This window comes from Lactuca saligna, chromosome 2 (assembly GCF_052625555.1).
Source record: "Lactuca saligna cultivar CGN05327 chromosome 2, ASM5262555v1, whole genome shotgun sequence".
Taxonomy (NCBI): Eukaryota; Viridiplantae; Streptophyta; class Magnoliopsida; order Asterales; family Asteraceae; genus Lactuca; species Lactuca saligna.
The window spans coordinates 33,559,603-33,631,691 of record NC_136418.1 but is presented as its reverse complement, the minus strand read 5'-3'; the positions used below and the strand labels follow the sequence as shown (position 1 = coordinate 33,631,691).

Here is a 72,089-nt window from a genome sequence, read left to right as displayed (position 1 = left end):
TGTGTATGGTAATTAATTGAATAATTAATTTTTTTACAAACAGATACATCAACAACGGTAAAAATAGAATAACCATTCAACTCGTTCGTCTTCTTCCGTCTCCAGCCCCACGTCACCACCAACTTACCGGAGCCGGGGGTGGTGTTCATGCGTGAAGAGAGGCTCCACATAAGCAACTCACGCGTGGAGCTCCCCCCACTCCGGGCAACCTTATTAGCACTTTCGTTTATGAATAATGTAGACCTTTTGTATTCATCAGGCATTTGTGTTGAGTCTCAACTATGGATTATGTATTTATAAAAACATGATCCAACCGTATAATCCATAAAACTTATATTGGATTAACACCGAACCATAATATCATAAACCATTGACAAAAAAGAACTCCTTACGAATAAATGAATTAATCAAAGTATAGCATTTTACTTGATTACATATTCAAATTACAATTCAGGGCCTAATTCATATTGCATAGTGTGTGACAACTGCCAATTCAGGTCATTCTTGGACTCATGCATCTTTATAATAACCATTCATGCACAACATGCCATGACCTAGTAGTATAAATTAGGTCAAAAATCTTGCATAAACTAGGATCCAACTAAGGTCTAGGACTAATATACTTGATACTTACAATTCTAGTAAGTTGCTTAGGTACAATAGGAAATGCCAATACTATAATTAGAATAAAGCTTCAAGCTTTGTTATAATTGAAATAGGGTATAAAACTCTAAAAATAAATTAAAACATTCTAATTATACTTCAACATGTTGTTGAATATCAAACAATATTCCAAAAACCCTAAAGAGCCAAAAATCCAAAGTTATAAATTATAAAGCTTAAAAACTTTATAAAATTTGGCTATAAACTTCCTAATATCAAATTTTATTAATCAAATTATGGATTATACCAATGAACTAGAAATATAAATTACAAGTATTAATCATAAATTATTTGTTGAAAACAAGATTTTTAAATAAATCAAATTGCTTAATAAACATTTTATAAAAATGAATGTTTTTATATAAAATATAGAAGGGAAGTTTATAAAGTTTAAAATTTAGGAGAGAGGAGGCCAAAATGCATGCAAAAACCGGCCATCACCTCTCCCCATGCCCTCTCTCTTCCCCAAAACACAATCATTAAGCTTAAACCCTTACTCCACCTCTTCCCTCTTCACTCTCTCACTTCACTCTCTTCACACACTTCACTCTCTTCTTCCCTCTCTCTAAACTCACGAAAATCCTCTCATTTCTCTGCAAAATTTCGAGATTGTGAAGCCCTTGAAGTGTTCTTACTTCTCTCAAGGTCAAAACCAAGGTAAACAACAACATCTTCTTCCATAGTTTCATGGTTAAACCTCTTTTTCTTCTTAGTCTTCTCTACTTTTCGCATTCTATGCCTTTCCATGGCTAGAAATCTTTATTCTCCCCTTGTGGTTTGTAGATTCTCACCATAACACAATGCATGTGTTAGAGATGGTGAAAATCCGGGATCAAACCCATGCAAGGAGTGGAAAAGATGCACATATGATCATGTGACATCAAAACCTAATATTTCATGTTCTTCTCCATTTCTTTTGTGTTCATGCATGAACAAAAGCATTTAAACCATTTATAGTACATCTTGGATGCTCATTCATTCCATGCATGTGTTAGAAATCGGGCCTTACCAAAGACATGCATGATGTTCTTGTTGAAATACCCTAATAATGCACACAAGCAAACATGCAATCTGCCAGATTACTTTGTTCGACTTTGAACAGTCATAAATCAGTCATTTTGTAACCAAATCATGATATTCTTTTTGTATTGGTTAGTTCCACGAGTTAAATTTCAAACCCAACTGGTCTCACTGTAAAATATTAAATATCCGATTTTTAGCAGATTTTACAAAAAGGTTGCGCATACAGCTCTTTTTCTGTGATCACTATTTTTATCTTGCTTAAACAATGGCCTTAAACCCAACCATAAATCTGAGGAAAAATACCTTAGAAACTTAACATATCTAGTGAATTATGGTTGAAATTTCGTGGCTTAAAACCTCACTGAATGGGCTACACAAATTCATGAACTTCAGCCACATTTACACTTCATGCATTATTGCATGCAACTTTTCTTAAATTGTTTGAAATCATTACCCTCATTTCTCTTCTAAATACATTTTTTTTACATTTTTCCTTTTGAAAGCCCTTGCATGCATGAGATAATCTGGAAAATTTCAAGTGCTTTTGTTATTTCTTTGATTTATTAGAATTATTGCTAAAACCAAGGGCATAAATCATATAAAATACTTCTAGAGGTCAATAAATCCTAAATAAATTCATGGATGATTCTTATGGGGAATAATGACCCCTCACCAAATTTCAGCAATTTTTGTTACTGTTTCATATGATTTCTAATTTTCTTTTATTTAGGACATGATAAATTACAAAACCACTTTATAGGATGTGAAAATTGTATCTAACAATTTTCGCATACCTTACCTGTGATGGGTGACTCTAGAAAATAATTTCAAGATTTTCCATCATGTTTTACTATTTTTCCCAATTTTTGGTAATTATAATGGTCTAAAAATGGGGGAAATAGTTCTGATTATCCAAAATTCATGAAAATTTACCAGGATATAATATTATAGAGTAGGAGGTTACATAAAAATTTTGAGTATTTTTCTCTACTGGTAACTATTTTTCTCTTATTTTCTAAAGTTAATTGCACTAAAATACACTTAAATATACATAAATACCAAAAACCAGTTTATACATTATGAAAACCACTTTTGATATTTTTCCCAGGATATTTATACTGTAAATGATGTTACAAAAATTTATGGTGATTTATTTTAACTGTTTAATATTATTTCTTTAATTAATGACTATTTAAAGGAATAAAGCAAGGAAAAATAGAAATACCTACTGAAAAATATATTTTATATTTTTCCCAGCCTATTTATGTATAATAACAATTAAATAAAAAGTTTGGGTAATTTTGGAAACTGTTTTCTATTTATTTCAATTTTTATTGAAATAAATGCTCAAAAATCATAAAATATAATTAAACAGCTTGGAAATCCATTTTTATAATTTTCCCAGCTTAGTATTGTGTAATAACAGTTAAATAAAAAGTTTGATAATTTTTATCCCTCGAATGCTATTTTCGTGAATTTATGTTGTAATAAGGACTTAAAAATTTGGAAAGTTTATATTCCAAAGTTGTAATTAATCGCCCGATATATAGAATTTCATTACTTCAGAAAACTAATTGATATAAAATCCAATACTAAAACATAAATTGGCATTTCCCTATATGTAGAGTTTAGTATATTAGCATTAGATATCGAGATGGAAACTCACTAGTGCGTGTGTTTGATGTCGTAGGATCCCGGTAGTAAGACATTGGTGCATCCCGAAGTACCGCTTGTGTCTACACAAAACATCGTGAGTATTCACGCACTCCCCTATTTTTGGTTTTTATGTTTTGGGGTGGAAAAACATGTCCTAAACTACTTATGTTCGTTATATTTAATTGACTCGTATAAACTTGATTACTATATTTTGCATATTGTGAGTATTCACGCACTCCCCTATTTTCGGTTTTTATGTTTTGGGGTGGAAAAGCATGTCCAGAAAAACTACTGTTTGCATGTTGTATTTAAATTGAATTGTATCAAACATGATTGTTATTGTATTGCTATGTTTCTTTATGTATGTCTATGCAACACGGAACATGAGAACTTATCGTACTAAGGCCCTTCCCTTATCTCTAACCATTAACTCTTTGAGCCAATGGTCGTTATGGATAGCGCTATTAGGAATTGACAACTCCTCACTCGCCCGAATCGCTGGAGTGCATGATACCATATTCATCTATGGAACGATAAGCATAGATCTCGATAGGGCTTCAGTCATAGGTTTGGTTGAGACTCATTGTTTGCTCATACACATACAAACTCGTTTCTCATTATAGCAATAAACTTGTATTCATTAATAGCAATCAACTTGTTTATCATTGAAGCAATGTACTTGTATTTACGAAAAGCCTTATTGTACGCTCGATTTTTATAAACTTGTGATACTCACCAACTATTTTCATAGTTGACGCTCGTTTTACATGCTTTTTCAGGAAGTAATTAGTAAGTGGATGTAAAGATTCATCATCATAGAGCATGCTGCATCGTGTTGAAGCTATTATGAAGCTATATTTTGAACAATGTTATTTTGAAAAACTTGTATTCTGTTTCTTTTGAAGCTATGGGTTGTAAACTTTTAAATACTGCTATGGTGATGTATCTTTATCTTTTGCATTGAAACCGTTATCGCTGTCATACCTTGCGTTTCTGCTTTAGCGGGGTGTGACATAGTGTATCCAATTTTAATGCATGAATTAAAAAAAAAAATATCATCTAAAATGAATTATGTGATAAGTTTTATAATTTATAAAATGAAAACGTGAATACGGAAATTTACACTTAACACTTAAGGGCACATGAAACCTATAAATGATCTATGTCTTCACAAATAATAGCAACATACTATGAATATCAAGAAATCTAAAGAAACCCTATTGAATCGAAAATTCAAGAGTAGGGTTTACATACCTTTGATTTATTATAGCAAGTAAATCTTTTGATCCTTTTCATTTGTTCCTTGGAAAGTTAGCACCAAAATCTTAGTGCCTATAATGGCTTGTGCCCAAACCCTAGCAACATGAAGGCAAGATGAGAGATGATGAGAGGAGAGAAATTCTGACAATCCTTTTGGTAGAAGTGCTCGACCAAAATAGGCTATCCAAGGGGTCCTATTTATAGTTGATTGGAAAACCCTAGAAACCATCATTGAAATACAATAATAATATCAAAATTCAAGCGACTATCCAATATCCTCATCTTCAGGAGGCTTCCAAAAACCCTAATTAGGGACACCCAAAAACATTCCCCTATGGAAGGTTCTAGAACCCTTCATGTGTTCAACTATTAAACAATTACAACTTAAGTCATTGCACCTTTAATTAATTCTAATTAACCCATAATTAAATCTAAATTAACTTTGATGTTTTGTATTAGGTTTTGAACATAAATCAAGAGTTTGTGTTCAAATGGATGGTTTTGATTGAGCATAGAGTATGATTATCACTTCGAGTACATGCCTTGCAATAGTTGAATGTTTACAATGGGAATACAATTTCCTAGGTAAAATGCTAGTTGTGAAAAAAGAGCAAATTATTTATCAAAGATTGACCTAAGATCCGGATACCGTCAGTTGCGAGTCCGGGAGGAAGATATTCCTAAGACCGCTTTCAGAACTCGCTACGGTCACTATGAATTCGTAGTAATTCCCTTCGGATTTAACAAATGAACCCGCGGTGTTCATGGACCTGATGAACCGTGTGTGTCGACCTTACTTAGACAAATTAGTAATAGTTTTCATTGAACACATTCTAGTCTGCTACCAAAATAAGAAAGAGCACAACCAACACTTACGAAAAGTCTTAGAAACATTAAGGGCGAAGAAGTTGTATGCGAAGTTCTCGAAATGCAAATTATGGATTCGAAAGGTGGAATTCTTAGGTCACGTGGTTAGAATGGAAGGGATTCATGTGGACCCCTCCAAAATCAAGGGAATCGATAACTGGGCAACGCCAAGAACGCCAACCAAAATTCATCAATTCTTTGGTCTCGCCGACTACTATAGGAGGTTCATTCAAAACTTCTCAAGAATTGTGAAGCCACTCACCACCTTAACCAAGAAGTGTGTAACCTTCAACTGGGAAGAGAAGCAAGAGACTGCTTTCCAGACACTAAAGCGATCCCTATGTAGCTCCCTGATCTTATCCCTCCTAGAAGGGACAAAAGATTTTTTAGTCTACTGCGATGCGTCCAAGCAAGGGCTAGGATGCATACTTATGCAACGAGGAAAGGTCATATCATATGCCTCGAGACAACTAAATAATCATGAAATGAATTATACCACGCACGACCTGGAACCGGGAGCAGTAGTATTTGCTTTAAAGATCTGGAGGCACTACCTATATGGTACAAAGTGCACAATCTTCACGGATCATAAAAGCCTCTAACACATATTCGATCAAAAATAACTTAACATAAGGCAACGACGATGGGTAGAACTACTAAATGATTATGAATGCGAAATTCGCTATCATCCAGGAAAAGTCAATGTAGTAGTAGATTCCCTTAGTCGGAAGGAATACTCGGGCTGCCAAGTAAAGTCATTAACTATGACCATCCATTCACACATGTCCACGTAGATCAAAGAGGCTCAGCTGGAAGCCTTGAAACCCGAGAATATGGCAGGTGAAGCCTTAAGAGTAATGGGTAAAAAACTTGAAGTCAAGGATGATGGAACACGCTATCTCATGAATCGAATTTGGATACCGAGATTTGGCGGATTCAAAGACATTGTCATGAACGAAGCACACAAAGCTAAGTACTCTGTCCATCCCGGTTTGGAAAAAATGTATCTAGACCTCAAGAAATTTATTGGTGGCCAAACATGAAAGCGGAAATTGCTACCTATGTGGGCAAGTGCCTGACTTGTACCAAGGTCAAGGTATAATACCAGAAGCCTTCTGGTTTATTACAAAAAAAAGATATACGTAAATGAAAGTAGGAGCAGATAACTATGGATTTCATAACGAAGTTGCCCAAGACAACAGGTGGTCATGACACCATTTGGGTAATCGTTGACAGATTAACCAAATCCGCACATTTCCTGCCAATAAAAGAAACCGAGAAGATGGAGAAGTTAACCAGGATGTACATTAAAGAGATAATACGATTGCATGGTGTCCCAATATCCATTATTTCCGATAGATATAGTAGATTTACCTTGTGGTTTTGGTAATCATTACAAAAATCCTTGGGAACTAAACTCGATATGAGTACAAAGTGCCATCCCCAGACTGATGGACAAAGCGAAAGAACCATTCAGATGTTGGAATACATTTTGAGGGATTGTGTGACAAATTTTGGTAAAGCTTGGGATACCCATTTACCGCTCGTCGAATTCTCATACAATAACAGCTATCACACTAGCATTAGTGTTGCTCCATTTGAAGCCCTCTATGGCCACAAGTGCAGATCCCCTCTGTGTTGAGCTAAAGTGGTTGATACGCAAATAGCAATGAAACAAGTTCCCGAAAACACTCTCATCGGTCTCGAGATCATACGAGAAACTACAAAGAAGATCATCCAAATTCAGGAACGACCAAAACCATCCAGGACCAACAAAAGAGTTATGTGGACAAACGATGAAAACCCTTGGAGTTTCAGGTTGGTGACTGCGTCCTGTTAAAGGTCTCGCCTTGGAAAGGAATGATACGTTTTGGGAAATGTGGAAAACTAAATCCAAGGTATATCGGGGCATTTGAGATTCTTGCTAGAACCGTCCCAGTGGCTTACAAACTCAAACTACCGCAGGAACTCAGCAACATACATCCCACTTTTCACGTATCCAAATTAAAGAAGTTTCTGTCCGATGAAAGTCTTGTAATCCCACTCGATGAAATCGAGATAAACGAGAGCCTACACTTCGTTGAGGAACCTGTGGAAATCTTGGACAGGGAAATCAAGAAAACGATACCAATAATGAATGTTCGCTAGAATACCAAGCGGGGACCTGATTTCACTTGGGAACGGGAATATCATGAAACAAAAGTACCCACATCTTTTACCTAGTTTATGAGTACCACTTTAGAAATAATTCCAGGACGAAATTCCCTATAACGAGGGGATACTGTAACAACCAGTTTTTCCAGGTCAATAAAAGTCAAAAAAGTCAAACCAGAGTCAAAGCATGTCAACTATGTCAAACATAAGTCAAAATATTCAAAAGTTAATAAATTAATTCAATAAACAATGAATTTGTACCCTACTATAGGAGTCTTCGGTTTTTGGAATAAAATACCACTTGGATCGAAATCCAAGTCTTGGCCGAAATCCTTCCCCACTGAATACATTCCTCGACCGAGAACTACTTTGACTGAAGACCTTTAGACTGAGAGCCCTTGGTTCTCGGTTGAAACTTAATACCAAAATCATGGTTCTCGGTTGAAAGGATAAGACAAGAACCCAACTTTTAAACAGTGGCACACTAATCTAGATGATAAATTACACAATTCAAGGTCTATGTCACATCCTATATTATCCCATATCTATGTGTAGCTGAAAATGCTCCCTAATCCCCTTATTTTTATGTTCCAAATCCACCTCAAATTCTCTCAAAGTTCTTGAAGATCTTCAAATCTTCAACTTTCCCTCAAGAACAGTTCACATCTTCATAATTTCCTAGAACATCATCAACAACTTCCCTAGAAGAAAAAACATCAAAATTAATTCTTAGGAATTTGATGAGATATTAACTCTCTTTGATCGATTAGATCTTTGTAACATGTATATAAAGAAAGAAAAGCAATGAAACAATACTCAAGAATGGATTTGAATGTATTGAATGATTAGAACTTTCAATCCTCAGCAGAGCTCGATAAAGAACTTCCGCTGTAGAGGATTCTAGGGTTACAAAAGAGATCTTCTAAAATTACACGTAAAAACCCCAATCTATCAGTTACTAAAAAGATGCATGCAAACATCTATTAATACACAAACCCTAGAAAGTAAGATACGGATGGACAGGCCCATACCGTATAAAAGATGGGCTAGGAAGCGAGCCCAATACGCAACACCAAGAACCCAACAATCTCCCCCTTTGCGTCAATTGGGGTGAGACCTCACTCCAGCTTGCTTACCCCCGCAACACTGGCTTTCTTGACGGTCTTGAACAGGCAGGGGATGATAGCAAAAAGTGTTTGTCGGAAGTGAATGTACCAGTTTATCATATCATTGAAGTACTTTTTATCACTATCTGAGTTCTGCTTGCAACGATTGATTATACCCAGAACATGCTCCAGACAGGTAGTAGTGTAGAGATGTTTGTCAGCCCAAAGCAAACAGGCATTTCTGACCTTCTGCTCTGGTGAACATGACTGAGTTCTATTTCAGATCAATCTTTCCCATCTTCATTCGGTTTATATCGCTTGCAGAACCGACTGGAGTGATGATGGGCTTCTTCCTCAGAACATTAGCAACCTCTTGATCAAGCTTAGCCACCTCCAAAATATAGCAAACTAACATTCTCTTGAAATGGTCTATGATCGGACCATATTCAGCTTCATTGACAAGAAGAATGTTGTGCAAGACAATCCAATCGTGAGGGTTGAGGTTGGGAAGATCGGCCAGAGAGATGGAATGCTCAGATTTTTCAGATCCCCTCAAGACCTTGAATCTAACATTAACGAAATTACCTTCACGAACAGGCTTGAGTACCCGAACGTTGGTTATCTTCTGTGCACTCCAAGTCTAGTACTGAGGTTGAGCAGTCCTCAGGTAATAGTTTATAAGATCCCTATCCACCTTCGGGTGAGGATGGGGAACTTCAGCTATATGAGCGAACGCATGGAAGATGAAGGCCTTTCGGGTCAGGGGCATGTCGAACTGGGAATCGACCGAATTGACACGGTCTAAGGAGATGACTGGTTCTAGCCACATAGTGCAAGGGGACTCAATGGCTTCTTTGATAAGCACTTCGAGAGTCCAAGGAGGAAACAAAGTTTTCCTACTTTCAAGGAGATCATGAGCCTCCTTTATCTTCCTCTCCTTGGCCTCGGCTTCCCTGACGATGCGAGCATTTTCATCCAGCCCTCTCTCTCTCTGGTCTGCTTCCTGACTAAGCTGACAATCAGTTCTTGATCATCACTTTCATCACTGTCGTCGGCAATTTGTTTAGCTTTGGTTTGAGCACTCAAACCTGATGAAGGACCAGATGTTGGTTTGGGTGCTTTCGGAGGGACAAGTGATGAAAATAGAATAGTTTGAGCTTTGGAACTTGGAGGGGGTTTCTGTTGAGTTGTGGACTTCTTTTCTCCCCCTTGTTTCGGATGGTCCTCCTGCTCAGGAATGCCTTCAATACGGCTAAGCAGGGCAAGAGCAGGAGCGAGATTCTCTGCAAGACTACGCCTCACCGAATAGTTGAGAATCGGATCATGGGCTTCAATGATGTTAGATAGAGCTCCGTGGACATCTGAAACACAACTCTTGACCACAACTTTCTCAGACCGAAGAGAATCGATCTCCTTCTCGGCTTCGAAGAGCTGATGAGTTGCCAAGGAAAGCTCGGAAGACTTTCGGGCAAGCTCTTCCTTTGTGGTAGATTCAGTGGCAAGAGTGGCTTGGAAGGAAAGAAGACGATCCACAACCGAAGACTGAAATGATTGGTTGTCTTCTTTGAGTTTTTGGCGAAAGCTAGCAAATTGGCCTTTTTTAGTTTCGAAGGAATGGACCAGCTTCTCCACAATGGTGCAGATCTTCTTAGTGTTTGTCTCTGATGCCGCCTGTAAAGACTCCAGCCAGATCTGGGTCTCTTGAAATAGTTTTTCAACTTTTTCGGTCGCAACAGCACTAGCCTTCGTGGGTTTATCAATGGCAGCAGCAGCTGAGCTGATAGAGGCTTCATGTGCTTTGGAGAGTGACTCCACCATACCCTGAACAGCAGCCTCCGAAAAGTGAGATGTTGAGGAAGAGGAAGAAGCCACAAGATTGTCAATCTTCTCGTGGAGTTCCTTGATGTGCTTTTTAGTGATCGGAGCATCATCATCATCATCACTCTGAATTTGATAGGGGCTGTAGTAGATGGAGTCAAAAACGGTATCCTCCCCTCCCAAAAAGGTTTCGGTTTCAGAAGATGGAGTGGGAGATAAGGGTGCGGTTGGTGGTTTGGTAGTGATAGTGGGTTCGGGAGCAGAAGTAGGTGGGGTTGTGAAGTAGAAACCCCCGTATCAGATACGTTGGTTGGAACCTCACGGGTGGTAGTTGTGGTGACTTCTGTGAAAAGTGGTGGGGGAAGGGTGGTTGTTGTGGTTGGAAGAGAAGTAGAGGAAGTTATGGGGGGAATAGAAATAGGGTTAGATATGGAGGGAATGGAAATGGAGGAGGTTATGATGGGAATGGAAGAGGTGGGTAAATGAGAAGGGGAAGGAGGTTTTGATGAAACATGTACCTCATGACCAGGCGAGTGAGGTGGAGTTTTGCCTCTAGCTGACTCATCTGAGTCAGAATGGTTCTCTTCCGAATCGCTGGAGGAAGAAGAGAGAATAAGTTTTCGCTTGGGCTGTACTTTCTTCTTCTTCGCTGGTGGGGAAAGATCTGGTTTTGAGGGTTTTCGCTTCTTAGGAGAAGGACCCTTTGCCCCCTTTGCTGCTTTCTTTATCTTCCCTTGCTCGGGTTTCTTCCCTCTAGCAGCAGGTTTATCTGCATCATTAATGGACTGAACCATTTCAGTAGAAAGTTCCCTTGGTCCTGAAGGACGAAAGTCCTTGTAGGCTTTCATTATGATGCTCTCCTTGGACACCCCAGCGGACATAGAGTCTGGAATGGATCCGACGAAAGAAAATTTTGTCGGATTGGTGACAATTATTTTGGTGGTGTGGAAGACGCTGATGGTGGAGAGAATGGAACTTGCAATAGTAGGAACATGAAGTTTATCCATGGCCCATTTGGTGATGAGCATCCAGAACCTGGCGTAGGATACCTCAGTGTGTCGAGAGGAGGAGGCTAGGCTCTGAATGAGTTGTTGCCATAGAACCGAGCCATAGTCGAGGTTAAGGCCGTGATATAGACCATAGAGAATGGTCATAAACAATTTGCTGGCCCCATCAGAACCAGAACTACGCTCAGAGAACCCTTTGAACAGAATGGTGAAGAAACCATTCCATGGAGGAGCGAGACATGATTTCTTGAACTTGGTGACCGTCGTGATAATCTCCGTGTAACCCATGTTGTAGAACATCGAAAATAATTACCCGACGGTGATGGAATCGGGATTAACCCTAGATTCATCGGCTTCAAAACCTAGGAGCCAACAGAATCGTTGCTTGGAGATGGAGGTCTTGTGAGAAAGAAGATCAAAGTAGATGCGATCCACTGATCTATCATAATGGGCTATGGAGAAGACCTGGGAAAGGCATTCCATCGGCACAACCTCGACCTTGGAAAGAACGAGCACCAATGGAGAGTATTTGAGGCACTCCACCATGGGATACATTCTCGTAAGCTTTAGGGTTGACATCAATCACCAGGCTTTGTTGAGCGCGGATAGGAAGAATATTTTTGCGGGAGGAGGTTTCCTGAACTGATGAAGAATCTGCCATTGTTGAAGGTAGAAGATGATGAACAGTAGATGAGAAATTGCCTGATTTTGCTCGTTTGAGTTTTGATTATGATAATTTTGGAATGAAGCAGATGTGTTCCTTTTATACCGTGGGTAGAGGAGAGAGAAAGATCATGACCCAAATCTTCTTGATACACGAAACGGTTTCGGATTTGACTGAAGCACGACGGTTGGCACCCCTGATGATTACGCATGAGAGAGAAGAACTGTTCCGTTTTGCACGCGTGCCCGTCAACTCACTATTGAGGCCGTTACTCTGTCGGCTGAGTCAGCATCTTATCTGTTTAATAGCTGTCATCCAAACATAAGATTATAAGGTAACCGAACGAGAATTTTGGAAAATCAAAGATTTTCGTGCATAGAGTGTGAAAGATAAGGAAATAAAGCGAGATATATGTGGGAAGTAGTGATGTCAATATAGACACAAAACAGTTGATCCCGGGCACGAATCACTTTCTTCAAGGTCAAGAGAGACCTTAAAGTGTTTGTATGGATTCCCGTTGAATTACGATTAATCACTTTCTAAGAAGTGTTGAAAGGCATCTTTTTGTAAGGCTTAAAAGTGTGGCTTTCGCTTCAGTTTAGAATCCCGGACCTTGACATAAGACCGAGACTAAATGAAGTACTTGTGAGACCGATGTGGTCTGTTGAACAAGTAGGCTGGATAATAGATATAGTGACTTGGAGAAGATATATGATGGTGAAATCTCAAAAAAAAATTAAACTGGATTCTAAGGGAAGAAATGTTATGGTAAATAACAAATTCATAAGAATCGCACAACCCAAAAGAGATTTCATGTTGACCGTCAATTCATGTTAGGTATTGAATTTTGGGTTTCACTGAGCACGCAGTGACACGTGGCTTAGATCATAAACACAGAGATTTTGGAACCATAAACCTCAGTGGTTAATTCTGAGAGTGTCAAGGGTTACGATATGGGACCGAAATATGATGGAGAAGAGTAAGGTGGTGAAGAGAAGCGATAGTACCTCTGCTGAAAATAGTGACCAAGCAGTAAACTCTCAACCCATATGAGAAAAGAGTAAGGTAGCTCAAGATTAGAATAAATGGATCAGCCTTATTGGGAAGACAAGGTTTGTATATACCTAGTCATTAAGGCTTTTATTCAAAATCATTTGAGGCTTTGGACAACATGCAGCAGCATGCTTCTAGGGATGCTTAACTAGTTAATATAAAGTGTGAGAACCAAACCTATCCCAACTATATTTAAACAAGAATGAAAGAAAAAAATATTTTTGGAGATTTTAAGATTTTGAAAAGAAAAAAACCAAACAAAATAAGTAATAAAAAAAAAAATTGAACCGAACGCTCGGTTCATTTCGGTTCCTAAAAAAAAAATTTTTTTTTTGGATTTTTGGAAAACAGCTTTACAAAAGTGTACAACCATAGACAATACCTTTTTGATATTGAGCAAAAATATGTGCTATGGGACCAGACCCGAAATAGACCGAACGTTCGGTTCATTTCGGTTCCCATGTGAACCGAACCCGAAATAGACCGAACGTTCGGTTCATTTCGGTTCATTTCGCTCCTAACTTTTAACTTTGAGATGATGTCTTTGGTACCGATTCTGATTCCATCATTCCTAGACCATGAAGGATTTTATTGAAACTGGCTTCAGGTAGGGCTTTGGTGAAGATATCGGCCAGTTGATCGGTGGTTCTAACAAAGTGAATTTCGACATTTCCATCCTCCACATGATCCTTAATGAAGTGATACCTCAGTGCTATATGCTTGGTCTTAGAGTGTTGCACTGGGTTATGACAGATCCTAATTGCACTTTCTGAATCGCAATATAGTGGGATCTTTTTCATGTTAAGTCCATAATCTCTGAGCTGGCTTTGGATCCATATGACTTGAGATGTGCAGGAGGCGGCTGCGATGTACTCTGCTTCGGCTATAGAAAGGGAAACGCAGGTTTGCGTCTTTGACTGCCAGCTAACCAATTTCCCATCAAGGAATTGGCAACCCCTTGTGGTGCTTTTCCTGTCTAAACCACATTCTCCAAGGTCTGCATCAGAGAAGGCTTGAACGAAGAAGCCTGAGTTGGATGGATACCATAGACCGAGAGAGGTAGTTCGCTTCAGATACCTGAGTATATTTTTCACTGCAAGCATATGTGGTTCTCGTGGGTTCGCCGGAAACCTAGCACAATAACATACGGAAAACATGATGTCAGGCCTGCTAGCAGTAAGATACATTAAGGACCTAATCATTTGGTGGTATAGCGTAATGTCAACTGCTGGTTTCTCCAGTGAAGGGGTGAGTTTGGTGCCGAATGCCATTGGAACATTAACCTTTGAATCTCCCATCATACCAAATTTGGCAACAAGAGTTTTGGTGTATGCTTCCTGGTTGATAAAGATGCCTTCGGGTCCCTGTCTAATATTTAATCCAAGGAAAAAGTTAATCGGACCCATGGAGCTCATTTCAAATTTAGTCTCCATCAGCTTTCTGAATTCAGCTGTTAAGCTGGGATCCGTTGAGCCAAAGATGATATCATCGACGTAAATTTGTACAATCATAAGGTGGTTACCTTCCTTCTTACGAAAGAAGGTTGGGTCAACCGAACCTTATTTGAATTTAGACATCTTTAAAAACTTTGTTAGCGTTTCATACCAGGCCCTAGGAGCTTGTTTCAGACCGTAAACCGCCTTGTCCAGAATATAGCAGTGATTTGGGAACTTCTCATTGACAAAGCCAGGAGGTTGCTCCACGTAGACTGTTTCTTCAAGTTCTCCATTCAGAAAAGCGCATTTGACATCCATTTGGTAGACCTCGAAGTTTTTTTGTGCTACATAGGCAAGAAAAATGCGAACAGATTCCAACCTTGCAACTGGAGCGAAAGTCTCTTCATAGTCAATTCCTTCCTCCTGACAGTATCCTTTCACTACCAGACGTGCTTTGTTTCGAATCACATTCCCTTCCTTGTCCATTTTGTTCCTGAATATCCATTTTAGACCAACAACTGATGCATTTTGAGGAGTTGGAATGAGGCGCCAAACTTTGTTCCTTTCGAATTCGTTCAGTTCGTCTTGCATAGCTTGAACCTAATCGGAGTGGTCAAGAGCAGTGCTAACTGTCTTTGGTTCAACTTTTGAAACAAAGGAATTAAACATACAGAATTCTACTTTGGAAAATAAGGAAGTTTGTTTTGCCTTAAGTTGTGATCGGGTTAGAACCTTTTCAGAAACATCACCTACAACTTGAGAGACAGGATGATTTCTGGTCTATTTGATGAGAGGAGGGTAATTTGGATCATAGGAAGGATCCAATTCAGCGTTTACCATCTCTTCTGGTTCGGATTGACTTTCATCGTCATAAAGCATATTGGCATTCTCCCCCTCGAATGATGAGATTTCTGGAACACTCGGACTTTCGGGTATAGTGAAGAGTTCGGGTGCTCCTGTGCCTTCAGATGCTGTGGAGTGTTCAGGTGCTACAGTACCTTCGGGTGCTACAGTACCTTTTGGTGCTGTGGGACGTTCAGGTGCTACAGTACCTTCGGTTGCTACAGTGCCTTCTGGTGCTGCGGAACGTTCGGGTGCTACAGTACCTTCGGGTGCTGTAGTGCCTTCTGGTGCTGCGGAGCGTTCGGGTGCTACAGTACCTTCGGGTGCTACAGTACTTTTGGGTGCTGCAGTACCAGTGTGCTCCCCCTCGACCGAAGCGCTGGAACTAGATACTCCTTCATTCATTCGCCTAGTAGCATCTTCTACTAGTTGCTTCAGATGATCCACCTTGTTGTCTGTTGCGCTGGCTTCCGAGTTAATGGCCTTCTCTGGTTCATCAAATAACTCGACAAACTTCTCAAAGAGATTTTCAATTGATATTGTGACTTGACCTGTTTGAGAAAATATTTCACCAGTTGTGTCTACATTGGCTTTTGACTTTTTGACATAGCTATCATCAAAGGTCACGTAATACGTCTCTTCTATTTTCCTCGAACGTTTGTTTAATACCCTGTACGCTTTAGAAGTGAGAGAATAGCCCAGAAAAATCCCTTCATCGACTTTGACATCAAATTTGTTGCGATGTTCTTTAGAATTGAAGATGAAGCACCGGGAACCGAACACATGGAAGAATTTAACGTTCGGCTTCCTGTTGTTGATGATCTCATAAGGAGTGAGCGTGAATCGCTTATTGAGATATGACCTGTTCTGTGTAAAACAAGCTGTAGATATAGTATCAGCCCAAAAATATAAAGGTAAAGAAGCAAAACTTAGCATGGTTCAAGCTGCTTCACACAAAGATCAGTTTCGTCTCTCGACTATTCCGTTTTGTTGAGGTGTGTAGGGAGCTGAGAAGTTGTGACTAGTTCCTCTTTCCACCAAGAATTCTTCGAATTATTTATTTTTGAACTCCAGCCCATTGTCGCTTCTGATGTTCCAAACGACTTTCTTCAGCTGTACTTCAACCTGCTTGATGAACATCTTTAGCTTGTGAGTCGCTTCAGATTTAAGCTTTAGAAAGAACACCCATGTAAAATGCAAAAAGTCATCAACAATAACAAGAATGTACTTGCTACCGCCGATGCTTTCGATTGAAGATGGACCGCACAAGTCAATGTGAAGTAGCTCTAGTGGTTCAACAACTTTTGTGTTTATGATTGATGGATGACTTTGACGACTCTGCTTCCCCACTTCACATGCTGCACACAGATGTTCTCTATCGTATTTGATCAATGGAAGACCACGAACATGACCTCCAGTGACAAGTTTGTTGATATCCTTAAAGTTGAGATGAGAAAGCCTTCGGTGCCACAGCCAGCTTTCGTCAGATTGTGCTTTTGATAACAAGCAGATTGCTGGATTCCCTTTTATGGGTTTGAGATTTAGGGGAAACATTTCACCTTTGCGCTCTGATTTGAGAATAACTTTGTTCGTTTGCTTCTCAATAATTTCCGAACCCTCATCATCGAATGAGACCTTGAGACCAGTACCTCCAACAAGCTGAGATACACTGATGAGATTATGATGTAGTCCTTCTACGTATGCAACCTTCCTGATCGTGAAATCACCGTTTGTAATCATTCCATAGCCTTTTATGGTTCCAAAGGAGTTCTTCCCGGACTTGACATTTCCACCGTTTGAAAGAGACCTGAATTCCCTTAGCTCTTCCTTCCTTCCTGTCATGTGACGTGAGCAGCCACTGTCGATATACCATTCTTCGTCAAACTGCTCGTCACTGATAACCTGCAGAAATTAAACAGATTTAGGAACCCAAAGTTTCTTGGGTCCACGTGAGCCTTTCACAGGAACAGGAGTAGCAAGAGAGATGTCAACAAAATATGTTCTTTTTATTAACATTGTTTCATCTTTCTTTTTGATGGTGAAAACTTTAATTTTAGTGGGATTTGATGCTTTTGGTTTGGACTCGGATTTAACTGACGAAACCTTTGATTTCCCTTTTAGGTCATTTGAAGATTTAAGTTTTTGAGTTCGAGCAGAATTGGATTTAGAATGGGGTTGAGAAGAAGAATGATTGGAAGAATTAGAAGAGTTAGAATGAGAGAATTTAGACTGAGATGATTTCTTGACTTGATATTCTAGGTGACTCTTTCGGTTTTGATTATCAGTGGGACCGAACCTAGAATTTTGGTCTCTTTTGCTCTCTGAACCGAACCTCTGCTTTCGGTTGATACTATTCTCTGAACCGAACTTCTGCTTTCGGTTGATATTGTTCTCTGAACCAAACTTCTGCTTTCGGTTGTTATTTCTCTCTTGAGATCCAATAGTATTTTTCTCTGACTTTAAATTTCTGTCACGATATGAGAAATAGGCATTTTGAGACTGCCAAAACTGTTTTCTTTCAGAAAGATTCTTCTTGTATCTCTGATTCCTTTGTTGTTTTTGATTTCTCATCTGTTTCGGCTGATGATGGATGTTCGCCTTTTGTTTTTTATTTGTGTCAACAGGTCCACTTTGAACTGATGATGATTCACTCGAATCTGCTTTTTCTTTAGGAACATCTTTTGCACCACTAGTACTTGGTACGTCAAAGTTATCAGGCTTGTTCAGTGGCTACGGAATATATCTTCCTTTTGTTTTCCAGGATGTTTGCTCTGATAGACCAAATGTTTCATCAGCAATGTCGATAGGGGCAGACCAGAAGAACTCATCACAACCATCGGCATTATCTTCGTTTACAATGGCTGTGAGTTCGGCTGTCTGATGTTCAGTTACACCTGTGACCTTATACACCTAATTTGGTGTTGTCCTTACCTTTTGGTAAACAACAGCCTTTTCTTCAAGTTTCGGGGACTTTTTTTGGGCCAAGCGAGCAAACTCCACAGAATTTTCTGAGATGAGATTTTTGTGGTTTTCGGGTTCACTCTTGACAAACTCAGAGCAGTCAACTTCATCCTCTACAGAAATTTCACTCATGTCATTATCCTCATTAAGCTCAGATGCATTTTCAACATCGATTGTATTTTCTGAGCTCAAATTGGCATTCAATGAGTCAAATTTTTGTATGGTTTCAGTCCTTAGATTTAGTTTGTCATTATCATCCAAAAGATTTTTCAGCATGTCCTTATGGTCCTTGGACTTAATGAAAGATTCAATTTTGTCTAGACCATACATATACGTCGGATTAACATCCTCAGATGAAACCACACTTTCACAATTGTATGCTTCAGCATCGATTTCATCCTCCTTAAACTCAAGGAAGGGCAAAATCATACGATGAATTTTCTGCCCCATTTCACAATTTAAATGAAGTTGAGTAATATTATTGTAAAGACGCTTAGCAATCAAACAAAAAACATTTCGCTATTTCAAAAGTTTTAAATTGTCTCTTTGCAAATAAATGTTTTCGTCCTTGGTTTTGATTAACTCCGACTCCTTCAGTTCGATCCACATCCTCCGTTCCTCACTCTTCGAAGACACCCTGCTTATTTGGTCAGTTAGGTTAGAATTGCACGCTGAGCGGTTTTGCTGTAAAGCACATGTCCTGTTGCTCCTTCGTGTCTTTATTCCCACCATCTGTGTTGTATCCACTCATCTGAGATACATCAGACACCATCAAGCATTTTCCACTGCTATCCTTCTCTTTCGCCACATAAGCTTTTCCATGAGAAGGCCTCCTTACTTCATCATCCTCGGAGTTGGTTGACCAGACTTCCACTCCTCCGAATTCATCATTTGCTATCGAACCCTGCACAATTAAAGCATTCATAGAAGGGTTAGTAGTAGATTTCTTCTTCCTGTTCTCATTCAACTTTTTCGGCAACAAAGCTTCTTCATCTTTTTCCTCATCCTTTTCTGCCATTTTCTTGAGGACACAATCTTTAGCATAGTGATTCTTTCCTCCACAGTAATAGCAGCTCACTCCCGAATCTCCTTCAGCTTTCGGTTCCTTCTTTGATTCTTCTGCTTTTGGTTCGTCTTTGACCTTTTCAGAGCTATAACTTCCCTGCCAATTTCGGTTCTTATTGGTGGGAAATCTTTTCTTGATGAACCTCTTGGGGTTTGATACCATCATAGCATAGTCTTCAGAAGTAAGATCATAGTCTTCTATGTTGAGGTCTTCATCTTCCATCACCGCTTTACTTTTGGATAGTAGGGCCAATGAACCCAGGCTTGAAACTACATTTTTCTCCTGTAGTACGATCTTTTCTTGAGATTTCAGAATACCCACCAGTTTCGCTAGAGAATAAGATTTGAATTGCTCATGCGCTTTAACTGTGGACACTATAGCTCTCCACTCAGATCTGAGGCCATTCAAAAACGTAACCTTCTGCTCAATTAGCTTCCTTTCAATATCATGTTTAATCATCTTGCTAAGAAGATGATTGAAGCGATCGAACGTTTGAGTCACGGTTTCTTCGGCTCCCTGCTTGAATTCACCAAACTCGGATAAGAGTAAGGTTTGAATGGAGTGTTCAAGATCTTCGTCCGTAGAATACAACTCTCGAAGCCTGTCCCATATTTCTTTGGTAGTAGTACATGAACTCACCAGCCTGAAAGTGTCAGATTGAAGAGCGAATCTGATTAATCTCAATGCTTTAATATTGCACTGAAATTTATCTTTTTCGTCTTGGGCAACATCTTTAACATCTTTCAAAAGATCATTATACTCCTTTTGAGTTTTAATAATCCTTGAAGTTGCAGAATGAGCGAAGGGTCCCGATACGATTGCTTCCCAGATGAGGTATCCATTGTCCTCAGATCCTATAACATAATCTTCAAAGTGATGTGCCCAGACTTCATAATCTTGGGTGTAAAGGATGGGAATCTTCGTTGTTGATCCAATGTTGTTCGAAATATTAATGGGATTAGATGGCGACTCGTCCATGCTTGATCGAATAACTTCTTTGAAAGATCAAACTTGTAATATATAATATTAGGGCAAAACGAACAAGTAATGAGATACGTCAATTATGGAGTGACGGCTCAATAAATATTAGTTAATGCGAAATAAACCCTAATAGCTTCTTTCACAGAAGAGATGTGTATGAATTACACAGCCTCCAGCTCTGATACCAATTGATGAGATATTAACTCCCTTTGATCGATTAGATCTTTGAAACAGGTATATAAAGAAAGAAAAGCAATGAAACAATACTCAAGAATGGATTTAAATGTGTTTAAAGATTAGAACTTTTAATCCTCAGCAGAGCTCGATAAAGAACTTCCGCTGTAGAGGATTCTAGGGTTTCAAAAGAGATCTTCTAAAATTACACGTAAAAACCCCGATCTATCAGTTACTAAAAAGATGCATGCAAACATCTATTAATACACAAACCCTAGAAAGTAAGATACGGATGGACAGGCCCATACCGTATAAAAGATGGGCTAGGAAGCGAGCCCAAGACGCAACACCAAGAACCCAACAGAATTAATTTGGTAAGCCTACTTATATCACTTAATGTTTATATAACACTTTATTAATAGTTTATGTAATTTATACACATTATTATGTGTTAGAACAAATTAGGATACGACTATATTCATGTGGTCTAATGTGAAGAACATCGCCACTCGCACCATTATCCAGCCAAGAACACACTCAAGGTGAGTCCATACCCCTAAGTTCTCACGATTTTTATATGTCACTACTAGAAAAATAGCCTTTTACGATGCGCAATTAATGACACACACTGATAGTGGACGCGCATTTGTACGTGCCCTAAATATTACTATCAGTTTTCAAAAATTTGAAGGATAGAGGACACGCATTTTTGCGGGCCCTAAAATTGGTGTCCAACAAAAAAAACGGAGGGCGCTTAGTTAAAAATGGGTGTGGTGTAGAGATGTCGCTTTATATTTTTAATGAAACGCGTGTTCCCTTCGTTTGCAATTGGGGGGAAAGGAAAATCCAAAAAGTTTGAAAGGCCGCCATGTTACCCTCTACCTTATTACTCGCGTTCTTTTCTATATCTCTATCTCCGACACTCTAATACCCAAAAAAACCCTAATATCATCGCTAATCCTCTTTTCTCCTACAATAAAATCACAATATCACCAAATCTCCGATCTTCCACAAGAAAATTTCTCTGGCCGATGTCTTTACCCACTCTCTTCCCTCACACTACTTCTCTTAGTTAAATATGAAAAAACCCTTAATTGGAGAACGACGACCATTTCTACTTTTTCCTGCACTAGTCGGCATAAATTGAGGATTCTCGCGCCTAACAGTCGATATTCATGCCTAGCAGTCGATATTCACACCTAGCAAAGGATTCTCCTTTCTCCCACATGGTAAAATTGTTCAATTTAGGAAACTGTTATGTGGCTTATCTTTGGTTTTGCTTTCTATCACCATTTTCACTAAGTGACCACCGTGGAATAATCAGCAACCATCTCTTCTCTCTTCATCACTTTCAGTTATTCTACATATTGTCATTGTTTCACGTTTGAACATGTTCTTAATTTTTTTTAATTTTAACAAAGGAGGATGGCGGTGGTTCCTACACTGAGACAAGGTAACATTTCTTGTGAAGCTATTTTTCGTTATCTTATTTTTGTTCTTTCTTTCCGGGACTTTGACTGGTTTACAACCATACATGGAATTTTTTATTGCAAGATTTTCGTTTTGTTATTGCACAGAATGTGTTCGACAAAATGCCATATTGAAGATATAGAGCTAAGCTGATTCTTCTACAGCAGTCTATTGCCCTCAATTAGGTAACTTTTTTTTTTGACTCACAAGAAATCTATCTCTAATCAAATTGAAAAGTTGGATAATCATGCTGGAATCTTTATGAAAATTTATGGGTTGTGATTAGTGAAATGCAGTGGAAAGGGCCAAGCAGGTTGTTACCAAAATCATCATCATCTGTAGGGCATCTTTTGGTCAAAGAGCATGTGGTTTGGTCGAGTCTCTTAACATTCCTGCTGCAGAAATGGTTGCGACTGTTGTGTCAGGAGGAATCACAAATGCACGCAGTGGGAAACCAAACAAAGTAATCAATAAAGCCATGCTGCTAAGGTCTGAAAAGTGTAGAAGGATTGCTTTTCGAACAGAATGAAATAGCTCCTTACTTTGAATACCAATGAAATCTTATTGAATCCAATGATTATGTGATTTTCAGGTTTTAGATGAGGTTAAATATTTAAGAAAGGGTGTTGATTCTTCCACAATTTCTTTTTATTCATCCACATAATTTTATGGTTAATTGACAACTATGCCCTTCACTTAAAAAAAGCATATTTTAATACTTTCAGGAAATTGGATCATTTCCATTTTTATCCCATGGAGTTGGCTAAAATTCACAGTATAGACAATTTATATCTACTTTTTTTTTACTTTTTTCATTCATACGGTGGAGTTTTAAGCTTCAGTCCATAAATCCATTATTAAGATGAATTGTCTCTTCAAAATTAAGTTTATTCATCATGAAAATTTTCATGGTTACCTAGGTGTTGAATTTCTCTATTGCTCCAGTCTGTGTCTGATTTCTTCCTGGGGGTTGGCTGCATATGGGAATTATTAGCAATAGAGATCTCTGGTTTTTATTATTTCATGTCCCATTGGGCTAGGATTGACTCAATTCTTTTCGTGTGTGTATGTGTTACCACTAATTTTATACAGATGACTTTCATGGTATGGAATAAATTTGGAGTTCGTTGTTTGTATTCCTTGTGTGTGCAAGTGGTACAAGGCCATAAACAAATCATTAGGTTTCTCTTTCTTCAAAATCTCTTAATTTTTAATTCAGGGGCATAATTGTCAGTTAACTTTAAAATTATGTGGATAAATAAAAAACAACTGTGGAAGAATCATCAGCCTTTAAGAAATAGTCGTGTTGAGCAAACAAGTCACTACTGTAAGCTTGAAGCTTTATCTTGGCTATTCCTGCTGCCTTGTTTGCATGTGATTATGATTGCCATTTTCCAAATTCTGCTATTGACAAGTCATACATGTTATTGTAGCACTGTTTTCACATGATAAACAGACTTAAGTAATGCAAATCTATTTAACATTTTTAAAATTAGGGCAATATTTTAATGTTGGTGTAGCATTGTTCTCACACAAAAGCCAAACTTGTAATAGGAAAATGGGATACACATACTTCATACTCTGATAGATGAAAGAGGTCCATGGTAAGCAAATCCATTCCCTAAAAAAAAAATTACACATTGGAAGCACCTGTGAAATATCCAAGTCAACAAAATAAACACACATTCACATAGAGATATGCACAATGGGGTATGTCAACAACAAGCCCAACAAAATAAACACACATTTAATAAATAGTTGTATTAATGAATCTTTTTTGAGCAGGTTCCTGAATTTCATAACACAAACAAAAGGAATATATGTATGCCAACAACAAGCCCAACAAGTGTGATAAAAGCATATCGTGAGCAATTTCACAAAGATTTCCTCATTTTTCTGAATTGTCGTGCAAAGGAGATGGTGAGTGGTGGTCGTATGGGTTTGATGATACTAGGGAGAAGAAGTTCTAACCCTCGTAGCAAAGAATGTTGTTACATTTGAGAGCTCTCAGCGATGGCCCTAAACGACATGGTTTTAGAGGTATAACTTGGCATTTACTCTTATGGCTATGATTTGATAAGTAGTTATTAGTAAATGGGAAAAATCATATTCTTAAATTAAGATTAGTTAATTTTAGTTATTAAAATCTCAACTTAATTGGCAAACTAAAATTATAAATGGACGTGAACATATAAAAACAAAATCTAGCAATCACAAACCAAATTAGAAACAAACAATTTAATACTGAAACATCGAAGCAATTAAATATAGCTTTATATAAGTGTATATTCTATAGTAAGTTTAAATCATAATTCTTGAAATAAGAAATGAATATTCAAGTTTCTTTGAGAAAAAGATATAATTCTATGATATCTTTTTTTAATTCTTTAAGAAAAAAATCTTGTTGAGAGTCCTTCCACGCCAGTAGTTAAGACAAAATTATCATTTTAATGAAAAGCTTTGTCATCCTCCTTCAACTATTCCTACCAATGGGACTATTCCTTCTCTACCCGAAACAAAATCAGGGTTTGTAGCTCACATTACACAACAAATGAAACAATTTTTTCTTAAAGGAATTCAAAGGATTACAGATGGAAGTTTTTTGGAATCTGTAGAACTTGATGCTGAAATCAGTGAGCACAAGGCTTCCAACGGTAAGGATTTACCGGAGAGATAGAACCCAAAGGCTCCAAAAGAGGAAGTGAATAGAGGGATTTCCATGAGAGGAAAGATCATTCTTCTACTACTAGCTCAATTGAGTTAGAGGTATGTCTCCTTATATGAAAAGTTGTTAAATAAATAAATAACCAGAAGAGAGATTAGTGAGAACCCAATTTATTTTCTCAACCGCAACCGATGGCAACATAAAGGCATGGATATATGATAATATTGGTTCAAGAGTGGACTATGAGATTCCATTCCATTGTGTGTATAAATTTTGATTCCATCATATTTTTTCAAACATACAATGGATTACAATTCCTTTAAATTCCAATTCCTTAATTTATTAATAATACAATGGCTCATAACTTTTATCTGCAGGCTTCTCCTTTTATACGATTTAACAAGGAAGGAATTCTATTGGTTGTTTCAACCAGTGAGAATGGAATCAAACTTCTAGCAAATCAAGATGGTGTTAGGTTACTATGAACAGTGGATAATCGTGCTTTTGATGACTCCATAGTCGCATCTGCATCTACCATGAAGGTAAAAAGATTATACTCTTTTCCTTTTTTTTCCCTTGGTTTTATAAATAATAACATATATACTAAACACTCTTATAGGGACTGACTGCAATGATGCCAACATTTGGTGCTGCTACCAGTCCTTGAAAAATGTAAGCATCTTTCACCATTTTAGTTTTCCATATCTCAAAGGATTAAATCATTAAATGCACTTTTATGAAAAATTCTCCCATTTCATGAAACAAACAGGTTTTTAGATGAAGTATGCAACCACACTTTATTCTAGAATTAAAATATCCAACATGATAAACAAGACCATTACTATAATTTTTTTTCTTAGTATTTAGGTTTTTGTTTAGTTATTTCCAACAAAAATGTTTCCATGATGAATCTTTTGGTAGAGACAATGTATAAGAATTACTTCATTGAGCTAATTATGATGTGATCCTTTGTTTATTTGTTTTCAATGGTCAATTATTGCTATTACCCAATTAAAATTTCGTTCACCAATGGTGTAATTAAGGTATCAATATCATCACTCTTACTTATTTGTGTATATCATTTTCATGAAAATGTTTATGTTGCGTATTATATATTCATATGTCCAGTTGTGCTTTCTATATGGAAAATGTTAACCTTGGTCTTTGCATTTTTTTTGTTCATAGATTACAAACACCAATTTCTTTCAAACAACAGCAGATCTAGAGTTTAATTGGGTGATTGAAGGTGATGGATGTAAAAACTTGATTTTGGAACTCTCAGTCTACCAACATTAGAGTTTAATTGGGTGATTGAAGGTGATTTTGGTTCTTGAAACGAGACTCAAGATACAATATTTTGGCATGGCTAGAAGCTTTGGAGGAAACGAGACTCAAGCAAAAGTAAACACACAGAGAGTTGTTGGCACATAGTAAGCTAGATGATGCAATTGTATATAAATGAGTTCATTTTTTTATAACATTTACTCACTTTTGGAATAATTATTTGTATTTAACATATTAGTGAAATGAATTATCTTTGTTATTTATGATATTTTATTTTGTATTATGAGATTTTTAATGTATTATTTAATTTGAAAATTAGTAAATCTTTAAATAATATTTTTTTTAAACATTTAAAATTATGATACGCAAAAATGTGTGTCATCTTCATTTATGACATAGCCTTTCGTGACAGGGGCTTTCTTGATACGCATTGCGTGTCATTAACACGCGCATTGTAAGGTTATGACACGTGAATGTGTGACGTCTTCCTTTATGACAGGGCCTTCCTTGATAAGCATTGCGCGTCGTAAATGAGCGTCGTAAATGCGCGTCGTCTCTCTTTATGACAGGGCCTTCCTTGATGCGCATTTGCGCGTCGTCTGAGCCTTTTACGACGCGCAATGAGCGTCGTAAAAGGCTGTTTTTCTAGTTGTGTGTTTTAAGGGGGGTGGGGGGGGGGGAATACAAGTAAAACACAAGATAAATTGTGTTAATATACAAATCATTATATTTATATTTTTATATAAATTTACATACGGATATACGTTTGATTTCGGTAAAACTTTAACCATTTTGTAAGAGGTTGAGCAAAATGGTATAATTATATAAACGAAAATATATAATTATTTCATTTCATTTTATTATCATGGAAAATTTGATAATAGTATACAAATGGTTAACTATTTCATCGAAACCATTTATATAAACTATATTAGGTATAGTTTATGGAACATATACAATATTGTACCCGGTTGGGGACATAGAAAATAATTATTTAAAAGAATAATTATTTTTCACACTATACAAATACTACGATGAGATAATACATACAAACATTACAAGAAAAATGGATTTCACTATACTATACGTAAACCATGAATATAGCTTTATGAGACACTATCTTCAAGTACTTACCTAAGTACCAACAAAAGTCTTGTTTTTCTAACTAGAATCTACTGGAGGGAGACCGTGACAATTGTGTGTAGATCTATACGGGACTGAAAATCCCGCACCTAAACTATTAACTACAGTTAGACCGGCACGTCTGGGCTGATAAAGGTCATATCATTTCGACAACTGAGGAACGTCGTAACAGGCCAACAATCGTTAAGTATGGTTATAACAATTCACAATTTGGTATTAACAATACGTTTGGTTTATGTACATATATTTAGATAGTTTTATTCATATAAAACTATGATACACTATTTTCCAATACAATAAAGGATACCATGTAAATAAAACAATACGACTTACATATTTGGATAACATATATTCGAATAGTTTTATAAGGATATAAGATTATATCAAACTATATCCCAAATATAATGGTATTCATACATTTTTGATCTTAAGATATAAAGACTACATTTTATACTAAAGAAAATATTGGATTTTCTGGTAGAACATACTATCATTTTCAAGAAACAAAGACTTCAGTACATATTAAAGAAAACATTGGATTTTCTGGAACAAAACTCTATAATGGACAAGGAACAAAAACATAAATTTCTCATACAAAATACTTATGAACCCACTAACTTAGTTTTTAACACTCTTTTCAAAACCATTTGTATTCTTAGAAAATTAGTAGACAGGTACCCAGTCACATTTTGATGAAGACGGAGCTTAGTATTTATTACGTCTTATATTTTGTTGTATGATTTTGGAGTCAAACAATGATTCACATATAATGTAAATATTAAATTATCAATACAATGGTTGTGTTTGCTTTGATCTCTATTATACAATTGTTGTGTACTGTACATGACGTCATCCGCCCTCAGATGTTTCCACCGTTTCATTCGTCCGGGGGTGTGACATGTAAAGATGGATATATGAGAGATGATATGGTTAAGGAGAGATGAAAGATGATATAGATAGGTGAAAGATGATGAGAATCCTTGACTTTAAAGTCGATCCAGTCATCTAGCAGATGTACTCTAAAAATCCTATCAGTTGTGCCTAATGGATAATATTGGCAGCGATGCACTATAAAAATCTTGGCAGCTGTGCCTAAAGGATAACATTGGCAGTTGTCCCTAATAGATAACATTGGAAGATGTGCCTCATAGATAACATCGACAGTTATGGACTTAGTGCCTATTAGATAAACCTTATAGTGATGGACTTCGTGCCTATTCCATAGGACAATCCTTAGGAATAAATAAATGAAGAGTAGATGATTCTTAGGGTCGAAGCTTAAGGATAAAGAAGATAATGGGGATGAGAAATTGGGTTAATTTTTTGATGATTAAACATAATAATTATATTATTTTGGGTTGAAAACCCTATGTGCTCACCAGGTTTCCCAACCTGACATACTAGTTTATTGTATCACAGGCAGCGATGTTAAAGATATAGTCTGCTGAGGGATTCAAGGATTTTTAAGCCACTAGTTTAATTACTATAAGGCTTGTAATATCTTGTTATGCTTATTTTTTTGTATTGATGATGACATCCCAATATTTTAATATAAATAAGATACATTTCTTTAGAAATGTTTTGACAATATCATTATCATGTTTTTTGGGAAAAAATTCCGCAATGTTCCCCTAAAAATGATACACAGATTTTTAAATAAGCATAAACAAAATCTGTCTTTTCTATCCGTGAAAATTAGGATGCATATCTTTTGTCTATTACCTAAAGACAAAGTTTATATTTTATAAACTTAGAGTTTATAACATTTAAAGAACCTTTATTTCCTTTAGAGGTATGGCCGAAAATGGTGTCAGAGGTATGGAGGCTGCTTTTGAGCTTCCATGCCTTGTCTCCCATGCTCCTTATACAAGCCATTACTTTAGAGTATTTTAATGGTGAAATCTTACTTTGCATCGAGTATTTAAAGAAGTTTCTTACATGAGTTTTGAGCTAGTTTTTTTGTTTATTTTCTTCCTTTTTTCTTTCTAAAACCATAAGTATGGAGAAGCTTCATCTTTTTGAAGTGTGGTGCTTTACTTTGGTGTCTAGAAGCTTTATTGATTTGCCTCCTTTAGTGCTTATTTGAGTTAACCAATTAAAGGCTTACGACACTCAATAATATAAGAAGGAACTAACATTCCTAGTGCCTTACTCTTGATGGTGGATACACATAGAGAAATTATATTCTTTAACACTTGTTATCTTCATCAACACCACAAAACCAAGTGGGTTCAAATGTTGTCATTCTAAACACTCTTTGGTTGTGTTTTTTTATTTCATTCTAGCCTCTACAAATGGATCCTTTATGGTTTGGTTTTGTTATAAACTAAAAATAAACTTGTCATTTTAATGCTTCTGTTGACGGGTTTTATGAAAAACTAACTCATATTTTGTATCAAAACCCATCATAGTGGATGAAGGTAGTCAGTTTAGTAGAAGAGCACGAGTGGTGGTTGGCAGAGGCTATCAGATTTTGTGGTTAGGTTTTCAATGGAAAAATTTTGGGTGGGAGACCAATTTTATGTTCTCTCTGTGGTTAAGGAGGCGAGATTCCACATATCGGTGCGGAGATTGGGTAGTGGAGTTCTTAAGGCGAGTCTTATGTTTGACCGATTCAATAGGTCTTTATAACGTGTACATGTTATTAGTCCGATTCGGTTGGATATGAGGAATAATTTGTGAAACTTTAACTATTGTGCGGATGTGTAGACAATAGTATTCTATGAGAATTACTAAGAGAAGAGATTGTTTAGTAATGTGATTACGTTTAACCTGACACAAATATCATCATTTTCATACATTGTCACTAATTGTTATTTATTTTTGTTTTCACACATCGTTTTCACTCATTTTCATTCATATAGAATACGACTTAATAAACATTTTGACAACGTTCTGACAGAATTATAATAATAATAATAAGTATATAAGAACCTTATAGACGATTTAATTAGTGGGAATATATGATAATGACAATAGTTATGTAAGGTTAAACGTATTCATATTATCAAACAACATATTTTCTTTTCTAATTCTTACATAATAACATTATCCACACGTCTGCACAATATATGTCAATCCACATTTCAAATGAGAGCCTAAAAAGGTTAAAAACTCTAAGAATCATTTTTTTTAAATGTTTGTTATTAAGTCTATTGTGGACAAATCCAACATTTATGTTGTATTAAACAAAAATTTTCATTCGGTAGTTTAAAACTACTTGCCACTTGACAGTGGATCACCATCGCACTATCGTCGGACAGATCAACACCAAATTCAATGATATTTTTTTTGGTCAAATTTACAGCTTAATAGAACAAATGTTATAGTTCCCACTTCTTGGGAAATACTTTTAGCACATACCATTTTATTTTTCCAACCAAATATAAAATGTTTAATAATAGAAAATAGAATTATACCTTGAAAAAATTAATTTTCTTTGTTTTAAATTATAGGTTTCTTTAAAAAAAATGTATTGTTTGTAAAACGTGTTCATAGTTTATAATACCATATGTATAGTTTAATAGACATGTTAAACCAATAATATGCAGTTTAATATTTTTATGCATATATTCATTCGTAGTTTAAAACAAAATTTATATAATTTATATAACTTAATATAGTCAATTTTTAGTTTAATATATAAAATTTACAATATAATACAATCATTTATATAGTAAGTCACACATTCAAATAAGTCAAATCCAAACTCTACAACCATCACTAACTACCACACATCCACCACCAACTATATGTGCCACTTTCGTAACCATCATTTTTTCTAAATTAGATCTTTATGCAAAATGATAGATTTATAGCTTAAATATTTTATTCTCGGTTTACTAAGCCAAGTAGTCTACTAATTAAGAGTTTAATACAAAATCATTATAAAAACTAATGTATTCTTTTATATTTATAGAACACAAAAAATAAATATATTCACAAAAAGTTAATACAAACATTCATAGATAAATTTGTCATATTTTAACACAAAATTCATGAAAAGTTCACAGTTTAATACATTTAATTCAAAACATAATACATTCAATTCACGGTTTACTTTTACAACAAAAAATTGATAGGTTAATATAATAAATTCATAGTTTAATGCACAAAAGTTATACGTTGACAACCATATTCTTAAACTGAATCTTACATTTATACCTTCATATCTATAGGATTGTGCTTCTTTTGAAGTTTATTTACAAAAATATTCACAATTTAAATTTTACATACTTTATTTAAAATTATATAAAAACTTAATAAATATGAATATACAGCTTAAAGCTTATGCTTTTCAATCAAGTAATAAGATATATTTTAAAAAATCCATTAACAACTGAAAACTTATAAAAACTCATGCATTCACAATTTAAAGTTTATGTATTTTATTAAAACAATGAAATATGTATAAAAACCATGTATTCGCAACTTCAACTTATTCAAACATATGTATTCGGAGCTTTAAACTAAAAAAAATAATAATATGTTCACAATTAAACATATATTTTCTTACTAATAACCATGAAAACTAACATTAACATAACTAGACAATAAATGAGACATTAAAATATTAGAGCTCATAAGTTTAAAACCCTAAATTAATATTATTATGAATATACTAGGAAAATAAAGTAGTACATCCGTCCCAAATTAGTTGTCCACATTTCACTTTTCAAGTCTTTGTTTTTCAATTTTGTCTTTAAATATATTTTTTTTCTTTTTAATAAATAATACTTGATGCAATATATATATATATATATATATATATATATATATATATATATATATATATATATATATATATATATATATATATATTATTTTAAATGTCTTTCATTGTTATAAGTTTTATCAAATAATATATAACACAAATAAAAATATTTAATGTGAAAGTTGAAGAAAAAAGACTTCAAAAGTTAGAAGTGAGTAATTAATTTGGCACTTAGAGAGTACAAAAATGAAAAAAATAAAAAAAATCATGTATTCATAATATTTACAGTTTAAAATTTATGTTTTTCATTAAAATGGTTAGATACGTATAAAAAATCATGTATTCACAAATTAAAACTTACAAAAACCATGCATTTAAAGCTTAAAACTTATATCTTTCATTGAAACAACCATATTTGTAAAAAAAAAAAAAAAACTCATGCATTCATATCTTAAAACTTATAAAACATCATGTATTTATAGTTTAAAACCTATAAAAATCATGCATTCACATCAGTTGACAAATAAAAACTTATGTATTCAGAACTTAAAACTTATATTTCTTATTAATAAAAGTTAAAATTAACATTAACATAACTGAACAATAACTAAAACATTAAAACATAAAAATCACAACTTAAAAGATCTAAATTATTATTATTATTATTATTATTATTATTATTATTATTATTATTATTATTTTTTAAGAAAGCACTAACGTAACAGCACACATTCTAAATTAAATTCATATTATAAAACCATAAAGCGTAAGATATGAATACGAATTTTAGTTAAATATTAAAACAAATAAAAAAAAATAAACATCAATTTACAACTTAGTAACAACGGGTTTAGAACTTAATATTTTTGCAAATATTATAACTAATAAAAAAAGCTTGGATTCATAACTTAACAGCAGTGAATTCACAACTTCATAATGATGAATTCACAACTTAATATCAGTTAAACAAATAATAACAATAATAAACAACAAAAGAGAAATTAAAACAGTAAATTCACATTTTAACACAAGAAAAATAATAAAATAAAAATCATCATATTGTAGATATGGTGGTGTTTTAGTGAAAATCATAAAGAAAGAGATAGATGTGAGTTAGTGGTGCGTTATCGGAGCGAAAAGGCAACAGTGGTGGTGGTGGTTAACGACGATCTCATATCTGATCTGTCAATTTTGTCGGAGATTATAAATCTGTAGGCATAAATCATATATCTAGAGGTGAAAATCACAGATATGTCATCGGAGATCATAGATCTGTCGCCGGAAAACTTAGATTTGAACTGAACGACTTCAGATCTTATGAAAACGAAGGATTTTGAAGGTTAACGACATGCAACAGTGTAGTGAACCAGATTTCACCAGATCTGAAGATCTGGTGGTGTTTCATAGAAATCAAGAAAAAAATGGAGATGTGTCACCGGAGCAAGATTTTGTTGGTAAATTCCTAAGCATGTAGAGCTGGAGGAGTAATTAATATATTTATATCCAAAATTTGTAGACCTATCGTCGTGCATCATAGATCTACTGCCGAAGATCATAGATCTGGACTAAAGCACTATAGATCCAATGAAAACAAAAGATTTGGAGGTCGAAGACAAGCTTTGACGGTTAGCGGAGAAGGACTTGGACAAAATCTGTTTAGATCCGATGGTGTTTCATGGAGATTCAAATAAAAAAATTAAGACGAGATGAAGATGTATGACCAAAGCAAGGTCGTAAGAGTGGTAGTGTTGCGGTGGTAGAGGTTGTTTCCACCGGAGGTAAGGGGCGGCATCGGTGGTCGGTGTTTGGTGGCGACAGAAAGTCGCCAGAGATATGATGGAGAATGAATAGATGTTTGGTGAGAGAGTCGGAGAATGAAGTTTTGTAATCCTAATTTTTTAATTTGATGTTTTTATGATTCAAGTGTAACAATTTGTTTGTAAAAATGAGATTAAAATTCTTTTTATTTACAACCATGTCATTATCATTTAATAATAGATGGACAAAATGCTCTTTACAAGATTTATAAATATCTAATTGAGAAACCATAAATATAATCTTAATTATAAACTAAAATTAAAGGTTCTTAAGGTTTTTAATATATATATTTTTTGTTCTTACTTGATATATATATATATATATATATATATATATATATATATATATATATATATATATATATATATATATATATATATATATATATATATATATATATATAATTAGAGATATTTATTATGTTCATGCTGGAATATTCAATTCAAATACTTTCTAACAAGGAAGATGACAAAAAGTTTTAAACCTTAATTGTTTATGTGGATTAAAACAATTCATTTCTTGTATTCATCAATCACCATCCAACTTTGTTCTATATCTTTTGTTTTTTCACCATAAAGTAAACAAAGAGGAGAAGGTTCTTATGTTATATTTCCATGTTATTTACATCAAAATTCTCTTCAATTACATTTCATTTTGGACATGAAGATGATCTCCATGAAATATCTTTGTGTTCTTGTTCTATGTATTTTTGGTTTACTATCTTTGGTTACTTCCATTGGGAATAGTTCCGGAGGGACTGCCGATGGTTCTGAAACATGGGGATATGTTGATGTGCGCCATGGTACGTGTTTAGATTTACATGGATTCATTACTAGCAAAAGTTCATGTTTTAATTTTTGTTGCTTTTGTTATAGGTGCACATATGTTTTGGTGGTTGTATAAGAGTCCTAATAAACCCAAACATTCAACCAAACCATGGCCTACAATTCTGTGGCTCCAAGGAGGCCCTGTAAGTACTATTCATACATCACCTTGATAAACATGACCCACATTCACACAAACTAGTTCAAATGACTTGCAACAATGCCGCATATGCTCTTTCAAATTATGAACGACCACTTGCACTAGCAAGTGTATTCTTGGGTCCAGATTTAAATAAAAGAAGGCGTTAACATTTATTCTTTACTTATTGTATATATTTAGTAGTTAATTTATTATATTAATCTAATACTGTATTAATCTCTAATTTAGATCTTATTAACATTTGTTTAACTAACTTCTACATTATAAATAAATCAAAAGATTTGGAATATTAATTTTGATCACATGTCTTTGCGAATTTCTTTTTGTGACATCCCTAGCTGTTCCTTTTCTGTATTGTGGTTTTGCTATAGCTAGCATTTAGTTTAAAAAAAAAAAAAATAGTTGTTGATATTTCCAGAAAAAACCACTTTTTGTGACATTTTGCCAAATATCATTTTCTTATAATTTAGGTTTTCTTTTTACATAATCTAGAAAAATTACACATTGAATTTTTTAAATAAGTTTTATAAGAGTTGAAAATATTGATTCCTAATTTATGGGGATTAATTTTGGGGAATTGATTTGAAGGAATGATTTGGGCAATTTTAAATGAATATAAATTCAAATTAGTTAATTAATATCATAGCAAAAGGACGTAATTTCCTTTTTTGTTTTTTTTCATATATATCATATATGGGCATTAAAATTTTACTATTTATCCTTTTGACAATTCAGGTTTTTAAATAAGTGAGTTTGCACAAAGGATCTATTGAATTGTTCATTGTAGTATTTTACATTCATTTCTTTCAATAGGTATCTTTATTAGTATATAGAATTATAGATTGAAATACTTACATATTCATCATTTAAGTTGTATTTAATTCGAAATTTTATCTTAAATGATTAATATTTAAACCTTAATCAAAACCCGTATAATACACGAATCTTACACCTAGTTACGCTAATATAAGAGTGATGATAAAGTATTGATGGCACATGATTTTAGATTAACTGTAGAAGCTGATATGTCATAACTAATATCTCCACCGCAAAACACTGTTTAAGTGGATAATATCGCCAAAAGAATCTAGTAGTTAGTCAACTAATTTAACTTCCACCACACTTTTTCTAAATTTAATGGATAGATGACTTAATCTCTAAGATATATGTAGCTCTTTTACTCGATGAAAAAACGACTTAATAAGTAAGGTTATGAAGTTTTCACTGAATAACTATTAGTTTTTACTTTTTACAAATTACTTCTTTTCATTTTTTCACTTTCATTTCCCATGTGTGTTGTCAATCCTTTTTTCAAATCTTTTTTAAACATCTATTCAGACGAAATTTAATGGAAAAAAAAAAAAAGGAAACACTGCCTTGTCATGCGCTATGAAGGACCAAATTAATACTTTGATAGCTACAAGTTCTAGTTGTTAATGGTGCTTATTCATACCAGGGTGGTTCCGGTGTTGGTTTTGGAAATTTTGGAGAACTCGGACCCTTAGATGTTGATTTGAAGCCAAGAAAATCAACATGGCTTCAGAAAGCAGATCTCTTGTTTGTGGTATGTTTCGAGTATCCTATTTAACACTATGATCACGATGTGCCTAAAAACCGAAAAGCTTATAAGATTAAGTCATGTCCTTTCTGATTCTCAGGATAGCCCAGTTGGGACTGGGTATAGTTATGTGGATAACGATAACTTGTTTGTCACAACCGATGTTGAAGCAGCAATAGATGCGACAACATTGTTGAAAGCGATCCACAATGGAAACCAGACCACTATAATGTCTCCACTTTATATTTTCGCTGAATCTTATGGAGGTAAATTCGCAGTGACCCTTGCACTTGCTGCTCTACAAGCTATCGAAAAGGGGGAACTTAAGCTTCAACTTGGAGGTACTTCATTTTTGCAAAATATATAATTCCGGAGCTTTTCCTTTTGAAGTATATATATGGTATTTGCTCACTACAAGAAAATTATTACATATTCCATAACTAGATAGCAGAATATATAGTTATCTATATCCTTCGAGTTTTTTGCAATAAACTATTCATATTCTTTGTAAAAGTAACATGTGGGGAATTATAAATGCTTAAAACATCATATGGAGAAATGTTTTTGGTCAAAAAATTGTGTGTTATAGCATTTCAGTCTTTCATTTTTTGTTTTTATTTTATGAAACAGTGATTTGGTTGAAACAAAAAATCGTGTATAATGACTTGAAAAGTTAACTGAAAGAAACTTGTGGTTGTTGTATGATGATATAGGTGTTGCGTTGGGCGATAGTTGGATTTCTCCCGAAGATTTCGTGGTAAGTGCCCTCATTTGGTTACAAATATAATGTGTGTTTTTTTTTTTAACTATCTGCAATAACAATTTAACAAACCATTTTTTGTAGTTTTCATGGGGTCCGTTACTTAAAGACGTGTCAAGGATTGATGATGTTGGTTTGAATCAATCGAATAGGTTAGACCAAAAACTTACATATGTTGGAAACAAGAACCTGTAAAAGTGTCGCGAAAAGTATCTGATATATACGTTGTTTGTGCAGTTTAGCTTTAAAGATTCAGCAGCAGATAGCAGACAAACAGTTTGCAAAGGCAACAGACACATGGAGGGATCTCGAGGATGTCATCCTTGATAGCAGCAATGGTGTGGTACGATAGACATTGTTTAGTTATTTTTCTTGACACATGTAATTTAACGTCAAAATGTTGGAATTTTAGGACTTCTACAACTTTATGTTGGATGGGGAAAATGATCCAACTTCCCTGACAACAAAAATATCAAGAGGATTTGGAAAGAAGCCTTATGCTATGGTCTCGGAAGCCAATGCAAATGATCTGGATTCCGTCATGAATGGTCCAATTAGACAGAAGCTCAAAATCATTCCCACTAACGTGGAGTAAGACTTAAAAATTAAAACCATTATAAATAGTTTTTGTATGATTTGATTATTTATATTTATCATTGTAATGATAATCTATGGCTTGTAGATGGGGAGGACAAAGTGATGGTGTGTTTCTAGCCATGGAAGGAGACTTCATGAGACCAAGAATCGCGGAGGTAAAGTTTCCAACTATTCGACTTTTATGACACACTTTGTGTTGCATATATGGTGTTGAAATATTTAATTACCACATCAGAAAATACCAAAAGATTCAGCCTCGGTTTCACTTTTAACAGGTTGATGAGCTTTTGTCAAAGGGTGTAAATGTGACTGTATACAACGGACAGGTGTGAAAATATTGCCAAGTTATTGGAATTATCTTGTTGAGATGCAAAGACTCATATTTTTAGTAACTTATGTGACAGATTGATCTAATATGTGCAACTAAGGGGACAGAAGCATGGATCAATAAACTCAAGTAATTAATTATACACCACTTTTCGTAACTACTCAACTAATGGTTGCTAAAATGCTGGTTTGTGTTATGGGTCAGGTGGGATGGTTTATCGACATACTTGAATCTTAATCGGACTCCATTATACTGTGGTGAAGATAAGAGCACCACAAAAGGATTCTTTAAGTCATATGAGAACTTTGCCTTCTACTGGATTCTTGGAGCTGGCCATTTTGTAAGTCTTTTTCTTCGGCTATTCTTAACTTTTAATGTTTAATCGTCTAGACCAATGAATGACTGATGGTTTGATCATCTAGACCACTAGTAGTCTGGATTCTAATCCGGTTTGTTTCCAAAAGTAAGCATTATTGTAAAACATTATTAATATACAAACATTGTAATTCGTAAATTGTGATTAGTAAAATCTAAACAAAAAATTGCAAGAATAAAAATAATACAGAAAATCGAATATTACATTATTTACATGTAAACGTTATACATGACAAAAGGTGCATCATCTAAATTTATTATTATAACTTTACAAACAAACACATTATGCATATCTTTTATAGATGAAAAAAATAACAGAAATGGATAAAACCTTACTGTTGGAGAAAAAATCATTATATATATATATATATATATATATATATATATATATATATATATATATATATATATATATATGAAACATTTTTTCTTTCACCATATTCATTTGAAACTTATTTGTTTATTTCATTTTATCAAATTCATTTGAAACTACCATGACTTTTCAATTTTTTCTAATAATAGTTATAAATTGGTTAATAAGGTTAAATAAATATCAAATCCAAAGTATAATCACATATAAATTAAATTTTAATATTAAAATAATATACTTACTTTTACTTATTAAGTGATTTTTTTGAACTTTAACATATTATACTTAATTTATTAGTTTTAATATATTATTGGATGTAAACCATTATCATTTTAAATATACAATTTTGGAACAATTTGTATAAAATACTTTAATTATTAATTTGTATATAACATTACAGGGTCAACTAAAATATAAATTTTAGTTTAACTTAATCAACCCAAACAATATTTTGTAAATAGTTAAAAGTGATTAATTATAGTGTTTTTTTAATAATGGTTATAAATTGGTTAATAAGGTTAAATAAATATGAAACCTAAAGTGTAAATATAAATATACTCAATTTTAAAATAATATCTTCACTTATACTTATAAAGTTATGTATTTAATTTTAAACATATTATACTTAATTTATTAGAATTAATATATTGTTGTATGTAAACCATAATCAGTTTAAAGCTACAACTTTTGAACAGTTTGAACAAAATACTTAAATTGTTATTTTAAATATAACATTACAATTTCAACTTAAATATAAATTTCAGTTCCACTTAAAAGACCAAAGAATATTTTGTAAATAATTAAAAATGATAAATTTTTGTGATAAATGCAAAAACTAAATTAAAATCTCAAATTAGCTAAAATATTATTTTCTAGGGATTTTCTAATATGTGCCCTAAGGGCACACATAAAAAGTATTAATTATGAAAAATATTACCATAATTAAATTTGAAATACATTTATTATGGAAATTATTAATGCACTTCACATTTAGTTATGGTAATATTTCTTATTATTAATGTATTTTATAATTAATTATAGTAATATATAACATCAATTAATGCTTCTTATATATGCCCTTAGGGCACATATTAGAAAATTCCTATTTTCTAAAGATATTGTTATAATCGTTAAAACTTTTCAAATAAGTAGCTTAAAATAACTTACAATAACAATTGTAAAAAGTAACTCTATAAAAATGATTATATTATTACCTTTAAAATCAAAAAAACAATGTTTGATGTTTTAAATAATTATAATAATAAAAATTAAAACATCAAGCAAAATAAATTTTAAAAAAATAATTGAGAATAACAACTATAAATAAAATTAAACCATATATTATATTTAAATTTATTCATCTATAACTCATAGATAGAAGTTATTCAAACGAATGAGATTATGCAGTTATAATAAATGTATATATTATCATATAATTCCAAATAATCAATACATTATATCAATTTAGTATACGAATTATTATATCAAATTTAACAACAACATTATTGTTATATTAAAAAAAACATATATTTGTAAAAACTTCAACTATATAGGTGTTTCTGTGCAACGTGCGGACATTCGACTAGTTTATGTTATATAAATGCTTGAATAAAACCTTACAGTTCCTACCCTTCAAAAAAAAAAGTCCATTAGTTTCACGTGAGACTAGAAACTTGTCACAAGTTGTATTATTTTCGACAATATTATGTGACTAATATATATATGTTTATGGAATCCAGGTTCCGGTTGATCAGCCATGTGTGTCTCTAGAGATGGTGGGTAGTGTCGTGAATACACCTAGCGTCTAACCATCAGTCATCTATGTACTGTGGGAAGATTGCAGTTTTGGATTCAGGAAGTAATTTAAAGTACGTTGTATTTGTTTATATTGTTACGAAAGAAAAAAAAACGAATAAGGTTGTTCGTAAATGTGTAGTAACAATAGTGTGTCAAATGATTTACTTTAGTACTTGTATTGCTCATCTAATCTTTTTGGACACAAACGTAGATCGTTGATTGCAATAAAAGAGCTTGGAAACGATCAAATGCTTTAGCCATTTGAGATAGGGCAAACGTCATATTAGCCAATCAAACTTATCGTGTTTGTTTTAAAAGGTCACTTCACTTTTTCTTTTTTTTTTGTACATTAGGGGAATGAACTCTCGTTTTCCTGTTTTAAAACATCCTTATGTGACTTGATACCGGGTAATCCTGTAAAATGCATGCCTTGACCACTGTTTGACCAATCAGAATGATCCTTCTACATCTCGTACACGTTCAATTGATGACTACCCAAAGTAAATGGGCATATACCCGAATTGATAACCTCCACAAGTTGAATCCGACATCGTCAATGGCAACGATGCAAACTCTTCTGCGTTGAGCTTAAAGCAAGATAGCTCAAAAGTGTTGGGAACCCAATTCGGATGCACCATCTCTACTGGCGAAGCAACCCTACCGGTACCGAAAATCAAATCCGATTCTACTTGTTTTTTTCTTGGCTTTTCCGATTCTTCTTCGCTAACATAAACAACAAACCAATTTCTGGTCAACGTCTTCATTTCGGTCACTAGAGGGTTGTTGAGTAGAAATAAATTCATCTAAAATCTTCCATTTCCATATCTCAGAAGAATAGATTTGAATATGAAATTGGTCCTCCTTAGGCTTAACAAAATTAACACAAACAAATTTAAAGTGGACACAATCTGTTCGATGAAATGTCAGACCTATCAAAACGGATATTTTTACCAACATCCTTGCCTCCAAGAACCGATGGGATGATTACAAACTGTCTGGTGGTGGGTCACTCAAAACATGGGTAACGGGAATTCGGAGAAGGTGTTCACCATTTTTTTTTTTTTTTTGGATATGGTGTTCTGGGTTTTTTTTTTTTTTTTTTTTTTGATATGGTGTTCACCATTTATGGAGTGAAGTTGAAGAAGAGATGTATTTAAAGGGTACTAGTTCCGATTGATTGAAAGATTTTGGTATAAGAAACCGAAATGAGGCTACAATGAGATTAAAACCTATTATAGTGGGTTAAGTGACCTTTTTAACATATTAAACGAGATTTCATTCCCTTAATGTACAAAAAAAAATCGTAACCTTTTAAAACAAACATGATAAGTTTGATGGGCTAATATGACATTTTCCCTTTGAGATATTAATAGTTAAATAATCAGTTTGTTAAATACTGAAATAAGATGATCAAAACGAACATCTTGTGTGTGTGTGTGTGTGTGTGTGTGTGTGTGTATATATATATATATATATATATATATATATATATATATATATATATATAGGGGTGAGATCAGTTGACAACTCATATTTCATGAAAACCCGAGAACTAAAAGTGGAGCGTTAGATAAAAACTAATTCATTAAATGCACGATCGTAATCTTCCCAACCTTATTTAACGTTTAATTTTTTGTGTTACTGAAAATATTAATAGAAACGTCTTAAAAGTTACATAAAAAATCAAATTTTACGATTTAAAAAAATAGTATTTTTCAAATTTTACTAAAAAAGTACCGATTTGTAGTTTTTTTTTATAATAGAAAACATGAATTTTTGATGAAAAAAAAACTGAAAAAATATATATATATATTTTTTTAAAAACTGCAATTTTTTTAAAAGTATTTAAAAACCAATAAAAAATTTTAAAAAACTAGAATATTTAAAAAAATACTACAACTTTTTAACCAAAAAAAATCAACATTTTTTTACAAATATATATATATATATATATATATATATATATATATATATATATATATATATATATATATATATATATATATATATATATATATACTATAATATTTGTAAGGAAATCAAAAAGAAACTTATTTTATTTACTAATCTTTAAACACAATATAATAAGTATTGTATTCGATACAAAATTAAATATAAAAATAAAAAATGCAACAAAATTTCAAAGCTTTTCATATCTTCGTGTTAATATTTTCATATTTTCTTCATTTTATCCTTTTTTACCACTTCAATATTCACTACAATTTCTTCCAAATCTACAAGAAAATTAAAAAAATAAAAATGATTGATGCAAAAATACTCACAAAAATACATATGTGATTAAATGTGAATCATGTGTAATTCATATGTGAATTATATGTGAATCACATGTAATTCATATGTGAATTACATCTTAATCATATATAATTTACATGTAAATCACATGTAATTCATATGTGAATTATATATGAATCACATATAATTTATATGTGATTTACCTATGAATCACATGTAATTCATATGTGAATTACATGTGATTTACATGTGAATCACATGTAATTCATATGTGAATTACACGTGATTCCTATGTAAATTAAATGTGATTTACATGTGAATCACATGTAATTCATATGTGATTCACTTGTGATCGTTCAATAAAATTAACTTTTTTCAACATATAAAAATTAAAAAAAAAATGTATCACTAGAATTGTAAAATAATAGAGTAAGGAAAAAAGAAAAAAAATACACAATTACTTGTATAAGGCCTGATTTCATTCACATTCTTGTGCATTCACTCTTCATTCCACCATTACAACATAATAAGCTTTATAAAAGTTGATTTTTTTCCTTTCGTCCACCCCACAATCTTTTCTACACTTCGGTTCTCATGGAGCTGCTCGTGAAAATCCAATCAACAGTTACATCAATAACAATTTTAGTATAATAGTACTATAATGTAACAAAATAAGATTGAAGCTATAATTTAAAGCAAATAACACAAATTAGCGAGCAAGACGATGAATCCCGATTTTAATAAGAATGAGTTTGAATTTAGAATATTTATCCTTCCTGTTCCTTTCTAAGTGCTTTTTAATTGCAACTGGCTTCTTGATCAGGCGGTATAAATCCTAAAAGATTCCTGGAGAAAGCCCTGTAAAACTAGTAAACAAAACAGATTAATACAAATGAAAGAATAAAATTAAGATAGCAATAAGATTATAAGAATGATGATGCTTACCATATGCTTTGAGAATCTTGAGAATCTTGCTCCCCGTTATGCTATTCACCTGAGCAATACCATGGGAATCACGAAGAATAACACCGATATGGGATACGGTGAGTCCTTTTTTTGCAAACTTACAGATGTTTTCCTGGACATGAAAGAGTATTAAGAGAACGCACAAACAATTTCAGTTAAAAGAGAAAAAAGAAACCGAAAAAAAAACTATGAATTGAAGATAACAGATAATGTACCTGTCGATAGTCACAGACGAATCAATTCATGGTCAAATCATCTTCAATGGAGTTTGTTATGTTGGATAAGATAATGGAAACTCGGGAATAGATTAGATATATTGAAATTGAAGAACCATCGCTGCCTTGGAACTCCTCAATGAACAGTATCGGTTGATTGAAACTTATATGGATCCTATCATCGAAGTATTTTTGCAAACGATTCCTTTACATCAGGGGATGGATCAGCCATTCTATCCCCGTGAACTGTCAAAATCGATGAAACTAAGAGAATGTGCTTACAGATTCTAGTATTCTATACACTGAGAGAAGATAGACGAGACTCATTCCAACAACCTTCTTGCCAAATCCAATATACCCATCGCCATCGTTTTCTGTATGTTCTCCAAATCCTTGAACTTCGTCTTCTTTGTTTCCAATTCTCTGCAAGTCTTCAGACTAAAAAAGGTATGCCAATTGCAATCTCTTTCTCTGACCTAAATCCTGGATATCCTCCTCGTGGACACTCATCGGATGATATCCAAACCTTAAATCGATCTTGAAAAACCAAGATGCCCCCTGAAGTTGGTCGAACAAATCGTCGATCCTCGGAAGTGGATAACGGTTCTTGACAGCCAGCTTGTTCAACTCCCGGTAATCAATGCACATCCGGTGTGAACCATCAGTTTTCTTGACAAAAAGGTCGGCACTGCCAACGGCGAGCTACTCAGTCTGATAAATCCGTTCCTTAAAAGCTCCTGGATTTGTGAGTATAACTCCTGCATCTCTTTTGGTGCAAGGCGATTAGGTGCCTTCGTTATGAGCGCCACTCCCAAAACCAAATCAATATAGAACACCCGGTAACTCCTTGGGAAAAACATCCAGAAACTCACTCACTATCGGAACCTCGGTGATAAAACTTGGTTTCACGGTAGCAACCCACATATCTGCTACATACACTAAAAAGCCCATATAACCCTACTGTAAACTCTGCCTCACCCTGGTAGCAGAGAGAAGGCTGGCCCAGATCTGGTACCCTCGCCATACACTGTAAGCAATCCCCACTGGGGTCTCGTATAGTCACCAACTGATGCTAGCAGTCGATCACTGCTCCAAAACGGCTCAACTAATCTATGCCCACGATGACACAAACATCACCCATCATAATCGGTACCAGATCAATCGGAATCTCGACACCAAAAATCTCCAGCACACATCCTCGAAATACACTAGTGGAAAAAACCACATGCTCGTCAGCTATAGAAACCCTCAGAGGTCGACTCAATGCCTCACGTTGAATACTGATGTGACGACTAAAAGCTAAAGATACAAAGGATCGACTCACACCCAAGTCAAATAACACCAAAGCAGGTACAAAACTCACAAGAAATGTACCTAAATACAACATAAAATAAGCACAGTAAATCTCAACATAACTATATAAGGAAATATGTACTATCCACGACATCAGGTGTTGCACGGACCTTCTCTGTTGTCAGCTGAAAAGATCTCCCACGAGCCCTTGGAACCTCGGCCTTCACCGGCCGAACATCAGTAGCACGCCAAGTAGCAGGAGTGGAACCCTGGGCTGATCCCCGAATGAGCTGAGGGCACTCGGGCTTCGATGGTCGGTCTGATTACAGTAAAAACAAACTGCAAATCCTTAAGGCAATCCTTCGCCATATGCCCCTCCTTGCCACATTTGTAGCAAATCCTTGACCGACAAGATCCCTCATGACTCTTTCCACACTTGCCACAAGTGCGACCCTTCTGGCCTCCTGATCTCGAATCGGTAGGCTTAGCTCGCTTCGATGCCGGTTGCGACTAGATCGGCCTCCAATCTCTCTCTTGAGACACTGCCTCCTCCTTGGCCTGAGTCTCCAACTCGATCTCCTTCCTCCTGGCATTTTCCTGAAGCTCGACAAATGTCCGATAAGACGAGTTCACCATGAAATCTCGAATATCCCTCCTCAGAATGCTCAAATACCGGCTCATGCGTGTCTGCTCAGTAAGCACGTGATCAGGGCAGAACAACGCCCTCTCGTGAAACATCCGCGTAATCTCAGTCACCGACTTTGTCTTCTGCTTGAGAGATAGAAATCCTGGTCTAACCGTTCCCTCTCCACCAAGGGAACATACTCATCTCAGAACATCGATGTAAACCTCGCCCAAGTCATTGTAGTGTGCTTTGCAGGAGTAAACTGGTTGTCACAAACTTCCACCAGCCCTTCGCTCCCAAGCGAAGCTGGTTCAGTGTGAATCGTACCCTCAAATGCTCTTGGCAAGAATAGGTATAGAAACACCCCTCGATATCAGTGATCCACCTCATCGCGGAAATCGGATCCTAAGTCTCATCAAACTCTGGTGGCTTCTTGTTGCTGAATTCTCGACACAGCAATGAGTCACCACCCTGTGGCTTGGCAGTAGCGACAGCTACAGTGGCTGCAGCAGCAGCCGCCTCAGAAACTGCAGCATATCACTAGTCAAACGTCTCGATCAAAGTAGTCTTAATATACCCATACATATCTAGAATAAAACATCTCTTGTATGGTTGCGGCCACCTCATTACGAATCATCCTGCGAATCTCATCATTGCCAACTCCATTGCTCTCGGGGTTGTGGCGCGTACCCATCATGATGTCTCTGAAACACAACACAAAATCATCAGATAATCGCTCGAGTATACTCACACTCGATCACTCTCCCATAATTGCTCCTTAGAATCCTAATGATTCTTACTTGGACTACCTACAAATGCGGTGATTTCAGTAGTACGGGCCCAATACTACATTCCACACCAACATGTATTCACCCCAAGTCCTCCTCCTAGAATACCAATTCACAAGTACTCTGTATCTCACAAATGACAGACTACTATCTCAGTAGACTACTCGCATGCTCATCTAAGTATCTCTCCTAGATTAACTCTCAACTCAGAACACAACACATACTCACGGCAAATAACAAACAACACTGATCAATGGCATCTCCTAGGCTAAGGCATCACAAATCAGGCAACTCTAGCCCTAGAATATGAAATATCTAACCTATTCTCTAACATGCATTTCTAATATCTCATAAATATTTCATAAAACAATTAAGTAAGGGTATTTTGGGAAATCACCGCTTAGGCTCAGGCTGATTGTACACACCACTCCAACACGTTTTCTCTTAAAGCTCTTTCTCGTTTTAGAAAAATCATTTCTTTTGAAATGCTTTCTTAAATCCTCAGTTTGAGTCCAAACACACCTAGAGGTGCATCTGAATCCCCCAAACCAAGGCCCTGATACCAACATGTAACGATGTAAATTTTTCAAACCAAAATTTTCATTTTCAAACACAAATAAACACATGTCACATTTCTCAAAAATCTCAAGTATCAAACATAAACACATTTTTCAAAAATTATTTATCACAAATCAAGGATCCTCCAAAATCATATCTCCAATGCGAGTGTGTGTACAATCAAGTCGGGGCCTTCCCGCAATCCTTGGAAGTACCTGAAACACATAACACATAACATGGTAAGCACAAACATAGTGAGTTCCCCAGAATACCACACACATCACATTAGCCACTCGAGGCTAACTCAATACAACCCTTCGGTCAGTGCATCTTAGTGGAGACCCTCCTGTCCCATAACTAGGGTGGACCCTCCGATCCTAACTCGACAAGCTCATAATAATAATGCTCAGCATAAATCACAAAGTCATACTGCATGATATATCAAAATACCCAATATAAAACATAAGACCTTCTAGTCACACATAGATACCACTCATGGTAAGTATGGTGACAAGAGTCACCTCATAAGCAAGCAAGTAAAGGTCTCGTACTTAGAAATCTTGAACTAGCCTCCGCCTAATACACATGATAATTATCTCTAATTAATACTCTACTCATACTCAAAATACACCAAGGGTTGTTCTTTCTCTCTCTCTCTCTCTAACTCTTGGTATAGGCAGAAGACCATTTTACCCCTTCATGGTCTCCACTATCCATATTTGACAAAACTCTAAAGTCAACAGAAAGCAAACTCGAGTCAGTAGTCCATGTTTGACTCGATGCCGAGTGTACCCATGTGACTCATCGAGTCCACTCGTTATCCTCAGAAGTCTTGTGAAGCTTCAACTCAGATCATTGAGTTGACCTCCAACTCTCTGAGTTATCGCATGATGATGCTCATCATGACAAACCCAAACCGACTCGTCGAGTCGGTCATGGACTCTACGACTTCATTTAAACTCTTTCTCATTCAGATCGTTTCAAGGCAGAAAACCTTCCCAAACTCTAGATCTAAACTCCTAGGGCTCATTTATCACGTAAAGCCATGAGCTTTACGTCCATGCATGGCACTTAGGGCTTGAAATTCCAAGAACATGCTTTATTATGGGTTTTTCACTCAAGATCTCTATTATGGCTAAATAAAGTAGGAATCTTTGGACTCTAAGGATCTTACATGGTCCAGATCTGAAGTCCAAACCTCTATATAAACTCAAATCACTCAAAGTCCTAATGTTAGATGGAAAAAGACCTAAACTCCAAAAATCATGAGATCTACACAATAAAATGAGAAAGGTGCAAACTTTTTACCTTTCACAGAAGCTCTAGGATGAAATAACCACGGATCTAACAACCCCTTCTTGTCCCTTGGCTTAGATTCGTTCCCTTATCTTCAAAAGATGCACCAAACACTCAAAGTTAGCTTAAATACTCCCTCTTAGCTCAATGGCCGAATAGGGTTTTTCTCTCAATGAAGATGGGGAACTGGTGATCCGCAAATGAAGCTATAAGTTTCCTTAAATAGGCCCTAAACTGGAGGATTTTGGTCATTAATCCCATGTGGCCAAACACAACTCTACTCGACGAGTTGTAGCACCAACTCGTAGAGTTGCACAATAGGTTTCAAAATGAATAAATAAATAATATACCTAGGGGTCCGGATGTTAAATATAGTATGTCGCTATTATAGATGAAAATTAATGTTGTTATTATGGATATTAAAAATAAATTGCTATTATGAGTAGTAAGTACTTATATTATGTAACATCCGAAAAATACAACCAATTTAAATTTTTCAAAACAACCTGATTTTCATTAAAATGTTTACAAAAAGGTTTTCAATACAAGTCATTAGAGTATTCCCAGAATCATATTGCTACAAAATCATGAGGAGCGGTACGATCGCGCCTTCGCCTTGCCACAGTCTCCTGAAGAACCTGAAAAACATTAAACCACAACTGTAAGCACGAAAGCTTAGTGAGATACCCCCAAAATACCAACCACGTATACGCCCTTCCAGGCTACGACCTTCCGGTCCAAAACATATAAAACATACATAACATAACAGAACATAGAACAGCCATGCATATCGGGTCTACCGTGTGACTGGTCCGCCGTATCGGGCCTTTAGTCCAACGGATCCATCCTCCGGGTCTAGTTATGTCCTTCGAGTCTACAGTGGGGTTGGTCCGCCCGCATCAGGCCTTCAACGCACCTGGTCCACTCTCCGAGTCTACAGTGTGACTGGTCCGCCCGCATCGGGCCTTCCGTCGGCCTAGTCCACTCTCCGAGCCTCGGCACGTTTGGTCCGCCCTCGTGGGGCCTACAGCCTATCCGAACTGCTCGCTGGGCCTTCGGAACAACCGGTCCGCCCTGGGTATCTTGGCCTACAGCACAAAGCAGGACCCGCCTCAACCCATCTCCAGTTCAAACAACCATGTGCACAAAACATACATTCATATAACAGTCATAGTCAACAAACCGAACAAGCAGATCACATAGCATATCATTACCCTAACCGGGTTACCGACCTAACCGGTCACTAGCATAACATCACTCTGTATATCGGAAAAACTGACCTTAACAAGGCCTCCTAGCATGTACCATCCTAGCAACCAGGATGCAGACACATCAAACAATAACATAATAACCATAACCGAATCTCAATACAATAAAGGGCCGGCCTTGGTGCCTTGGACCCTGTTGATATAGTGAGGATAACTTACCTCGAAACTGTCGGCTGACAAGATAAGATCCCGCTGCTCCGAACTCTGGCACGAACTCCTCCACTAAACATCAAAACATACAACTCAATAAATACCCTTAATTACCAAAATACCCCTGGGAGACAACTGGTCAACCTTGGACGAGTCAAAGTCAACCCCTGACTGACTCTACTCGCCGAGTCATCCCGATGACTCGCCGAGTCCTTATGCCCAGAAGTTCCCTCAATTAGCGACCCAACTCGCCGAGTCACCCCAAGACTCGTCGAGTCCAACAACTCTGAGTCCACTCGCACCCAACTCACTGAGTCATCCCTTGACTCACCGATTCATCGACTCAACCAGAAATATTGGAACTTCCTCGACAAGACTCGCCGAGTCCAAATGGACTCGTCGAGTCCAAGGCCATCTTCAACCTACTCGCCGAGTTGTTCTTCCAACTCGTCGAGTCCCAGGCCATCTTCAAGCAACTCGTCGAGTCCACCCATGTGACTCGTCGAGTACCACCATTCTGAATCCATACAGAAGCATCTCAGGCCATGCAATTAATCCAAAACATAGATCCAACCTCCTACAATCCATCCATCACGTAAAGTGGCAAACTTTACGTGAATCTAACGAGATCTAAGCCATAATCACCTTAAAACCAAGGTTTGGGACATGGTGGCTTCACTAAGCACTCAAACACAGGAACTTTAATGCACTCTAGGCCTTCAATATTCCAGATCTGAGGTAGCAACCTCAGATCTATCCTCCAAACTCCAAAACATTCCAAGACATACTCCCCACAAACCCCAAAATGATGAAACTAGGAATGCACAGCCTAAGGACGAAGATATTACCTCCAAAAGATGCCTCAATAGCAGCCAAACTCGAATCCAAGCAAAGCCCTTTGATCCAAGCCACTTCTCCTTCAAGATCTCTTCAAACAACACCTCTCCAAGCTCTAATTTGCTCCACAAATGATCTCTCCACGAATTCAGGGTTTCTGGAACTCAAGGGGGGAATAAGGGCGGCTGTGGAGGGGTATAATGCTCTTTATATAGGGCTCAACCCCGAAAATTAGGGTTTTCTCCATACAGCACCTACTCGCCGAGTCCATCCTAGGGACTCGCCGAGTAGGCCACTTGACACGCGACCATGACCGCGACCTGACTCGCCGAGTCAGCCATGGACTCGCCGAGTCATCCTCTAAAACTTACACTTTTAGCCCTTCAACTCTACTCTTGCGATTCCGGGATGTTACATATTAAATTAAAAGTAAAGTACGTTGTTATCATGGTTTAAAGTTGAATTACATTTACTAAATGCACATGTTTGTTTTGCCATTTTTAGGTAAATGAGTTGTGACAACAAGTGTCAAACATGCAACAACCCATGCATCAAAGGCAAAGTCAAATGGATTTGCAAATGCAAAAAGTGAAAATTGAAATGGAATTGAAAGTGCTAAAAAAATTGGCGGCCTTTATGAAACGAATCAACTCGTCTGGTAATCTGCAAAGTAGTTCTTAGTTGTTGTTTTAAAACACTTAATGAATGTTATGTTATTGACTAGTTCTTAGCTTTTGTCATGGTATTGTAATGGTATTTTGAGTATTTGAATGTGTGAATGGTATGTTATTGCCTATTTTAATGTTAATGAATGTAATGGTACTTGACTATTATTTTAATTATTTTTTGGTTTTTTTCAGCAGAAAATTTGGATATTTTTTAAATTATAAACTTAATATAGCAATAGACCGAACCAAGTCCCTCAAGGTACAACCATAGAACTAGAAGCTCATTTTCTCCTTCCATATGGTGTCCCCACCACCTACTCAAACCGGGCACCAACTGTACCCTCCGATAACCACACTCAACAACCGAGAATTACCCATGATGCTTTACTGCTCCAACTCTCATCTTTCACTTGACTCATATGGCTATAAAGCCACGGACCATCGGATTCCCGATCCGAATTCCACTCTATCCATCCCATGACGACCGAAAGACCCATTCTTCCATTTCGGAGCAACTCCCCCGAGTTCTCCTCTCGCAATCATACACACACATGCTGGTCTAGATATAGCACCCTCAGGTGTGGATACCTTGATATACTGATGATATCTTCAAACATCCTTCCAGGATGAACCACTGATACATACCCAGAACCCTGATCAGAATCTCACTGAGAGTCCAAGACTCTTTCTCCGTATCCCTTCCGAATCCCACTCCCTGGCTCTACACCGCGGTATTCCCTCTGCGCCCAGAGCAACATATCAAGTCGAATGAGCTATTATTCCACCGCCGCAACACACTACCCAAAGACCATCGACGGACCACTCCAATCATAACTCTACACTGCCGCTTTCACTTCCGTGAATTCGCACTCCCTTTTTGGAATTCCATTCCTCCCTCTTTCCTTATCAAGGAAACCACTCGTCCGCCCAGTCACCATGACAGGCACCATGGTGCTCATCCCACGCTACATTACCTCCTTAAAGCGTGCCCAACATCCACGCATCACCACTACTCTGACTCTCATCACAGGGACTCTCAAGCCCATGCACTACCTTCACTGCTCAAGATTGCTACCCGGGGCCAGACCTCCCAATGTAATCACACTGCAACATACGCAACCCATAACCTCAATCCGATCCAACAATACTCGCAGAGTCTTCAGCATGACTGGACCGCCTCCCCAGGCCTTCAGCCAATCTGGACCACTCTCAGAACCTTCAGCCAATCTGACTGGACCGTCCTCCGAGCCTTCGGTCTGACTGGTACGCTTACCGGCTTACAGTCTATCCGGACCGCTCAACTAGAATTCATCACTCCGAACCATCCCTTCGGGAAATCCTCCCGTGCATACCGTTCTAGCCCTCTAGGGGTTCCGAACTCTATCTCCATCATACATGCTCGATCCCGGCCTGCTCCCATGCCTTCCTTAATCAACTGCTCTAGGTCTGTATTCCGCCCCGCACGCCTGTTACTCACTCATACGAGCCTGCTCTCGACTGATAGAAATACCGCTGAATTCCCCAAGCAGCTAAACAACCTCTCAGGCCCAACGATCATCCGGAGAATTTCCAATTCTCCCCCACTTAAGACACTGACAGTTAGTCACCGGTCGCCATCACCGATCTCCCCAAGCAACCTTGCAGGAATCAACACATGCACTCAAAAATGTTTTTCACCAGCACCAACAACTTTCATACAATCATGTTCCCATGCTGCACAACCTGCTCGAAAGGAACCCAATCTTCAACTATCAATTCCTCAGACTACAGAATCTAACTGGCCTTCAAACCAACGCCGCATCCGTCACCAATCCTCACAAAGATAATCAACGATAGCTCGAAGTACAAATCCATAACCATAACGATCCTTCAGGGAACAAAAGATACTAAAACGAAATCTTGATCACAACTCGCCAAACCCTCAAGGAACAACGGATACCACACGAAAACCCGAAACGCAATTCAACGAAACCAACAGATAACAATACTCCACAACAATCATAAATAATCAAAACATCAGAAAGAAACATACCCGCAGCAGCAAGCTGAAAAACATGACCCTAAGCCCTTGGGGGCTCCGCTCCACCCTGATCTCCACCTGTGATCCTCAACGTAGCCGGTGCTGGAGCTTGCACCGGTCCTGCAGCAAGCCGTGGACAGTTGACCTTCAAATGTCCAACCTGATGATAATGATAGCATATCCTCAAATCCCGAACCGGCACCGACTGCTGACAATCCCTCGCATAGTGTCCCTCCTTTCCGCACTTGCGGCATGCTCCACCAGACCGACAAACCCCGGCATGACCCCTTCCACACTTTCCACAGACGTGGCCACCCTGATCTCCCATCCTGGAATCAACGGTCTAAGACCGTTTCGTCGCCGGCTGCGACTGAACCGGAGCTTGCCTCAGCTCATGCATTTGTAACTCAATCTCTAACTCACGCCGCCTGGCGGCCTCCTGCAACTCCAGAAAAGTCTCGCACCTCTGCGTAGACACAAACTGTCTGATGTCTCTCTTTAGCATACTCAGATATCGGGACATCTGAGCCTGCTCCGAAGCGAACTCAGGGCAAAACATCGCCCTCTCAGTAAACATCCTGGTGATTTCCGTCACCGATTCCGAATCCTGTTTCAGCTCCAAGAACTCCTGAGCCAACCTCTCCCTCTCGACCTGCGGAACATAACGAGTGCTAAACATCTCTCTGAACCGATCCCATGAAATCGCGGCCCTCTGTGCATCCGAGTACGACCCCGTGGTCAATCTCCACCAATCCTTTGCTCCGAGCCTCAACAGGTTCAAAGCACACCTCACCCACTGATCAGCAGGGCATGAACACGTGAAGAAACATCCCTCCACATCTGATAACCATCTCATAGCAACGATCGGATCCTGAACTCCATCAAAAGTGGGAGGCTTCGTATTATCGAAGTCCCGATACTGAAAACCTCTACTAGCTCCTCCCCCTGCCGCTGCTACAGCTGCTGTAGCCTCCGCGGCAGCCGTCTCCGTGAGAGCTGAATAACGCTCATCAAAATACTCCACCATGGCGGTCTGGATCGACCCAAACAACTCTGGCAGCTCAGCCCGAAACAATGCAGCAACCTCATCATGCAAGATCTCACGAATCCTCGCATCCAACTCATGCGTACTCATCTGGCTGACAACCTCGGGTTGTACAGACCCACCCGTAACTCCCTCTCCTGCTCCTGATCCTGACCCGGATCCACTCCCAGCGTGCCCTGAAATCTCCATACTGAAAATAAAACACCAAATCTCAGACATATTCCACTATCCCGGGAACCAGCTCTCATCCTAACCCTAGAGGTCATGGTTTCCCTGATACGCGTATGAGTCCGTGCTTTCAGTAGTACGGGCCCATACTACCTTCCACACCAACCCATATTTGTATGAAGTACTCCCACAACACCCTAGCAACACACATAACAACGCGCTATCCTCACAACTAGAGGAACACTAGAAATCTCGCACAAGGAACCCTAGGCTAGCAGGCATCATAAATCAGGCAACTCATCAATAAATCCTGAAGATCCCTAGCCTAACTCTAGCATGCTGTTCTATCAAAGCTCAATAAAACAATTGTCATGTATGGTATTTTGGGGTTACTTACTGGCTCCGGCTGATCGTACCTCCGTGTCCTTCTTTACTTATTTTGAAAACCATTTTAAATTCTCTTTTTGAAAGCTCTCCTCGATTTGAGACTGGAGTCACACAAATGTTCCTCCAATTCACTCAAACCAAGGCTCTGATACCAACTTGTAACATCCGAAAAATACAACCAATTTAAATTTTTCAAAACAACCTGATTTTCATTAAAATGTTTACAAAAAGGTTTTCAATACAAGTCATTAGAGTATTCCCAGAATCATATTGCTACAAAATCATGAGGAGCGGTACGATCGCGCCTTCTCCTTGCCACAGTCTCCTGAAGAACCTGAAAAACATTAAACCACAACTGTAAGCCCGAAAGCTTAGTGAGATACCCCCAAAATACCAACCACGTATACGCCCTTCCAGGCTACGACCTTCCGGTCCAAAACATATAAAACATACATAACATAACAGAACATAGAACAGCCATGCATATCGGGTCTACCGTGTGACTGGTCCGCCGTATCGGGCCTTCAGTCCAACGGATCCATCCTCCGGGTCTAGTCATGTCCTTCGAGTCTACAGTGGGGTTGGTCCGCCCGCATCGGGCCTTCAACTCACCTGGTCCACTCTCCGAGTCTACGGTGTGACTGGTCCGCCCGCATCGGGCCTTCCGTCGGCCTGGTCCACTCTCCGAGCCTCGGCACGTCTGGTCCGCCCTCGTGGGGCCTACAGCCTATCCGGACCGCTCACTGGGCCTTCGGAACAACCGGTCCGCCCTGGGTATCCTGGCCTACAGCACAAAGCAGGACCCGCCTCAACCCATCTCCAGTCCAAACAACCATGTGCACAAAACATACATTCATATAACAGTCATAGTCAACAAACTGAACAAGCAGATCACATAGCATATCATTACCCTAACCGGGTTACCGACCTAACCGGTCACTAGCATAACATCACTCTGTATATCGGAAAAACTGACCTTAACAAGGCCTCCTAGCATGTACCATCCTAGCTACCAGGATGCAGACACATCAAACAATAACATAATAACCATAACCGAATCTCAATACAATAAAGGGCCGGCCTTGGTGCCTTGGACCCTGTTGATATAGTGAGGATAACTCACCTCGAAACTGCCGGCTGACAAGATAAGATCCCGCTGCTCCGAACTCTGGCACGAACTCCTCCACTAAACATCAAAACATACAACTCAATAAATACCCTTAATTACCAAAATACCCCTGGGAGACAACTGGTCAACCTTGGACGAGTCAAAGTCAACCCCTGACTGACTCTACTCGCCGAGTCATCCCGATGACTCGCCGAGTCCTTATGCCCAGAACTTCCCTCAATTAGCGACCCAACTCGCCGAGTCACCCCAAGACTCGTCGAGTCCAACAACTCTGAGTCCACTCGCACCCAACTCACTGAGTCATCCCTTGACTCACCGATTCATCGACTCAACCAGAAATATTGGGACTTCCTCGACAAGACTCGCCGAGTCCAAATGGACTCGTCGAGTCCAAGGCCATCTTCAACCTACTCGCCGAGTTGTTCTTCCAACTCGTTGAGTCCCAGGCCATCTTCAAGAAACTCGTCGAGTCCACCCATGTGACTCGTCGAGTACCACCGTTCTGAATCCATACAGAAGCATCTCAGGCCATGCAATTAATCCAAAACATAGATCCAACCTCCTACAATCCATCCATCACGTAAAGTGGCAAACTTTACGTGAATCTAACGAGATCTAAGCCATAATCACCTTAAAACCAAGGTTTGGGACATGGTGGCTTCACTAAGCACTCAAACACAGGAACTTTAATGCACTCTAGGCCTTCAATATTCCAGATCTGAGGTAGCAACCTCAGATCTATCCTCCAAACTCCAAAACACTCCAAGACATACTCCCCACAAACCCCAAAATGATGAAACTAGGAATGCACAGCCTAAGGACGAAGATATTACCTCCAAAAGATGCCTCAATAGCAGCCAAACTCGAATCCAAGCAAAGCCCTTTGATCCAAGCCACTTCTCCTTCAAGATCTCTTCAAACAACACCTCTCCAAGCTCTAATTTGCTCCACAAATGATCTCTCCACGAATTCAGGGTTTCTGGAACTCAAGGGGGGAATAAGGGAGGCTGTGGAGGGGTATAATGCTCTTTATATAGGGCTCAACCCCGAAAATTAGGGTTTTCTCCATACAGCACCTACTCGCCGAGTCCATCCTAGGGACTCGCCGAGTAGGCCACTTGGCACGCGACCATGACCGCGACCTGACTCGCCGAGTCATCCTCTAAAACTTACACTTTTAGCCCTTCAACTCTACTCTTGCGATTTCGGGATGTTACATATTAAATTAAAAGTAAAGTACGTTGTTATCATGGTTTAAAGTTGAATTACATTTACTAAATGCACATGTTTGTTTTGCCATTTTTAGGTAAATGAGTTGTGACAACAAGTGTCAAACATGCAACAACCCATGCATCAAAGGCAAAGTCAAATGGATTTGCAAATGCAAAAAGTGAAAATTGAAATGGAATTGAAAGTGCTAAAAAAATTGGCGGCCTTTATGAAACGAATCAACTCGTCTGGTAATCTGCAAAGTAGTTCTTAGTTGTTGTTTTAAAACACTTAATGAATGTTATGTTATTGACTAGTTCTTAGCTTTTGTCATGGCATTGTAATGGTATTTTGAGTATTTGAATGTGTGAATGGTATGTTATTGCCTATTTTAATGTTAATGAATGTAATGGTACTTGACTATTATTTTAATTATTTTTTGGTTTTTTTCAGCAGAAAATTTGGATATTTTTTAAATTATAAACTTAATATAGCAATAGATTTTGACTGAATTGTATTTAATAAAATTGGAAAAAAAAAATCATAAAAAATTTGTAGGAAATAAATATTTCATAGGTATTTTATAGGAAATAAAATCCAATAAAGTCTATGGGTATTCTGTAGGAAAAGAAGTTTGTCGGTATTTTGTAGGAAAACAAATTGGTAGGTATTCTGAAGGAAATACAGTTGGTAGACATTCTGTAGGAAAAGCAGTTTGTAGGTATTTTGTAGGAAAATAATCAGTATGTACTTTGTAGGTGTTTCGTAGGTAAAAAAACTCGTAGGTACTACGTAGTAAACATGTTTTGTAGGTATTTTGTAGGTAAAATTGTAACATAATATTCCGTAGAAAATTAATAGGAAGATTTATAGGTAATTTGTAGGAAAAAATTACACACGGTGGTTTTTCCTACAACCCGTTTTTTGTAGGAAATCTGTATTTAAGCCTTGCTTGTACCGATTTCCTATGAATACGACCATAGGTAATTACTTAGGTATCTAGTAGTGATAAGTGCATATTCTTTCAAATGAATTATAATAAAAAAAAATGATTATTATAACAACCATTGTATAAGACAAAATTGCAAAAATTGTCCCTATAGTTGTGAAAATTATGTGGTTTTGGTCCAAAAAGGTTTGATGGTGCACCAATTGTCCAATTTTGGATACCTTGTGCGGATTTCGTCCCTATATCATTACTTTAATAGTTTGATTGTTAACTTTTATAAAATGACTATTTTACCATCAACGATTATTTCTACAATTGAGTATTTTTACCAAACCACAAGGACTATTTCTGCATATCTTCTTTTTAACTTTATTGAAGTATTATATATTAGTTTTTTTTTTTAATTTCTTTTTATTGGATTATTATTGTATATTAATAAATATTATTTTTAATATATATTATTTAATATATTAATAATATTATTTTATTGGACTTTTGATTTCTTTTAATTAATTGTTTTTAATTTCTTTTTTAGTGGATTAATTCTTTTTTATTGGATTATTATATATTAATAAATATTATTTTTAATATCAACTAAAAAAGATTTCCCGTATTGTGGGGGTTAGAAGGTATTTGTTCTGTATCTGGATGTGCTCCATCTGATGGCTTATGTAGGTCTTTGGTGACTCTTAGATAGACTAAAAAAATGAGTTACTAAGAGCTCCAGCTCTGAAAGAGCTGAAACTAAAATATGAAGCAAGTTAGTGTTATTTATCCAAAAAGCAGAGAAATAAGAAAAGTAAATTAGTATAATATTATAAGAGCAATATACTTTCTAGACATGTCCTATGAAACCAATGACTTGAAATGCAATATGTATCATTCATAACTATGGATATTGATTTGCAGAATTATCCTGATCGATAGCAATAAATCCTATTTGTTTAGTGACGAAAAGGGTCAAATCACTTTAAGAAATGGTACAGTTTTATTAAGAAATGAAACAACTTTATTCTATAAACTTTACATCTTCATCTATAAGAAGCTAATAATTGATCTTCATATATCCTTGTTTTGCATCTTGATCTTCAAATCCATAAACTTTAAATCTCTATCTATAAGAAGCCTTCATATCTTCGCTAACCATATTAACTGTGAAGTCGAAAAAAGAGTTTGATGCCTGCTATGAGAGACAAAATTTCAACATAAAGCATCAGAACTGGTTTTATCAATATCTTAAAAAATGTAGAAATATAATAATAGTTTAACAAAATAAAATCAAACCAATCCTCTATTTTTGTAAAGAACCAGGCAAAAGCAACATTTACCTGGATTTTGAAGCTACCATATATACCAAAACTATACAAAACCCCATTATCGAACTTTGTGATTTTTATATACAAATGTTAATTTTGCTTGTGCTTGTGTGCTGTTCTAGTTGCCTATCCTTAGTTCCATTCCACGACAGGAAAAAAAATAACAAACAAACAAACCAAGAAACCCCTACCTAAGGAATCAAACTTAACAAAATAGACTGTGACATCCCTAAAATCTCGGCCAGAAAAGACCGATTTCATTTATGCTTTTTAAAATAATTTTCAGAGTAAATCCTTTTAATTTTTTTAAAAGAGATGCGGAATTTGTTCCCAAAAACAAAACATGATAAAATAGATATTTATCAAAACATTTCATAAAGAAATATAATTTCATTTCATAATCAAAAGTCGGGATGTCATGTTCCGATACAGATCATAAAGTATAAACGATAGCATTACAAGTCTTTCAACAAATATATACATATACAGACTTGTAAACAAAACAACTTGATGTTCGCCCATCTTAAGCTCTTGCGCCACTTCCTGTAAAATAAATCAACTGAGTGGGTCAGGCTTGGGAGCCTGGTGAGCATATAGGGTTTTCAACCCACAATAAATAATTAAATTAATTTTTATCAACCAACAATAACCCAGTTACCCATTCCCGTTATTCTCACTTTATGTCCCTAAAATAACTAACACAAGGGACCTAGTCTAAGAATATTTCATCGGGGCGACTACACATGCTTCGGGGATTCCTCAGCAATATAAGTCAAATAAGGCAACCATGGGGGGGATGGAATACAGCGAATGAACACCCAAGTTCATTAACACCTACAGGTTATGAGCCTGCTAGCGTTCCACATGACTATCTAGAAAAGTCCGTGGTCGTCATCTAAATTCCGCTAGATGACTGGATCAAACAACAACGAGGCCTCTCATCTGTTTATTACACACCAACTATCTACCCATATTCTACCCAACATATTAGTAGATAAAATATACATTTTTATACGTAGTTTCAAAACCTGTATAACATGCTCAATCAAAACATTTTTCACATAACAGATGAGGCATACACACATAACATGTATTTCATAGAGAATACTTCAGATCTATAAGATAGAAGAGAGTGAATATACACTCACACGTATAACAACCAAATATATACACATAACACGTATTTTATAGGAAATACTTCATAATATTGTGTTGGAATGAAAGTAACTACACACTCACCTGATCAGAAGATGATCGGGCAGCACTACGGCTTGCAGAAGTAGTAATCCTCTGCAGATCTGGAAGATCTCTACGAAAATCGAACTTCTCGCGGGCAGAGCTTCGGCTCGGAAACCGCACTTCTCGGGATCTTCGGGATCTCGGGACTCGCTTCAGGACTCGGGAATATTACCAGGGCTTCGGGATGGAATCGGCACGCAAATCGAGGCAAAAGATGAGAGAAAATGAAGAATTTGCAAAAGAAAACTCGGCTGCTTCGGACCTCCTTTTATAGTTGCTGAACCTCGGGATTACGCGGGGCGTAACTTCGGGGTACGCGGGGCGTACTGCCTCAGAGACGTAAGCGCTTGCGTCATCCGAAGCCACTTGCTGCGATGTCGACATTTTCGGAGTATGCGGGGCGTACTCACTTACGCGGCGCGTAAGTCGGATAAGATCTGTGACTCGCCTTCGGATAATGCTTCCGAAAAATAATTATAAATTAATTAATAAACTTCGGAAATTCATATCTTCTTCATACGAACTCCGTTTTCGACGTTCCTTATATCCACGGAAAGGTGAGACTACGATCTACAACTTTCGTTTAGACTCCGTCGGCTAATTTTGAATATATTTTTATTATTTATTTTTAGAAGGCTCGGACAGGAAAACTTCGTTATTAAATCATAACTTCTTCGTCCGACGTCCGTTCTCGCCTAACTTTTTATCGCTTTGATGCTAACAACGAGATCTTCGATTCTCGTTTAGATCACTACGGCTAAATATCGCTCTAACGTAAATTCATATTTTACGTCACTCGGCGTCGTGTCGGTTCTGTCTCGAAACTTCGACAGGTCATAACTTCTTCGTTATAACTCGGATTTTGGCATTCCTTATATCTCCGAAATCCTTGTTTCGACCACTACAACTTTATGCAAAGATATCGGGTGTATCTCACACTTTAATTTTGACGCTTATTTCATTCTTAATTCATTAAATTATAAAAATCAAGAAAATAAACACATAAATCACATAATTCACATAATTCACAAATAATACATTCTTATTATTTCAAGTTGAGTTACAAAGGTTAACCTAGACTATTATATTGCTAAAAATGGCAAGCCCAGAAACACAGGCGTTACAATTCTCTCCACCTTAGAATGATTCCGTCCCCGGAATCACACATCAACAAACAAATGCGGATAGCGACTCCTCATGTCACTCTCTGTCTCCCAGGTGAGGTTTGGCCCATTCGTGTGTTTCCATCGGACAAGCACTAACTCCACCATCTTACGTCGCAATTTCTTAGTCTTTCGGTCAACAATTGCCTCTGGTTCCTCAATCAACCTTTTGTTCTCATCGATTCTCAACTCCGAAAGTGGAATCATGTCGGGAACTTCCCCCGTGAACTTTCTCAAATAACACACATGGAAAGTGTTATGAATCCCATTTAGTTCTTCTGGTAGTTCGAGCTTGTAAGCTTGGTTCCCAATCCTCTGAAGAACTTTAAACGGTCCAATAAACCTTGGACTCAACTTTCCCCTTTTACCAAATCTTATAAGTCCCTTCCACGGCGAGACTTTAAGCAAAACCGAATCTCCAACTTCAAAAGTCATCGGTCTTCGCTTTTTGTCAGCATAACTCTTTTGACGATCTTGAGCTGCTAACATTCTTTCCCTAATTATTTTCAACTTTTCAGCAGTTTGATGAACCATCTCCGGTCCCATAAACTGCTTTTCCCCAGCCTCAAGCCAACAAGACGGTGTACGACACTTTTGTCCATACAAAGCTTGGTAAGGTGCCATCTTAATGCTCGAGTGAAAACTATTGTTATAGGAAAATTCTACCAATGGTAAATGTTCATCCCAATTACCTAGGAATTCCAAGGTACATGCTCTCAGCATATCTTCAAGTGTTTGTATCGTTCGTTCGCTCTGACCATCGGTCTGCGGATGGTAAGCTGTACTTAAACACAACTTGGTACCCAATTCTTCTTGTAGACTTTTCCAAAATCGTGAGGTGAAACGACTATCACGATCCGACACAATTGTTAACGGAACACCGTGAAGTCTCACAATTTCCTTCACATAAGAATTCGCAAGCTTTTCCATAGACCATTTCTCCCTGGCTGCTATGAAATGCGCACTCTTAGTGAATCGATCAACGACCACCCAAATCATGTCGTGACCATTCTTTGTTCTGGGTAATTTAGTGACAAAATCCATGGCAATGTCTTCCCACTTACCCATAGGCACAGGTAAAGGTTCTAAACTCCCGTACGGTTTCTGATGTTGTGTCTTGACTCTCGCACAAGTCACACACTCGGCCACATACTTTGCAACATCAAGCTTCATCGTCGGCCACCAGTAGTAGGGTTTCAGGTCCCTATACATTTTAGTGCTACCGGGATGAATCGAATACATGGTCTTGTGAGCTTCTTCCATCAGAAGATCTCTAACTCCTCCTAACTTAGGTACCCAAATACGATCTTGGAATACCTTCAGTCCATGACCGTTTGTACCAAACACCAACGTTTTACCCAAACGTTCCTCCTTTCGGTCATTTTTCTCAGAAGCTTCCTCTTGAGCTTTCTTTATACTTTCCACAATGGTCGAGACAACTTCAATTCTCAACGATCTTGGCCTTTTCCTTTCAAGATTGACTTTCCGACTGAGAGCATCAGCAACAATATTAGCCTTACCGGGGTGGTAAAGTATCTCGCAGTCGTAGTCCTTGAGTAATTCCAGCCAGCGTCGTTGCCTCATATTCAATTCCTTCTGATTAAAGAGATATTGGAGACTCTTATGATCAGTGAAAAGTTTGCACTTAGTGCCATAGACGTAATGCCTCCATATCTTCAGAGCGAAAACTAACGCTGCCAACTCCAAATCATGAGTCGGGTAGTTCTTTTCATGCTCTTTCAGTTGTCGAGACGCATATGCTATCACCTTTTCTCTTTGGGTTAAAACACAACCCAATCCAACCCCAGACGCATCGCTATAAACAGCGAAGTCTTCAACTCCTTCGGGTAGAGAAAGTATCGGTGCCTCGCATAGTTTCTTCTTTAGCTTCTCGAATGCTTCTTTATGCTTCTCACTCCAAGTATAAGCAGCTCCTTTGTGGGTCAAAGCTGTCAATGGAGTAGCAATCGAAGAAAAGCCTTGGATAAACCTTCGGTAATATCCGGCTAATCCTAAAAAGCTTCGAATCTCCGTGGGACTTTTCGGTTGTTCCCACTTCATTACAGCTTCAATCTTTGCTAGATCAACCATTATCCCTTCTTGGTTGACCACGTGACCCAAGAATTGGACTTCACGAATCCAAAAATCACATTTTGAGAACTTAGCATACAGCTTCTCCTTCTTCAAAACTTCTAACACTTCTCGCAAGTGTCTGCCATGCTCCTCCTGGCTTTTTGAGTAAATCAGAATGTCGTCGATGAACACTATCACGGATTTATCAAGGAACGGATTACAAACCCTATTCATTAAATCCATGAATGCTGCCGGAGCATTGGTTAGTCCAAACGACATAACCAAGAACTCGTAGTGTCCATATCTAGTTCTGAACGCAGTCTTCTCTATATCCTGCTCTCTTACTTTCAGCTGATGATATCCTGACCTAAGATCGATCTTCGAGAAATAGCTCGAACCTTGCAATTGATCAAATAGGTCATCAATCCTTGGCAACGGATATCTATTCTTTATTGTTGCCTTGTTCAGCTCTCTGTAATCAATGCACATTCTCATACTTCCATCTTTCTTCTTCACGAATAACACCGGAGCTCCCCAGGGTGATGAACTAGGTCTAATGAAACCTTTGTCCAACAACTCTTGAAGTTGCATCATCAGCTCCTTCATCTCCGTTGGTGCTAATCGATAAGGTGCTTTTGCTATTGGCGTGGTTCCTGGTAACAAGTCAATACGGAATTCCACTTGTCGATCAGGTGGTAATCCAGGAAGATCTTCGGGAAATACTTCCGGATAATCACACACCACAGGAATACTCTGCATCACCTTCTTCTCCTTCTTAGCATCAATCACGAATGCTAAATATGATGTACATCCCTTGGTCAAACACTTTCTGGCTTTCATTAGGGAAATGATTCCAGAATTCACTCGGCGTTTGTCCCCATACACCATAAATGATTCCTATTTTCATCAGCATTTCCAGCTCCACTTCTTGTTCTCACCATTTTTGATCTACACACCGAATAAGGTGAAATTAGATCCTTATTCACGATAGATATTCAATTCATCCTTATCACTCCGAAACGTTTACATGCTAGTTCTAATATCGTAGACGTACGCTTAGAATCCTACACACATAAGGTTTCTAGATCCGGTCGGCAACAGACCATAGATCCGAACAAATAATATCATATATGGCAAAATATAACATTTAGCACATAAAGCATTTTAGGCAACTTTCCTAAAATAAACTAGTGCTTGTGTCTTAAAACATAACAGACACATCTCAAAATTCCACTTAGCATTCTAAGTTTAAGTCTAGAAATCCTAAAAATTCCTAGTTCGCTTAAACTAATGCTCTGATACCAACTGTGACATCCCCAAAATCTCGGCCAGAAAAGACCGATTTCATTTATGCTTTTTAAAATAATTTTCAGAGTAAATCCTTTTAATTTTTTTAAAAGAGATGCGGAATTTGTTCCCAAAAACAAAACATGATAAAATAGATATTTATCAAAACATTTCATAAAGAAATATAATTTCATTTCATAATCAAAAGTCGGGATGTCATGTTCCGATACAGATCATAAAGCATAAACGATAGCATTACAAGTCTTTCAACAAATATATACATATACAGACTTGTAAACAAAACAACTTGATGTTCGCCCATCTTAAGCTCTTGCGCCACTTCCTGTAAAATAAATCAACTGAGTGGGTCAGGCTTGGGAGCCTGGTGAGCATATAGGGTTTTCAACCCACAATAAATAATTAAATTAATTTTTATCAACCAACAATAACCCAGTTACCCATTCCCGTTATTCTCACTTTATGTCCCTAAAATAACTAACACAAGGGACCTAGTCTAAGAATATTTCATCGGGGCGACTACACATGCTTCGGGGATTCCTCAGCAATATAAGTCAAATAAGGCAACCATGGGGGGATGGAATACAGCGAATGAACACCCAAGTTCATTAACACCTACAGGTTATGAGCCTGCTAGCGTTCCACATGACTATCTAGAAAAGTCCGTGGTCGTCATCTAAATTCCGCTAGATGACTGGATCAAACAACAACGAGGCCTCTCATCTGTTTATTACACACCAACTATCTACCCATATTCTACCCAACATATTAGTAGATAAAATATACATTTTTATACGTAGTTTCAAAACCTGTATAACATGCTCAATCAAAACATTTTTCACATAACAGATGAGGCATACACACATAACACGTATTTCATAGAGAATACTTCAGATCTATAAGATAGAAGAGAGTGAATATACACTCACACGTATAACAACCAAATATATACACATAACACGTATTTTATAGGAAATACTTCATAATATTGTGTTGGAATGAAAGTAACTACACACTCACCTGATCAGAAGATGATCGGGCAGCACTACGGCTTGCAGAAGTAGTAATCCTCTGCAGATCTGGAAGATCTCTACGAAAATCGAACTTCTCGCGGGCAGAGCTTCGGCTCGGAAACCGCACTTCTTGGGATCTTCGGGATCTCGGGACTCGCTTCGGGACTCGGGAATATTACCAGGGCTTCGGGATGGAATCGGCACGCAAATCGAGGCAAAAGATGAGAGAAAATGAAGAATTTGTAAAAGAAAACTCGGCTGCTTCGGACCTCCTTTTATAGTTGCTGAACCTCGGGATTACGCGGGGCGTAACTTCGGGGTACGCGGGGCGTACTGCCTCAGAGACGTAAGCGCTTGCGTCATCCGAAGCCACTTGCTGCGATGTCGACATTTTTGGAGTACGCGGGGCGTACTCACTTACGCGACGCGTAAGTCGGATAAGATCTGTGACTCGCCTTCGGATAATGCTTCCGAAAAATAATTATAAATTAATTAATAAACTTCGGAAATTCATATCTTCTTCATACGAACTCCGTTTTCGACGTTCCTTATATCCACGGAAAGGTGAGACTACGATCTACAACTTTCGTTTAGACTCCGTCGGCTAATTTTGAATTTATTTTTATTATTTATTTTTAGAAGGCTCGGACAGGAAAACTTCGTTATTAAATCATAACTTCTTCGTCCGACGTCCGTTCTCGCCTAACTTTTTATCGCTTTGATGCTAACAATGAGATCTTCGATTCTCGTTTAGATCACTACGGATAAATATCGCTCTAACGTAAATTCATATTTTACGTCACTGGGCGTCGTGTCGGTTCTGTCTCGAAACTTCGACAGGTCATAACTTCTTCGTTATAACTCGGATTTTGGCATTCCTTATATCTCCGAAATCCTTGTTTCGACCACTACAACTTTATGCAAAGATATCGGGTGTATCTCACACTTTAATTTTGACGCTTATTTCATTCTTAATTCATTAAATTATAAAAATCAAGAAAATAAACACATAAATCACATAATTCACAAATAATACATTCTTATTATTTCAAGTTGAGTTACAAAGGTTAACCTAGACTATTATATTGCTAAAAATGGCAAGCCCAGAAACATAGGCGTTACATAGACGGAATCATACTCCATTACATTCCATCAGGCAAAACAAACATCATATTTCCATTCCAATAGAAGTTAATCATTCCAATTCCGTTGCACCAAAAGCTACCTAAACTTCAAGTTTGCAAGCATTTTGGGGGAACCATCTGTAACACCGTAAATTTCAAAACAAATTTTTCAAATTTTATAAAACATAATTCACTTAATATTTATAAAGCAACCATGTTTGAAATTCAATCCAAGTAATACAAAAATCCCAGGATCTCATAATCATAAAATCCCATGCGTGTGTACTGATCAAGCCGGCGCCTTCCCACGGTCGTCACTACTACCTGAAACAAATAACACCAAACACTGTAAGCACAAAGCTTAGTGAGTTCCCAAAAATACCACATATAACACATATTAGCCACTCAAGGCTATAACTATGTGGGTCCGTGCACCCAAACTCTGTGAACCCTCAGGTTCTAACTCTGTAAACATGCACAACATAAATCACAAAGAATAATGCAGCACAACACATAACACAAATATAGCATACAAGCACTGTATCGTATAACTCTAGTTACCTACTCAAGGTAAAGTATAGTGAGAAGACTCACCTCGTGTATCTCGATAGCTCACAAATCCCTGAACCCACTCATAATCGATCCCCCAAGCTATAATCCTCCTATAATACAATACATCTTTAACATTTTCACAACTAAGGTTGACTAACCCCACTAAGTCAACACAGGTCAACTCTGGTCAACGGTCAACGGTCAACTTTGACCGGACTCGGCGAGTACATTAGAGCGACTCGGCGAGTCTACACGTGTTCGCTAACTCCCTCGGATTCTCTCTTGGCACATCGAGTACTCCCCTGACTCGATGAGTTCCACCTGGCATGAATCGCGGGGCCACCGCGAATCAACTCGCCGACTCTCAAAACAACTCGGCGAGTTCCAGTTTGACTCAGTCCCCTGTCAACCCTCTCTGACTCTCTCTGACTCACTGAGTCAGCCCCTTAACTCGGCAAGACCACTCGCAGAGTGGTTATGGACAATCTTCATGCTACTCGTCGAGTCTGTTCTTCGGACTCGGCGAGTCTATGCCATGCATGAACTCAAACTCACTCCTGAGGTCGGATCCGTTCCAATCACTCCTAGATCCATTCCTTCCACGCACATTCATCACATAAAGTCACAATCTTGGTGCTCATGCAAAGGTCCAAAGGCCTTATTTGATGATATGATCTCTAGAATGCTATTCTAAGCTTATGGCCTCCATTAACACTCATAAACCTTGAGGGAAAAAGGTCTCTGGACCTCTTTGGGTCCAGATATAAAGTACTAACACAAGAAGAGGCCAATTACTCCATGGATCTCTTCCACAAAGAAACCCTAACTCTAAGATTCAAAACAAGGACTGAGAAAGGAACGAATGGATACCTCAAATGAAGTCCCTGAGCTCAAAAATCACTGGATTAGCACCTTCTTTGGTCTCCTCTTGCCACAAATAGTCAAGGATCTTCCTCTTCTCTCTCACAAAGTGCTCATAGGCTCTTTAGTGTTCTCTCTGGGGTTGGTGGCCGCAAATGACGACCATAAACCCCCTTAAATAGGTCTCATACCCCGGAAATTAGGGTTTCATTAAACAGCGTGGTCTCGATGAGTCCACTCCTTGGACTTGCGAGTCCAGACGCGAACCCGCGTCCAAATTGCGATCCTACTCGGCAAGTTTGAGCTCTAACTCATCGAGTCCACTCACAATTCTCCAAAAATACAAATAATAATAAATACCTGGAAATCCGGGCTGTTACAATTCTCCCCCACTAGAACTAGACTTCTCCCTCGAAGTCTCGATCTGCAAATAACTCCGGATGGTGCTCGCCCATCTCACGCTCTGGTTCCCAAGTCATCTCGGACCCCTTCCGATGCTGCCACTAAACCAAAACCAAAGGTACCTCCTTGTTCCTCAAAACTTTGATTTTCTGATCTCTGATTGCCACTGGTCTCTCAGCATAATTCAGGCTCGCATCCACTTGAATATCCTTTAATGGAACCACTACCGACTCATCAGCTATACACTTCCGCAATTGCGATACATGGAAAGTGTCGTGAATCTGCCCCAACTCTGCTGGCAAATCCAAACGATAGGCTACCCTGCCTACCCTCGTGACCACCCGAAATGGACCAATATATCGGGGCCCCAACTTGCCCCTCTTCCTGAATCGAATCACTCCTTTCCAAGGAGAGACCTTCAGGAGCACAAAGTCACCGACTTGAAACTCAAGTTCGGACCGACGTCTGTCCGCTTAACTCTTCTGTCGACTCTGAGAGGTCAATAACCTCTGTCTGACCTATTGAATCTGCTCTATCGTGTGAAGTACGATCTTAGTGTTGCCCATAACATGCTGTCCGACTTCTCCCCAGCAAATAGGGGTCCAACACCTCCTCCCATACAACAGCTCAAAGGGTGGCATACCAATGCTCGAATGATCGTTGTTGTTGTAAGAAAACTCTACCAAGGGCAACTACGTATCCCAACTCCCCCCAAAATCCATTACACATGCCCGGAGCATGTCCTCAAGCGTCTGAATCGTCCGTTCAATCTGTCCATCTGTTTGGGGGTGATATGCGGTACTAAAATGCAGCCTAGTACCCAGCTCCTGATGAAACTTCTTCCAGAATCTGGAAGTGAAACGTACATCCCGATCTGAGACAATCGAGATCGGCACCCCATACCGGCATACCACTTCCCTCACATACATCTCTGCTAACTTCTCTGCGAAAGAACTCTCGCTGATAGCAAGGAAGTGAGCGCTCTTCATCAACCTGTCCACAATCACCCAAATTGCATCTACTCCCCTAGCAGTCCTTGGAAATTTGGTGATGAAATCCATGGTGATATGTTCCCACTTCCATTCAGGAACCTCCAACGGCTGCAACTTACCATGCGGTCTCTAGTGTTCGGCCTTAACCCTACGACAGGTTAGGCACCTCTCAACAAACCACGCAACATCCCTCTTCATACAGGGCCATCAATACTCCTTCTTCAAATCCAAATACATCTTAGTGGCCTCAGGATGGATCGAGAAATTTGACCGATGAGCCTCTTCCATCAAAATGGTACGCGTTCCTCCCACAAACGGTACCCAAATACGCCCCTGAAAATTCATAAGCCCCCGACCATCGGTAACGAACTCCGATACGAACCTAACAACTCACTCTCTCTTCTGGTTCTCCGACCTCATTGCCTCAGTCTGTGCTCCCCGAATGGTATCCAGCACCGGAGCCATCACAGTCAATCGCAAACATACATCTCGCAATGGGGTGCTCTCCACCCTACGACTCAGGGCGTCGGCTACCACATTAGCCTTGCCCGGATGGTACATGATCTCACAATCATAATCCTTAACCACATCCAACCACCTTCTCTGCCGCATATTTAGGTTGGGCTGATCCATCAAATACTTCAAACTCTTATGGTCCGTGTATATCGTACAAGGAACCCCATACAGGTAGTGACGCCAAATCTTGAGAGCAAACACCACTGCCCCCAACTCTAGATCATGGGTGGGATATCTCGTCTCATGAGGCTTCAATTGCCTCGATGCATATGCTATCACATGCCCTCTTTGCATCAGCACCGCTCCCAACCCCAAGATCGATGCATCATAGTATACAACAAAGTCCTCCATTCCCTCCGGGAGGGATAACACTGGGGCCTCGCATAACCTTTGGCGAAGCATCTCAAAGGAGGTCTGCTGCTCGGGGCCCCATGAAAAAGCGACACCCTTCCGGGTCAACCTAGTGAGTGGCACTGCGATCTTAGAGAAATCCCTGATAAATCTCCGATAATAACCGGCCAACCCTAGAAAACTCCTGATCTCGGAGGGTGACCTCGGCACCTCCCAACTCATCACCGCCTCAACTTTGGCCGGGTCGACCAATATCCCTTCCTGGTTAACAAGATGTCCTAGGAACTGGACTTCTCGCAACCAGAAATCACACTTGCAGAATTTTCCATAAAGCCTCTTCGATCTCAGAACTCCGAGGATCTCCCTCAAATGCTCCTTATGCTGCTCTCTAGATCTCGAATATACCAAAATGTCATCAATGAATACAATCACCGACCAATCCAACATCAGCCTGCACACCCGGTTCATGAGATCCATGAACACTGTCGGGGCATTGGTGAGTCCGAAAGGCATCACCACAAACTCATAATGCCCATAACGCGTCCTAAACGCTGTCTTCTGGATGTCCTCATCTCGCACCCTCAACTGATGGTAGCCAGACCTCAAATCAATCTTGGAGAACCAAGATGCTCCCTGTAACTGGTCGAACAAATCGTTGATCCTCAGCAACGGGTAACGGTTCTTGACCGTCAGCTTGTTCAACTCCCGGTAATCAATGCACATCCGGTGTGAACCATCCTTCTTCTTGACAAATAGAATAGGC

The 72,089-nt window shown here is 37.4% G+C and overlaps 1 protein-coding gene across 1 annotated transcript; it reads left to right on the top strand.

The window, feature by feature from the left end:
- The first annotated feature begins 34,436 nt into the window (after positions 1–34,436).
- LOC145030849 (serine carboxypeptidase-like 51) lies at positions 34,437–40,805 on the top strand. Its single transcript, XM_078979280.1, has 13 exons — positions 34,437–34,628; positions 34,702–34,796; positions 36,267–36,374; positions 36,469–36,709; positions 37,082–37,125; positions 37,213–37,280; positions 37,366–37,471; positions 37,541–37,719; positions 37,811–37,880; positions 38,001–38,051; positions 38,130–38,182; positions 38,258–38,393; positions 40,538–40,805. The coding sequence occupies exons 1-13, from the start codon at positions 34,487–34,489 to the stop codon at positions 40,604–40,606; spliced, it is 1,362 nt and encodes a 453-aa protein (XP_078835406.1). The 5' UTR covers positions 34,437–34,486; the 3' UTR covers positions 40,607–40,805.
- Positions 40,806–72,089: the final 31,284 nt, after the last annotated feature.

Bases quoted from the DNA above. Each gene is read 5' to 3' on its own strand.
- LOC145030849 (XM_078979280.1), top strand. From the start codon at position 34,487: ATGAAGATGATCTCCATGAAATATCTTTGTGTTCTTGTTCTATGTATT. The intron at 34,797-36,266 runs GTAAGTACTATT...TATTCATACCAG, and splicing joins TGTGGCTCCAAGGAGGCCCT to GGTGGTTCCGGTGTTGGTTT. The intron at 36,375-36,468 runs GTATGTTTCGAG...TCTGATTCTCAG, and splicing joins AAGCAGATCTCTTGTTTGTG to GATAGCCCAGTTGGGACTGG.